We start from the raw sequence: 63240 nt of genomic DNA on the forward strand, positions 1-63240 counted from the left end.
CTTGGGCACCCCCACCCCCTGGATATCTCAAGGTGAACTTTGATGGGAGTAGGTCGGTAGATGGCTTGTGCGGTGGGGTCGGTTTTGTGATCAGGGACCATTGTGGCAGGATGATAGCAACAGGAGGACAGAGTACGCCTGGATCTACTGTGGTTGGTGCAGAGCTACAGGCAGCCTGGGAGGGCTTATCCTTTGCGAGGCAGTTAGCCGGGGCTGCGCGGGTGTACCTCGAGGGTGATTCATCGGTGGTCATTGATCTGATTCGGGGTGTGGATCGGTTTGGGGATGGCCATCCCCTCATTCGTGAGACCCGTAGGATGGCTCAGATGATGGCTGTTTTTCAGGCAGCACACGTGTTTAGGGAGGCGAACCGGGCAGCAGATTGGGTCGCCTCTTTTGTCGCTCGGCACTCAGGTGTTTTTTTGTGGACGTCTGATGTAGACGTCCCTTCACAGTTGTATCTTTTACTCTCCCGTGACTTGGAGGGCTGTACTCACGTTCGTACCATATGATATGAGTAGCCGTTTTTACCAAAAAAAAAAAAAAAAAAAATGGGCCAAGGGCCAAATACAAGGGAGCCCGACCTTGAGGTCGGGTTGAATACAAAAGGCCTAGGTGGTCGACTTTACAGAAATAAAAACAACAGCTTGTCGACCTGGATGACCTCTACGTCGACGTCAGGGGCGGCCTCCGTTCCGTTAATAGCCTCAGGTGCGGCCTCTATGCGAACCTCGAGGGCGACTTCATCTTCGACGCCAGCCTCGGGAATGGCTTCTGATTCCATCCTAGTGGCAACTTCGGGGATGAACTCTGGCCTGACTCCGATAATGGCCTTGGCAGCAACCCCGACCACTTCAGCAGCTTCGTCCAGATTCGACTCAAGACCACTAAGGTCGACTCCAGGGTAGAATCGCTGCACTTGGCTACGACAATTGTCGAAACCTTGGATCATGGCGGCGGTAGCCCCCTCCACCAATTCGTCAAGGTACTCCTCCGACTGGCGAAATCTCCTGACAGCTTCACGAGCAGACTCCTCCACGAAGCTCTCGAGTCGCCCAAGCTTTACCCCCAGAGTCTCAGCCTTGCCCTGCCATTTAATCAGAGCGGCTTCGAGCTCAAAAATGCGGCCTGCGGCAGACGAGCGAGCCCGAAAATGCTCGGCCTCCATATCTTGAATCTGGGCGAGCCTGTCTTTCATCCGGACTTCAGCAGCCCATACCTTCTTTCTGGTCCTTCGAAGCCACTGCGCGGCAACTGTGGCCTTCTCCTCGGCCTTGCGCCGCTATTATTCGATGACCGCGGCCCGTTCCTCAGCCTCGTGCCGCTGCTGCTCGACAACCGCCGCCCGTTCCTCGGCCTCTTGCTGCCACTGTACAGCGGTTACCGCCCAAGCCTTGGCCTCATGTTCCTGGAGCTCGGCCTGCTCCATCCTCGGCCTGAGTGCCCTCAACTCCTCCTGGTAGGCGAGCATGCTAGACATTAACATGTCAAGCTCATGGAGAGACTGCCATAAAAGACAAAATATCAATAGAGGTCGGGCTCTCATAAAGAAAATAGATAAAGAATGGGAGGGCTGCATCACTCACCCACACACAGGCCGAATAGGCGTGATGGACAAAGTCATCGAAGTTCTCCTCCATTAGAGTTCGGTCGCGCAGGAGCATGATACTGCGTACGAGCTCGCGGGCGTTGTCATCGGACTCAAGGGTCGTGTTATCCTCACACACGCGATGCTGATGCTGCAATCTCTTCCCTTCGGACTCGGAAGGGATGGGCTTGACCCCAGCTGAGGTCGGAGCCTCAGGGGGAGCTGAAGTCCGGGCTAAGGCCGGAGCCTCAGGAAGAGTCGTAGCCTCAGCAGGAGTCGGAGCCACAGAGGGAATCGGAAGCTCGGGCCCGCTCCCCACTTCGGGACCCAATTCAGGTAACTGGGCGACCTCTCCGACCTCCTTAACTTGGCCGACGGGCATGACCGCCACTTGGTCAGAAGGGTCCCTTCCTACCGCCAATAGGGGCGTCTCGGCCTCCACTGCAAGGACCTGATCGGATCCGGCCCGAGCAGGAGTGGCGACCTCAATTGGGGCAAGCTCTCCCGGCTCAATTTCGGGGCAGGAGGCGACTCTGGCCTCCTTTCAGACTGAACCCCTTCCGGGGCGGCCCTCCTCTTTCTGTACTTGGCCATAAGTGTCTCAATGCTGAAGATCATCCCTACGATGTATGATGATAGAAGATCTTATTAGAATCCAGCATGGGAAGGAAAAAAGAGCAATTAAGCTACTCTTATCTTTGAGGTGAGCTGGACTCAGGCCAAGATTTACTAAAGCCTCCTCGCTGAGCAGGTCAGAGAGCCGTGGAGTTCTGTCCAGTCCGAGGAAACTGTCTAAAATCTCCTGCTCGGACTGTGACAACTGTGGAAGCCTGTTATTCGCCGAGGCTAGCGAAAAGCTTCAGGTCGGATTAAACCCCCATGATCGCTCGGAGGAAACAAAGAAAAACTTATTCTTCCACCCATGGCTGGAAGTAGGAATGCCCCCGAAAAGCTTACGACCTACTCAGGGGAGAAGTACCACCATCCTTTGTGTGCGGGGTTGCCTTTTAATATAAAACAACTCTAAAGACGTTCACTAAGGGGGACAGACCGTGTGCAAGGCAGATGGCGAGAAAGCCAATTATCATTCTCCACGAGTTCGGAGCGAGCTGTACAGAAACAAGATGGTAAGCCGTCAGAAGCTCTCCCACAAACCCGTGCAGAGGAAAACTCAGCCCTGCTCGGAGCGTCTCTATGTACACTCCGACCGAACATTTAGGCGGGTTGGTGACTTGCCCTCCGAGGTTCGGGAGCTTGAGGACAAACTCCAGAGGAAGGAAGAATCAGACTCAAACCGAGCCCGGATTCTCTTCACTCATGAGGGAGCCGGTCCCATACGGACCCGGGCCTGCCTCGAGCTCAATCTCCTCCACATCGAAAGTGGCCTGGGCTCGAGACGAACCTGCACCAAACATCAGGGCCCTCGTAGGCGAACTCATTACCTTGGTCACGAAATTACAATGAGGGGAGAAGACAAGAGACTCTCCGAGCGACCGAGAGAGGGATAAAACGTTTACCCAAAAGCTCGCCGAAGAAGATGATCGAGGAGAAGAAGAATGATCGCCGGGGATTGAAAATAGTGCTCAACACAAAGGCCGACGAGAAGCTCCTAAAATGCCCAAGAAAAGGCTTAAACACCATAGCAATGGCAGCCGAGAAGAAAGGAGGTAGAGGCGGAAAGGATCAAAAGACAATTCTAGGGCCCTCTCCAGGCCTTATATAGCCCACTACAATAGCTCTGATCGGATAGCCCAAGCGATCGGACGAGTTGAGTTCCGCCACATGGCAGGCCCCAAAACGGCCTCAGCAAATCTTTCCGGATCACGGCACTAAATGCCGATCATTATGGAGGGTGTTCCAGAGATCGGAACATTAATAGCTGGCCTCTCGCATTCCATCAGGTGAGATGCTTCGGAGAATGGAGCATTAGTAGCCGGCCTCTCGCGTTCCATTAGGCGGGGCGCTTCATGGGACGAGGCATTAATAGTCGCCCCCTTTCCATTTCATCCAGTAACCCCTTGGAAAAGAATGCGCACGTGGAACACTAAGAAGCTCCCAGAACGGATTCTGCTTAGGGTGACGTGGCAGCTTAAGCCACCTAAGCCCGACTCCGAAAGCCTGACTCAAAGTCAGTTATAAAATGCACCAAGTGTCCCCTGCTCGGCGTGCGCATCTTTACAAGCGCTGGGCCACACCGCAGGATGACCAACAATCCAACTACTTCCTTCGCCCGAGCCAAAGAGTGACTCAACCTCGAAAGTCAGGAGGCAAATGATGGGGGGCGAAATATATCGTCATACCCACAACAAAAGGGCCACCCAATTTCGGCCCAATAGATGCCAATGCCGGTCAGACTGAACTTCGGTCTAGCCCAGAACCAGCCCGACCTCGGAAGCTCCTTCGACCTTGGATATTCGTCGACTCGTCCGACCAAGTGTGGGGCATCTCCTGTATTCGCCGACTCGTTCGACCAAGTTCGGGGCATCTCCTATATTCGCCGACTCGTCCGACCAAGTTCGGGGCACTTACTGTATTCGCCGATTCGCCCTGACCGAGCTTGGGGCGCCCTCTCCAATGATACACCCCAACCCCTGAGCTCGGGGCGCTCCGCCGAGCATACCTCGGAACTCGGCCATATCAGCCAAGGACAGCACCATGCTACTTCAGCCTATGACAGCACCATGCTACTTTGGCCATATCCTGTTACGACTGTCAACACCTTACCGTTCTCAAGAACGGACGGCTCTACACACCACCAGCAAGTTCTAGCTGCACGCCATCCGACTTAGAGCCATCCACTCTAATGATGAGGACGGGCAATACCTCCGCCACCTGGGCCTCTCCACAGGGACTATAAATAGCCCCGTCAGGTAACACCTAAGGGACTTTTGGCTAGACCAACTGAGTTCCACATTAACTTCAGCATCGGAGGGCCCTCACCGAAAACACCGTTGAGGCTTTGTGCAAGTACATCGCCGATTGTGGGAGGCGGCTTTTACCCTCTTTCTTCATGCTCCGGCGGCTCCCACGACTCCTCCGGCGTGGTCACCCTCAGGCCAAATTTGAACCACAACATAGCCCATACACTGTAAAGTACTGTACATCTCTGGATGGCTGCCATCGAGAGATGGACAATCGAAAGATTAAGAATAAGAATAAGAAGGATTGGAAGGTGGCAGCCAACACTCCCCCCCCCCCCCCCCCCCCCCCCCCCCCCCCCCCCTCTTCAAAAAAAAAAAAGTGAAAAAAATAAAAATGCATGCACGAAGAAGAAGAAATGATGATTAAATATTTCAGTCTGAAGTGTGTTGGCGTAACAAATTATCCTTCAAGATGTTAAAAGTAAGGGTGCGAATGGGTCTAGTCGGGTTGGATCTTGGGTGACCTCATTCCAATCCGATTTTTTATTCAGATTCTAATTTTGGATCTAGATCCGACCTATATGAAGATCAGGTTACGTCCACGACTACTGACCTAACAGGTCATTGGGGTCTGATTGGGTCCACGACTATTGACCTAACAGGTTATTCGGATTAGATCGGGTCGGTATATAATTTAGACCCAACTAAAAAAATTTGGGTTTGGATTGGGCCGGGTCAACGATACGGGGCCGACCGCGCCGGCGCGGGAGCGGAAGAGAATGAAGTCGTAGCCTTTGGTGCAGCCCGTGACATTGTCAGCGACAACGGTTCAGTCCTCGATGGGTCCGTAGGGATCGAAGGCCTGGAGGAGGGTCTCACGTGTGGCGTCCCAGCCGAGGCCGTGGATGAAGATCTTGCGGTGGGAGACATCGTGGTCAGCGACGACGTGGATGCGGGCGAGGAGGTCAGGGTCGGCAGGCGGCGTCGAGGAGAAAGTCGATGAACTAGTCCTTGGTGTAGGGCTCGAGGAGGCGGTGGAGGCGATCGGGGGTGGGCAGGCCGGAGGAGTCGTCATCGGAGCCCCCACCGCCGCCCCGGCCGCCGGAGGCGCTGCCGCTTTCGGCGCCGAAGAGGACGAGGTCGTGGTCGTGGGAGGCGACAGGGTGGTTCTACTTCGTCTTGGGCTTGAGGCCGAGCTTCGCTTTCGACTTTCCCATGGCTGGATGGACTCGAGAGAGAGAGAGTTTTGGAGATAGAGGCGGGGGCGGGGAGAAGAGGAGGGGAAAGGGGGATGATCAGTCCCCCGTACTCGTACTCGTCAGCCCTTGAAGACAGAGGCGGGGGAAAAAGGCTTGCGGGAAGAGCCGGAGAGACTTGAGCCTGTGGGCTGCGGCTGCGGCCTGTGAGCCTGCGGGCCCAAATGACTAATCTGGATTTGGGTCGGATTGGATTGGATTGTTGGCTAAACGATTCAAAATTTATCCACAAAATAATGGGTCGGATCAGATTCAAGTCGAGATATAGTAAATCTAAATCCAATCCAAAAAATAGAACAAGTCAAATTTTAGAATCCGACCCAGCCCCATAAATTCTTTAAAATAGGTCAGGTTGCGTCGGATTACAGATCAATCTGACCCATTTGCAGCCTTAGTTAATAAAAGTTGGACATATGATTGAGTTGCAAGATCTATGCTTGAACTTAAAGGGATGTCACTTTGAACCACAAGAATGTAAGATCGCATGCTTCTCGGTCAACTAAACCCGATAGAGTTGGATTTTATCAGAATTTTTGTGAGCTAGCTCAGAAGAAGGGTAGAGACAATGCATGCAATCTCAAGTGGGCACTCTGTGGCAGCCCTAATCTGCTCTGAAAAGAGTGCTCTCTCTCTCTCTCCCTCTCTCTCTCTCTAGCATGCCATTTTTTTACCTCAGCAGTCAATCCCTGCATTTGCAAATACCAACAATTAATGCATGGCATGTGGACCATGAGCTGCTACAGGCACAGAACCATCCGACAGAAGCCTCAAACTACCCTTGTGGATTTTCCAAGTATGGGCTCCTTCAGTCACTCTCCATCGATCTGTTCAATGTTCATGGTACTGTACTGAATAATTTCCCAACTAATCTGCGCTCTGCCCATTTAAACCATTTCCATGTACACTGTATCGAACAAACAAACTATCCACCTTCATCAAAATGGTCGACGTCCGCACCCGAGGCCCACACGAATCCAGGTCCCCATCCCACTCTCGATACCTATATCTGATTCAATAAGTATCCTCACCAACTCAAATGCATCCGCATTTAGCACCCTTTTAACATCGCCTAACCAACAGCTAAACTCTCTTCAATACGACTCCATTCCTATCCATTTATTGACGGTCGCCTTCAAAGACTAGGAGCCTCGTCTCCTCTTCTCTGTTCTCAAGCTCCATGGCTGGCCCCTCCCTTTCGCTTCGCAGCTCTCAGCTACCATACTTGCTCCTATTGGTAATACTGGGACTGTTTAGCTTTGCAAGCTCGGACTTTGCGAGCGACCGGGCGGAGTGCGCGAACCAGCTCACAGGGCTGGCAACATGTCTCACCTACGTCGAGAACAGAGCCTTGACTCCAACACCAGACTGCTGTTCTGGCCTCAAGCAGGTCCTGGCCACGAATCGCAAATGCCTGTGCGTTCTCATCAAAGATCGCGATGAGCCCGGTCTCGGGATCAAGTTAAACGTCACAACTGCCATGGCTCTACCTTCCGTGTGTCGTGCATCTTCTAATATATCTGAATGCCCAAGTATGTGATGGTTCTTCTTCCTCTTCTTCTTCTTCTTCTCCTGCTTCTTATTTTTTGGAGTGTGGCTGTGGTGCAGAGCTTTTGAACCTGCCTCCAGGCTCAGCAGAAGCCCAGATTTTCGAGCAGTACGGAAGATCTCCTCCAGCAGCCGATACGAAGGGTAACGGTGATTACTTTTGTTCCCAATGGTTTCTTTTGTAGAGAGAACGTTTACCGTTTAGTTGGCATAATTCAAAACTATAGCTAGCTGCCTGACTGATAACTGAGCCATCGGGCCACGGCAGGGGCATGCTTTGTTTGGGGTAAGCTGTTAGGGAACGGCTCAAGTCCTTTCTGCAGCAGCAAAAAGCTTTTTGTCGAGATAGGGTGTGATGCGTGACAAATTTTGGGATCCCAATTAGGAAAATAATCACTTTTCATGAACCCAACTAATATATGATTTTATCTGAATCATCTTTTCGATATAGAGTTTAAAGTTGATAGTATATGACATTTCAATCTAGCAAATATCTAGGAATGGCAATAGATCGGATAGACCATTATCTATACCAACCTCGTACTTGACTCAGGGTGGAGTATAGTTAAGTAGAGCGGGTTGGATAGGTTGGATCGTATAGTTTTTTCTAATATACAAATTTATTTATTTTTTATCTCAAATTAAGAAAGAATTTGTGAACATATATATATCATAAATTCAGAACGATTTTTACCGGTACTCATACCCATCCCAAATCCATTGTGGGTCAGGTAAAACCTGTTTGTTCCATTAGATTCGGATACCAATATGATGGAACAAATTGCCATCCTTACATATACCTATATGAAGTAGCATTCATAAATGCAGCAAACACTATATGAAAGGCACCAAATAGGCACTAATAGGTTGGTCCTATTAAACCGCACTCCATTCCGAGCTTAGGTGGTGGCAAATAACCATCATATTGCTCAAAACATTTTCTTTTCTTGTGCTAAAAGGGAGGCAAGTCACCCAGTTTATTGAATAGCAAGCAAGATAGAAAAATAAAAAGATGCGAAGGTAGTTTAAAGCCTATAGATATAGACTGCGTAAGGTTAATCTTACTCCCCCTCTCAATACGTTTTACAATATTCCATGGCTTGCTGAACCCTTTTAAAAGCGGTCCTGGTAGCACTAAATGACTTCCGATTAGCTCTCCATCATTTGAAAATTATCTGAACCAAGACCAGAAGACATTTCCAGAGTAATCCTATTTGTATTTGAGATTGATATCATGCTGTTCACTTGTCAAAGCCCATTGATGTGTACAAGCCTTTTGAGCCATAACCTATAGCATTCATTCAGCAATAGTTTGGACTGGACAAGACTTCATGGATCAATTCTAGAGGTAAAAAAAAAAAAATTCGAAATTTTATGGCTTTATATTTCTTCTCCTCCAGTGTAACGAGAAATTATATATATTCTGCACCATATCCACCACACCAATCACCTCGTCTCGTTTCTACAGGCTAATCATCGAGATGAGCACATAATAATGAATGAAGCCATAGAAATGAGCCGAGATGATTGATAAATATGGTACACGGCCATATGGTGCATGCAGTGTAGGCTATCCATTGCAACTCCATAGCTTGCTTTAATATGGACATGGCCTAGAAAACCTACTAGGCATGCCAATTAGATTCCGCCATGCCAATCAAACATGTTATTATTTTTAAATCCATGCAAAACCACCCCCTCGAGTTATATGCTTCATCATTGCATCGTTGAGCGACAATTTCCACAAATGGATAGGTTGGTCTAATTTTATAAGGTCATACAATTGGCACACCAAGCTTTGGTATATAAAGTTGGGTGCTGCTACATGGTCTCCATCGATTCATCAATGGCATACCAACCAGTTCAGTCATCATGCATTAATTACTACTTTCTTTCTTCTTTTATGACGAGCAAAACACTTGTTGTGGTTGTTACAGCAAACGCCGGTGCGTCGACGAGCAACGAGGCCGGGAGTGCGAGTGCACAAGGGAATTGCCATGGAGGAAAGAAATGGTTGGGAGTGGGGAAGGTTGGTGGCATGTCCTCATCTTTTCTACTTCTCGTTGCCTACCTGCTCCTGGGTGGCTAAGCTGGCCACAGAATAAAATAAAAAGAGACAGTTTAGGTTTGGTCACAAAGACGTTCTTGTCTCTCTGTACTTCCAAACCACTGAACCCAATACTTTGCCTCTCCAATCATCCATCTTGTTCCTGTTGTTGGCTATTGCCTGGAATCTCTCCTTTTCTCTCTGTACTAAATCCTTTGCTTTTGTATTTAGTTTATATATATATATATATATATATATATATATATATATATATATATATATATATATATATATATATATATATGGCTTGCAGTGTGGTCTATTGGACAGATAAAAGTCATCTATATATGGGCCCTTACTAGAATGAGTTGGTGCCATTTGGTTACTGTTGGGGGGAATAAAGTTTCCCCCCAAATGACATAAATGCCCCAGAGAAGCCGTACAACCTCCGACCCCGGACAGCAGAAGTTGGCGTCCGACCTCGGAACGCTCGGCCACGAGACGACCGACCCCGAGACCTCCGACCTAAGAGAAACCCCGATGTCCGAGGACCGTACTCTAACATCCCTCCGGCATTTATTGCGCATGGCCGCTGTAATCTTCCGGCACACTCAACAATAAATGCGGATCTCCGGCTTACTCCACCATTAATGCGGATCTCCGGCTTACTCCATAATAAATGCGCGTGGCTCCTGACATCTACGGATCCCCAGCTCTCCACGGCAAATCGACCCAGCAGGGTCTAGTCGACTATGATAAGTCTCTGATCTCGGCCATACCGCCAACATCAGTGTAATGATTCGCCTGACCGAGCACCGACCTGAACAACATGCCGAGCCATACTACGGCCTCTCCCTGTTACATCACAGGTAAACCGACCCCCGCATATAAAAGGGAGCCTTGGCCTCTCAAGAGAGGAGGAACGTTGGTACCCCCAAAAATTCACTGTTTATCTTCCTTCTCCATACTATTTGCCCCCCTCACTGACTTGACCGTCGGAGGGCCGGCGCCGGAAAACCCGGCCACCGGTTCGTGTGCAGGCACCCAGACAGAGGACGCCGCCCGCCGACGGACCACTGCCCCGCCGTGAGGACTCACATCCGCTCCCTCTCTTCGACCGAAGATTGCCCCCGGGTCCAATTTCCAGCAACAGTTGGCGCTAGAGGAAGGGCCCGAGTAGCAGTCATGAAGTTGAGAAGTAAGGGAGCCTCTAACATCTCCCGGCGTCCCCCGCAAAGTCCTGGACACTCTGTCCAGAATTCTCCAACTCCAGCTGATCCAGTTCCTCAGGTCCAGCCGGAACAGTTTAACGCCCTGGTGCAGCAAGTCCAGGCCCTGGCCGCCGTCGTTCAAGGTCTACGGCGCGAGGAGGCTTTACCCTCACTTCCCCCGCAGGCCCAGGCCCCGCCGGAGTGTCTCCCCAACGGCCCGGTTCTCCCCAGCCAAAATTTGCATGGCTCCTCCAGAGCCAACAATGGAGAACGAGCTTCTCCCCAGAGAGAGTCACCGGGAGAAGGTTTCGACCGGAGACCCCAACTCTCTGAGGCGGAGTCAGCCCCGGACCGCCGTGGGCTGGCGCAAACCACAGCGACAATCCCACGGGTGGGGGAGCTTGACCGAAAAGTTGAGCATCTGGAGCGCCAGATCGCGGCACTCCACAGCAAGAAGGCAAGACAGGAAGGGGACTTTGAGTTCACTACCAAGTCCCCCTTCTCCCGCCAGATCGAGGACGAGCCGGTTCCCGCGAGGTTCAAAATGCCTCAGGTGGAGCCCTACAGCGGAATCACCGACCCCCTTGACCACCTGGAGAGTTATCGGGCCCTCATGGCCCTACAAGGGTCCTCGGAGGCCATACTCTGCAAGGCCTTCCCAGCAACCCTCCGAGGGACCGCCCGGCTTTGGTTTTCTGGACTGAAGCCGAACACGGTGTCCTCTTTTGAGCAGCTCGGCAGGCAGTTCGCCACCAACTTTGCTGCCAGCCGGCGCCAGCGACGGACATCAGACTCCCTCCTGGACATCAAGCAGAAGGAGGGGGAGTCCCTCAAAGAGTACTTGGACCGCTTTACCGCCGCCACATGGGAGGTTCGCGAGCTAGACCAGTCGATAGCCATGTCGGCTTTGAAGACTGGGGTTCGTTCTTACCGATTCCTCTTCTCCATCGAGAAGAGCTTCCCGGCCGACTTCACCGAAATGCTGGCCCGAGCCCGGAAGTACGCCAAGGCCGAGGAGGCAGTCGCCTCCAGGCGGGGAGCAATTGAGCCCGCCTCGAAGAAACAGAAGAAACGCCGCGAGGAACGCGGCCGACAAAGGAGCCGGTCGCCCCGCAGAGAGAAAAATCTCCCCAGACTGAGGAGTCCGCCCCGTCAGCAGGGGCGACCTCAGCAGAGGACACCTCCTCGTCCGAGGTCTCCACCACGGCCCCGGATGTACCAGGCGAGGTACGAGAACTATACACCCGTTAATGCTCCCCGGGCCGAGATCCTGATGAAAATTGAGGGTCGGGACTTCTTCCGACCCCCGCCTCCTATGCGAGACACGGGATTTTCCCGAAATACCAGGAAGTATTGCCGCTTCCACCGAGACCGGGGGCACGACACGGAGGACTGCTTCCAACTCCGGGACGAGATAGAAGCGCTCATCCGACGGGGAGTACTCAACCGGTTCGTGAGGAATCGACCTGAGGAAAGAAGGCCGGCGGAGAATGTCGCACCAACCGAAAATCCAGGCGACAACAGACCCATCGCCGGCACCATCAACATGATCGGGCGGACCTCGGCAGGAACGGCCGCCCAGGGAACACCCCCGAAGCGCCCACGTACCGATGAAGTCATCTCGTTCTCGGACGAGGACTTAGAAGGGGTCGAGACCCCTCACGATGACGCTGTGGTCATCTCAATGATTGTAAATAGGTTTGATGTAAAGCGTGTCCTAGTTGACAATGGAAGTTTAGCCAACATTTTGTACTACCACGCCTACCAAAAAATGGGGTTGACAGAATGACATCTCCGGAGAATCAGTGCCCCGCTAGTCGGGTTTACCGGAGATGCGGTCTCGGTTGAAGGTGAGGCTAGCTTCCTTGTCACAGTTGGCCTCGCCCCCCGGGAGAGCACTGTGAGGATGGACTTCCTGGTGGTCCGTCTGCCCTCGGTCTACAACGCCATCCTTGGGCGCCCAGGGTTAAACACCCTTCGAGCCGTGGTTTCAACTCGCCATTTACTCATGCGGTTCCCCACCGACCAAGGAGTAGGCGAGGTCCGCGGAGACCAACTGGTCGCCAAGCAATGCTACGTGGCGGCCCACACAGTGAAACAACCAGCTGAGGCGCCAGACCGCCCGACGCGCCCTTCACTCCCCATAGAAACCCTCGATGCGAGGGACACCCCCTGGAAGAAGCAAGTAGAGCCCGGTGAGCTCCTTATTCAAATCCCACTACGAGAAAATTTTTCCGAGCTAACCGTGCAGGTCGGCTCCGGCCTCGGCGCCCATGAGAGGGATCGCCTCGTCAGCTTCCTGCGGGATAATGCCGACGTCTTCGCCTGGTCGCCCGCGGACGTGCCAGGAATTGACCCTGAGGTCATGGTCCACCGACTTCAGGTGAAACCAACCAGCAAGCCTGTAAAGCAGAAGAAGAGAGGCTCCGCCCCCGAGCGACAACGAGCTGCGGCCGAGGAGGTGGACAAACTCCTCGGAGCCGGCTTCATCCGGGAGGTCTCCTACCCGGACTGGCTCGCCAACATAGTCCTCGTAAAGAAGGCCAACGGAAAATGGCGTATGTGTGTGGACTACACCAACCTGAACAAGGCCTGCCCAAAAGACAGTTTCCCCCTCCCGAGCATCGACCAGCTCGTCGACTCCACCTCGGGACATCAACTGCTAACTTTTATGGACGCCTTTTCAGGATACAATCAAATCCGAATGGCGCCAGAAGACGAGGAGAAGACGGCCTTCATCACCGACAAGGGCACCTACTGCTATAAGGTGATGCCCTTTGGCCTGAAAAACGCTGGGGCCACCTATCAGAGGCTGGTCAGCCAGATTTTTAAAGATCAGATCGGCCGGAACATGGAAGTCTACGTGGACGACATGTTGGTGAAGAGCCGAGCGGCGGAACACCACGTAGCCGATCTCGACGAGACGTTCGCCAAGCTCAGAAAATATCAAATGAAACTCAATCCGGCGAAGTGCGCGTTTGGGGTCACCTCGGGCAAGTTCCTGGGTTTCATAGTGACCCAGCGTGGAATTGAGGCCAACCCGGAGAAAATCCGGGCACTGCAAGAGATGTCGCCTCCAAAGACAGTTAAGGAGGTGCAGCGGCTCGCGGGGCGGGTAGCCGCCCTGGGAAGGTTCGTCTCTCGGTCGGCCGAGCGTTGCCTCCCCTTCTTCAAGAGCCTCAAACGGCCGAAAGATTTTCGGTGGACAGAAGAATGCCAGCAGGCCTTTGAAGAGCTTCGGAGCCTTCTGGCTTCTCCCCCGCTGCTCACCAAGCCCCGGAAAGGCGAGGTCCTTTACTTATATCTGGCCGTCTCCCCAGCCGCAGTGAGCTCAGTTCTCATCCGGGAAGAGGACAAGCTCCAAAAGCCGGTCTATTACACCAGCCGGGTTCTCAGGGATGCCGAGACCCGATATTCTAAACTTGAGAAGACCATCTTCGCTCTCATCATCTCGGCTCGGAGACTCAGGCCTTACTTCCAAGCCCACACGATAGCTATATTGACCGACCAGCCCATGAAGCAAATATTGCAGAGGTCGGATCGTGCGGGGAGGGTCGCCAAATGGGCGGTCGAGCTCGGAGAATTCGACCTCGAATATCGGCCCAGGCCGGCTATCAAAGCTCAGATACTCGCCGACTTCATCGTGGAGTGCACCCTTCCGGACGACCCCGAGCTGCCGTCTGAGTCCGTGGAGGAGACCCCGAAGCAGCCATGGGTCCTGCACTCGGATGGGTCTTCGACCCCGGGGGGCAGCGGGGCCGGACTTATCCTCACCAGTCCAGATGGAGTGGTGGCTGAGCAAGCTCTGCGCCTCGAGTTCCCGGCCTCGAACAATGAGGCCGAGTATGAGGCTCTCATCGCCGGGCTCAAGCTGGCGAGAGAACTAAAAGTGGGAGATCTGACGGCCTTCAGCGACTCCCAGCTGGTGGTGAACCAGGTCCAAGGAGATTTTGAAGCTAAAGGGCCATCCATGCAAAAGTATCTCCAAAAGGTGCGGGAACTCACATCTGCCCTGAATTCTTTTAATATTCGGTACATTCCCAGAGCGGAAAACCTCAGGGCAGACCAGCTATCCAAACTGGCCACCTCCCGCATGAGCGAGCTTCCCAAGGGAACAGCGCTCGAGTATCTTCAGACCCCCAGCACGGAGGAACCCGAGCCTACCATGTACGTCGACTCCGAGCCAAGTTGGATCGATGGGCTCATCTGCTACCTTCAGGACGGAACCCTACCTCATGACGAGACGGAGGCTCGTCGAATCAAGCGCCAGGCTCCCCGGTATGTCTTGTACGAGAATAAACTCTATCGACAATCATTTACTTCTCCCCTTCTCAGATGCCTCCGCCCCTCCGAGGCGGACTACGCCCTCCGAGAGGTCCATGAAGGGATCTGCGGAAATCACCTAGGGGGTCGAGCCTTGGCCCATAAGATCCTGCGGCAGGGATACTACTGGCCCACACTCCAGAAGGACGCAACAGATTTCGTCCGCAAGTGCGATCGGTGCCAACGAAACGCCAATATCCAGCGCCGACCTTCAGCTCTGCTGACCTCCATCATCGCCCCCTGGCCGTTCGCCCAATGGGGGATCGACATCCTGGGGCCCTTTCCCCTGGCCACCGGACAGAGAAAGTTCCTGGTCGTCTCCATCGACTACTTCACCAAATGGGTCGAGGCCGAACCCGTTGCCCGGATCACCGAGCAAAAGATGCGGGACTTCGTGTGGAAGTCCATAATCTGCAGATTCGGACTACCCCGTATCCTTATATCTGACAATGGTCGACAATTTGACAATGTTCATTTCAGGGAATTTTGCTCTGAACTCGGCATTGATCACCGTTTCACCTCGGTCGCTCACCCCCAGACAAACGGGGAAACTGAGGTAACTAACCGAACTATTTTGCAGGGACTTAAAGCTAGGCTTGATCGGTCCAAAGGACAGTGGGTCGAGGACTTGTACAATGTCCTTTGGGCGTACCGGACCACGTTCCGACTACCCACGGGAGAGACCCCCTTCAACCTAGCATACGGCACTGAGGCCGTCATCCCGTTGGAGATCGGCCTGCCTTCTCCCAGAGTGGAGCATTACGACCCCGACACCAACTCTTCCCAGCTAAGGAGCAACTTGGACCTTGTCGAAGAAACGAGAGAGATCGCCCGGGTTCGCATGGCGAGATACCAACAGCGAACGGCCCAATACTACAACTCCAGAGTCAAGTCCAAGCTCTTCAAAGTAGGGGACCTCGTCCTCAGGAGAGACGAGGCTTCTCAACCGACCGAGCAAGGAAAGCTCGCCCCAAATTGGGAAGGGCCGTATCAAATCGCCCGGGTACAACGACCAGGGGCGTACAAATTGAAGTCCCTGGAGGGGACTCTGATCCCACGAAGCTGGAACTCCGAGAATCTACGGATGTATTACCAATGAAACCCTAAGGGGTTCAGAACAATCAGGACAATGGACTCAGCTCCTTTTTCTGCAAATATTTCTCTCACCTTGATAACTGTAATCCTCTTTTAATATTGGGTCGTCTGTGATCCTCAGATTCCCCGGCCAAAATCGGGATGCCTCGAGGCTCGACCGTAGAGTCCCAAACTCCCTCGACCTCGGGAAGAATCGCAAGACGATGAGACGTGGAATGGAGCAGGATTCCTCGACTTAGGCCGAGATGCCCCGAGTGTCGACAGTGCGTACCCAGACCCCTCGACACTTCGGGAAGACGGGGTAGTACCTTCGCGGCCCCCCGTGGCGCTCATCACCAACAACGGGGTAGTACCTTCGCGGCCCCCCGTAGCGCCCCCTCGACTAAGGTCGGGATGCCCCGAGGGTCGACCGTAGAGAACCAGACTCCCTCGACCTCGGGAAGGCGCCGTGAGGGGTGGAAAGGGTGGCTCCACCTGGGGCGCCACGAAGTGGACCCCCAGGAGCGGTCGACGATCCCCGATCCCCGAAGCGAGCGATCCCTCGACTAAGGTCGAGATGCCCCGAGTGTCGACAGTGCGTACCCAGACCCCTCGACACTTCGGGAAGACGGGGTAGTACCTTCACGGCCCCCCGTGGCGCTCATCACCAACAACGGGGTAGTACCTTCGCGGCCCCCCGTAGCGCCCCCTCGACTAAGGTCGGGATGCCCCGAGGGTCGACCGTAGAGAACCAGACTCCCTCGACCTCGGGAAGGCGCCGTGAGGGGTGGAAAGGGTGGCTCCACCTGGGGCGCCACGAAGTGGACCCCCAGGAGCGGTCGACGATCCCCGATCCCCGAAGCGAGCGATCCCTCGACTAAGGTCGAGATGCCCCGAGTGTCGACAGTGCGTACCCAGACCCCTCGACACTTCGGGAAGACGGGGTAGTACCTTCGCGGCCCCCCGTGGCGCTCATCACCAACAACGGGGTAGTACCTTCGCGGCCCCCCGTAGCGCCCCCTCGACTAAGGTCGGGATGCCCCGAGGGTCGACCGTAGAGAATCAGACTCCCTCGACTTCGGGAGGTACCGCAGGTCAGCAAAACGTCCGCAGACCCGCCGACCTGACACAAGACCCCTCGACCAAAGTTGAGGTGCCCCGAGGTCCGACCACAGGGTCTCAAACTCCCTCGACCTCGCAAAGAGCTACAAATCAATAAAGTCTCCCCAAGCCCTCTCAACCTCGGCGGGTGCTGTCGGGTCCGTGAGAAGCCCGAGCCCCCTTAAAGTCAAAAATGACTCCGCAGGTCGACGAGGAAGGGAAGCAGCCTACTCCACCATGCGAAGCATAACTCTGAGAATGAAAGAGGTACATTCAACTGGACGCCCTCCTTGTCAAATTTTATTTACATATTGCTGAGCGGAATCTTAATGTTGGAGCCTTATCTCGCCCCAAAGTCGGGCCTCTCTAACGGGTCGGCTTAGGATCGACCTCCTAATTACATTATGCATGCACCGTTCGTCAAGCCTCCGAAACTGGTACAGAGGATTTCATAAATTAGTGCCCAACTCGGCTCTTCGACGTAAACTCCTACGTCCGGCTGAAAAAGTGGTCCCGGCCACGAATGTGCCAGCCAAACGCGGGTACCAAGGCAATCTCTGGAAACCCAGCCTTGCTCACCGAAGCCTCGGCAGAGTCCGAGAACAATAACTACGAAAACCATCGGTAATAACCTGCCTATTGGCCCGCGCTCCCTCTGAGGGGTTTGGAGTTAAGTTCGGAGACCCAACTAAACTCCCCGATTAGCGGCACGCACAGACCTAGTCCGGTCTTAGTTAAAGGGCTAAGGCCCGACCTCGACGCCTTGGGACTTTCCTAAAGGCTAAACGCAATGACCTCCACGACTCCCAAATCCGAGCTATAGGACTTAGAGAAATTTTCTAAAAAACTCAAGACTCGGAGCTCCTCTTCGTCGGGATGACTGGAACCCGAGAAGGCTAAGACGTAGCTCGGGAAGAAGGACAACTTCGTTAAGCAGCCCGGAAATTAAAATGCAAAGCTAGGCCATCGAGGCGGTTCGCTAAGGCCCTGGCCTCGGTCACGACAACAGAGGGAAAGATGAACACGGAATGGCAAAAATACTTTTTCATTAACAAAGGGCCGGAAGGCCAATTACAAAATTGGAAGTCGGCCGCTCAAGGGCCGACCCCGGATACAATGAAAAAGAAAAAAAAGAAAAATATGCTAAGTCCTAAGCGGCGGGAGCCACATCCGGGGGGTCGTCCGGCACATTGATGACCTCGAGACCTTCCTCCGGAACAGGCTCGGTGTCGGGAGCAGGAGCTTCGGGCACCACCTCCGGGACAGCGTCCGTCTCGGCCGCCAGAGCCACCTCCATGACACCGTCCGCCTCGGCTACCCCCGTCAAAGGCTCGGCGGGGTCCTGCTCATATATTCCCGCCTCGGATGTCAGGATGGTGGGAAGGGCTCGCACGTCGGACCCCCAGCCCCGGTCCTCCCTCGGACGGACCGTCGAGAAGTCGTACTGAGGGCAGTACAGGCGCACCTGCTCTCGGAAATTCTCGAAGCCTCGAAGGAAACCGTCGACCGTCTCCTCCTCCAACATGTCGCGGAACTCTTGCGACTCTTTGAAGAGCTCCACGGCGTGCTCGGCTCGTTCGAGAGCCCTCCTCTCCCGGGCCTCAAGTTGCTCGAGTCGGAGGCGAAGGGCCCTCTCCTCATACTCGAGGGCCGCGACCCTGGCCTGGACCTCCCCAAGCGCGCCTCCGTGCCGCGCATGGTTGCCTTGGTCATGGCGTGAGCCGCCTTCTCCTCCTCAAGCGCCCCCACCACGGCAAGACGCTCGGCCTCGGTGGCCGCCCACCGAGCCTCGGCAGCGGCCGACACCGCTTCTAGCTCGGCGATTCTTTTCTTGGCCGGCTCCAGCTGCTGGCCGAGCTGCCGAACTTCTTCCCGATACCCGTGGGCGAGGAACGCCATGGTGTCGAGCTCGAGAATATGCTGAAAAAAAAAAAAGGGGGCGAGGGTATTGTGAGTTGAAAGGCACGTATGCACGCTAATAACTCCGGAAAATTAAAAAGGGAACTTACCCGGGCGGTGCTGCAGTAAGCACTGCCGGCGACCTCCTCCAGCGAAATCCCCCGGAACACGGCCCGGTCCGCTGGAAGCACTGCACGCCGCAACATGGAGCGTGCGACCTCGGCGTCCTGAAAGGCCGAGCTCCCCTCAGGGATGGAAGAGTCCGGCTCAACCGACTCTTCTCGGAAAGCTCGGGAAGAGCTCGGCACGATCGAACCCGAGGTCCCGGAGCCGCTCGCCTCGGGGCCTCGGGCAGGCCCAGGTCCTGGCTGCTGCGGCTGGGCCGCGGACGACTCCCCCCGCCGGGCAAGGGGGGCAGGGCAAGGAGGGGCCGATGGGCCCGCACCACTGACCACCCGCTCCCGCCTCGGGTCGGCCGCAGGGGCCCCCGCCTCGGGGCCACTCGTCCCGGCCGACGAGGAAGCGCCGTCTGTCCTCGCCCTCCTCCGAGGCTGGGGATTAGCCCCCCCGGCCTCGGCCTCCCGCCTCCTCAGGCGGAAAAAAGCGACGTGTTACTGGTCGGCATACGGGGAATATCTGAAATCAAAAATTTTGTTAAGTGTCAGGCCAGTGGCAGTAAAAGCGAAAGACAAAGAATGAAAATAATGTAGCTGCCCTTACCCTCGGGGCGCGCCGAGCTCAGACCCACGCTCGCCAGGGTGTCCTCCCGCAGGAGCTCGGTCAGGTCGTTGTCCCTCCCGAGGGCTCGCACAGAGTCTAGGATCCTCAGCTCCCTCCCCGTGGGCTCGGAGAGTCTGTTGAGGGCCTTCAGCCGTGGGTGTCCCCACCTCGGCTCAAACCCCCAAGGCGCCACAGACGCCAGAAAGAAAAACTTCCTCTTGCACTCGTGGATCGAGGAAGGGGCGCCCCGGAAGAGTGACATACCGCCCCAAAAGGCGAAGTACAACCACCCTACGTCCGCCGGGTTTTTCTTTAACAGAAAACACCGACGAAAAAGGCCTACCGAAATCGGGATCCCGTGCCCGAGGCACAGGGATAAAAACCCGATTATGGTCCTCCATGAGTTCGGAGCTAACTGCGCCGGGACGAGCTGGTACTCGGCCAGTAAGTCGCTCACGAACTCATGGGCAGGAAAACGCAGGCCCGCCCAAAGTGTCTCGCGGTAGACCGCGATCCGACCTGGGGGCGGCTGCGTCACCCTGTCTTCCGGCCCTGCGGTTTCAAGGCGAAACCCGGGCTGGAAGAAAAAACGGGAGCGGATTAACTCCAGCTCCTCTCCCGACAGACTCGACCCAACCTCTTCGGGACTGGAACCCATTCTCACGGAAGAGTGGAGCCAAAAATTAAGAGTAGAAAATGGAAGTTGACGAGGAGGAAAAAAGAGGAAACCCTAGTGAAAACAGGAAGAAAACCTACTGGACATTGCCGGAAATCGCTCCGGGCACCACCAGCAAGATTCAGCTGAGGGAGGAAGCAGGGGGGAAAGACGACGAAAATAAGCGGCAGCCAAGCAAGACCTTTAGGGCAGACTCGTGGGATTTATATGGACCCCCCTGACGGCCCAGATCGACGGGGTCGGTTCTCATCCCCCCGACCGAGTTGCGCCACGTGTCGACCTCGGAAGCCGAGGCACCGTATTCACTCCGGTTTAATAAATCGGATACGAAATCGAAGCGTTGTCCCATCGGATCTCGGGGCCTCATCATGGGTCCACAGAATCAAATCGTCCTGAGGAACGAGCGGACGTAACCCCCGCTCCCCTCGCTTAATAAGATCTGGGACACGTGGAGCCCCGATGAGGCCTCCACTTCTTCGGAATTATGATCCAGTAACATGAAATCAAAAGCGTCCGACCTCGGGCCGCGCCGCGTGTCCGTTTCAAACCCCGTAACGGCACACTCATTAATGAGCCAGAAGCGTCGATTACGGAATCGAGACATCGCCTCGATGAGCTCGAGGTCCCCCCTCATTAATCCGCCGTAAAATGATCCTGGCGATTCAAGAAGCATGGTGATACGAGCCCCATCATTAGCTCACCGAATAAAGCAGCCTCGAGACGAGGGCGCATATCTCACCATGAAGACTCCGGAAAGCACAAGGGGGCGGGCGAGACCTTCCCCCCAACCTTAGTGACAGATTTTACTTCCCACGTCCGAGCCCCACAAGCCGCTCGAACTCGGAAGTCGGGGGTAGTGTTGGGGGGAATAAAGTTTCCCCCCAAATGACATAAATGCCCCAGAGAAGCCGTACAACCTCCGACCTCGGACAGCAGAAGTTGGCGTCCGACCTCGGAACGCTCGGCCACGAGACGACCGACCCCGAGACCTCCGACCTAAGAGAAACCCCGATGTCCGAGGACCGTACTCTAACATCCCTCCGGCATTTATTGCGCATGGCCGCTGTAATCTTCCGGCACACTCAACAATAAATGCGGATCTCCGGCTTACTCCACCATTAATGCGGATCTCCGGCTTACTCCATAATAAATGCGCGTGGCTCCTGACATCTACGGATCCCCAGCTCTCCACGGCAAATCGACCCAGCAGGGTCTAGTCGACTATGATAAGTCTCTGATCTCGGCCATACCGCCAACATCAGTGTAATGATTCGCCTGACCGAGCACCGACCTGAACAACATGCCGAGCCATACTACGGCCTCTCCCTGTTACATCACAGGTAAACCGACCCCCGCATATAAAAGGGAGCCTTGGCCTCTCAAGAGAGGAGGAACGTTGGTACCCCCAAAAATTCACTGTTTATCTTCCTTCTCCATACTATTTGCCCCCCTCACTGACTTGACCGTCGGAGGGCCGGCGCCGGAAAACCCGGCCACCGGTTCGTGTGCAGGCACCCAGACAGAGGACGCCGCCCGCCGACGGACCACTGCCCCGCCGTGAGGACTCACATCCGCTCCCTCTCTTCGACCGAAGATTGCCCCCGGGTCCAATTTCCAGCAACAGTTACCTTGAGTTGGTGGCATATCTTGCAGAACTTGCCATTAGATGCCAACCGAAACAGAAGGGCTAACAAGACTACCATTAGATTTGGCATCTCTTTTCGCTTCAGTTCAACAATCATTTTGTTGTTCATGTTTAAGAGAATGTTATATTTAAGTATAATGATATAATATGATAGATATAATTATAAAATTTATTTGTAGGTATTTTTAGTCACCATCAAAATTTTTTAAAGCCAAAATATTTTTCCTACATTTGTTAAAAAACACTCTTGAGAAAAAGCTCCAACAATAGATTTTTTCAACTTTCCAAAACACTTTTTCAAATTTTTTACTAAATGCTACTATACTATTCAAATGCTTCGCCAAATAGAACCCTACATCACTATGCAAGGACTAACCAGCTTGGTTAGCTACTTTATAGTTATAATTAATATTTAAAGCTTTCTAAGTAGAGCTGTTGGCTCTAGGTTGAAGTAGATTATCGTTTTTACTCATCCATCTAATAATATTTTTTACTTCGAAATTGTTTAAATATGTAAAAAAGCATATAATGGCATCTCTCTCTCTCTCTCTCTCTCTCTCTCTCTCTCTCTCTCTCTCTCTTAAAAAAATAAGTTATATTAATTATTTAAAACTATTAGGACTACTATGATATTTTGTACTAAATAATTTTTTAATAAATATTTTAAAAATCATCCAAAAATTATCGCTCAAATATATCCACAATGACATTATTTTGCTTCTTTATATTTTGCTTCTTTATGTCTAAATATGTTACTTTCGTTGTGAAGGGGAAACTAAGTTTCCATTTGGATCTGCTTAATGCCATCTGTGATAATTTTAGGTGGTGCTGCGAGATACTGGATGCTCAATCTGGACTAGGTTTCCTTTTTGTGGAAATTTTAAAAGTACAAAGCAATGATAAGATAACCTTTGAAAACTAATATAACATTTGAAAGGAAATTATTAATGGGCGCTGATACGGTGCGCCCGCGTACCGTATCAATTGGCCCAGGGGCCACCGGCTATACCCGGACTCTCGTGACCACAAGAATATTTTTTTTCTTTTTTTTCTTAGCCGGCGCCTTACAGAGTGCACGGATACAAATACATCCAATAAAATCTAAAAATAAAATATCGCAAAAATATAGGTAACTCTTCTTTCTGCGTCTATAGAGTACCACCTAAGTGACTAAGGCCTTGTTTGGGGGAGCTGTTGGCAGTAGAGCTGTTGGAAGTAGAGCTGTTGGAAGTAGAGCTGTCTGAAGTAGAGCTGTTATAAAAAGTTGTTTGCTGTTTGGTAACTACATTCGTAAAGTGCTGTGGTACTTTGTTCTGTGTTTGGTAAACAAACTAGGAAAGTACTTTTGTATGACAAAATTACCATAAAGGACATTGCATAGTATTATACAACAGAATATAATAAAACATAACATATATTAATACATAAATATACGATATAGTATAATATTTTTGTAATATAAAATAATATTATTATAATATAGCACAATAGTAATATAATTATTAGAGTAAATTAATATTTGGTAATATAACATAATATTAATTTATTTAACATAACATATTAATGTATTATGATATAATGTAATATATATTATATTTATAGTATAATACAATAATAAATGTATAAAATATTATAATTATTAGTATAAATTAATTTCTCATAATATAACATAATATTAAATTAGTTAAAATAACATATTAATGTATTATAATGTAATGTAATATAATATTTATAGTATAATACAATAATAAAGGTATAAAATATATAATTATTAGTGTAAATAATTAATAATGTTGAAATATATATATATATTATCTTATTTATTCATTCATTTATATAAATATTTATTTATTTATTTATTTTTTAATTTTTTAAATTTTCTTTTCTTCTCTTTTTTTTCTTTTCTTTTCTTTTTTTTTTCTTTTCTTTTTCTTTTCTTTTTTTTTTTCTTCTCCTTCCTTCCTCTCCCCCGTTCTCCTTTCTTCTCCTCCCGCGCGGCCGGCGGCGCCGGGAGGGGGCCAGGCCGCGGGAGGGGGCCGGCGGCGGCTGCGGGAGGGGGCCGGGTCGTGGCCGCCGGCGGCCACGGCTGGCCCCCTGGGAAGTGCTCTCCCGCGAGGCCGACAGCGCCGGGCCGGGCCGTGGCGGACGCGGGAGGGGGGCGGGTCATGACCGCCGGCGGCCGTAGGAAGGGGGAGAGGGAGGGGGTGCGACGGCGGGGCCTCGCAGACGCAGGAGGGGGGCCGTGGGACCTCCTTCTTCTTCGGCACCGTCCCTTTTCGTGACGGGGACATCGTCGCCGGCGGCGGCCGCGGGAAGGGGAAGACCACCTGTCTTCCTCTTCGTCGGCACCCCCCCACCACGGGTGTGGGGGAGAGGGAGGGGGTGCGACGGCGGGGGAGAGGGAGGGGGTGCGGCGGCGGGGGAGAGGGAATGGGGTTGCGTGGGAGAGGAAGACCGTGAGAGAGAGATTTTTGGGAGGAAATTGTTTTTTTAAATGGGGGTATTTTGATAAAAAATACAGCTTTCCGAAAAAGCTGAAAGCAGCATTTTCGGAAAGCTCCAAATTGGAGTTTCCCCCCAAAAGCTGTTTTCAGCTTCCCGCAAAAGCTGAAATAGCTTTTCAGAAAATTTACCAAACACTATTTTTTAACTAAAAGTACTTTTGGAGAGCCAGAAAGTGCTTTCTGGCCCTCCAAAAGTATTTTTAGATGAAAAACTGTGTTTGGTAAATTTTTCAAAAAGCTGTTTCAGCTTTTGCGGGAAGCTGAAAACAGCTTTTGGGAGGAAGCTCCAATTTGGAGCTTTTGGGAGGAAGCTGTTTCAGCTTTTTCGGAAAGCTGTATTTTTGACAAAAATGCGCATATTAAAATAACATAATTACATAGTTTGTCCCTTTATAAACCTAAAAATCTGCTGGAGCCAAGAATCCTAGCCGTCAGACTCCCTTCCATAAGAAAAGATATTTTTCTTTTCAATTTTTGTATGCATCTCTTGAACCACATTTTAGAAGAAAAAATTTTTAATCCTTTTCCATACCTTCCAAAATCAATCTATTATTTTTTTTTTTATCATCAACCTCGCGGCCCACGCTGAGGTCCTCCTCGAGCGTGGACCACGAAGAAGAGCCCCTGGACCGCGGAAAATTATTTTATGAAAAATTATGGGAAATTATTATGGGAAATTATTTTATACTAATAATTATAATAATTTATACCTTTATTTTTGTGTTATACTATAAATATAATATCATATTATATTATATCATAATACATTAATATGTTATGTTAAATAATTTAATATTATGTTATATTATGAAAAATTAAGTTATACTAATAATTATAATATTTTATACCTTTATTTTTGTATTATGCTATAAATATAATATCATATTATATTATATCATAATATATTAATATGTTATGTTAAATAATTTAATATTATGTTATATTATGGAAAATTAATTTATACTAATAATTATAATATTTTATAACTTTATTATTGTATTATACTATAAATATTATATTATATTACATTACATTATAATACATTAATATGTTATTTTAAATAATTTAATATTATGTTATATTATAGAAAATTAATTTATAATAATAATTATAATATTTTATACCTTTATTATTCTATTATACTATAAATATTGTATTATATTACATTACATTATAATACATTAATATGTTATTTTAAATAATTTAATATTATGTTATATTATAAGAAATTAATTTATACTAATAATTATAATATTTTATACTTTTATTATTGTATTATACTATAAATATAATATATATTACATTATATCATAATACATTAATATGTTATGTTAAATAATTTAATATTATGTTATATTACCAAATATTAATTTACTCTGATAATTATATTACTATTATGCTATATCAACATAATATTATTTTATATTACAATAATATTATACTATATCATATATTTATGTATTAATTTATGTTATGTTTTATTATGTTCTGTTGTATAATACTATGCAATGTCCTTTATGGTAATTTTGTCATACAAAAGTACTTTCTCAGTTTGTTTACCAAACACAGAACAAAAGTACCACAGCACTTTACGAATGTAGTTACCAAACAGCAAATAGCTTTTTATAACAGCTCTACTTCAGATAGCTCTACTTCCAACAGCTCTACTTCTAACAGCTCTACTGCCAACAGCTCCCCCAAACAGGGCCTAACTACGTAAAAAGCCATTCAATCCGGGGCTGCGTTGACCTTCCTATGAATATATTTGGCCAGGAAGATTTCTCCATTTCTGCCCATGGCCTAAATGTCTCGGAGTGTAAAAAAATATAAAATATATAAATAAATCTATCTCATCCTATAATATGGCATCAGAGTAGAGGTCCTGAGTTCGAATCCTGTCTCCACACTCTTTAACCTTATTATTAAAAATTTCATATGTTGGGCTCACCTATTAAAGGAAAGTCTGGCCCACATATGAGGAGTGTAAGAAAATATAAAATATATAATAAATCTATCTCATTCTATCAGCTTGAGTTTTTAGGATAAGTGGTGATTTCAATACGGAGTAGGAAATAGTCCTACCCCAACATCCTCAGACCTTTCCCGATCTACCATATAATAGTAGCTGAGTCGCTTTCAATAATAATGCCTAGCCTCCACAAAAAGACCTTTCCGTGGCATTATGATGTACTAGGAAAGAATTCCTGTCAAAAAAGTGCCGTTTTCTCATTGAATTTCACACCGTTTCTTTCCATTATAGATATAACAAGCATTTATTCATTTCAAAAGTTTTTTTTTTCAAAATGTCCAATGCTTTTATAAAAAAAATTATAAACAGGTTTAAATAACGTGTATAGCATACCTCACTTGATTTTTATGATGGTTATAACGGTGTTATTTGCTTCAAAAAGGTTCTAACGGTTCAAAATAATCATTATTTTATCAGCTATTATAATGAAAAATTTCAGTTATCTTTCTATTCGCTTGGCACTAAATTAAAAAAAAAAATACTTTTAGACCGTATAATCACTTTTGGAGGGAAATTCAATGCAAGAAATTTGAATTGTAAAAATTATATGATACGAAAGGTATAGTAGAAGTCATATATATTTTAATGGTTATCATATTTTACTCTATTACTATATACAATAACATGAGATGCCACCAAAACCATAATAATGGCCATTACAACGATTATAACAACATTGTCTAAAACCTTGATCAATAATGTGATAATAAAGGTATTTTATTTGATTATGTAAATGCAAGTAGAATTTGTTTTGAAAATAGAATGGCAAATTGATCTTTTATTATCCAAATAGATGAGCAATCAAAATGCCAAATAATGCTAATATCAATTATTTGTAGGCTTTGCACAAGCATGTCTCGAGCTTGTATATTACCTATAAGTTGAGTATGAGCCTAAAAAGTTAGAACATAAACTACCTAGCATGTATGGGGAACAAGCACTCTGGTACTATCATAGAATATCGTTTTAGTATATACATAGATTTTATACGAGTATGTCCTAAGCTTGTACATTGCCAGGAAATTGTCGTATGAGCCGTAGAAAAGTAGAACATATGACATAGACAATATAAATGTCACTACCGACCATAAACAACCAACCATGAATATAATCATTGAATATAATTGATAGGGGACAAAATGGATTGTCCTGCTTAGGACATGGGACTACCTCGTTCTGGCCAACCAGACATCAATGCTGACTAAGAGTCGAAGAGACCTCGTCGACCGCAGGCAATGATGCCCCGACTCGAGCTCGGGGCACCCTACTAAGCAGACTTCAAAGTCAAGGAGGCTAGGCCGATCTCAGAACTCGCCAAGCCGACCTCACCGAACATATATCGTGGCCCCCAAGCCGGCCTGACCTCAGCACCCTGCCAAGTGGGCAAGGCCGAGTTGACCTCGATCCCTGCTAATGGCCGAGTTAACCTCGCCTAGTACGCGCTGCGGTCATGCCCTGCGACAACCTCACCGCACCACGCTTCGCTTGATGGCCACGCCAAGACACGTCGACAAAGGACTACGCCTTGCTGCTCCAGCATGCATGCTGACAAGGGCCATACCCTGCGACATATGCCAGCGCCATATTGCGCGCAGGGACAGCTCAAACCATGTGCCTCAAGCAAGCTGTGGCCGCGCGCCACCTGGCCAGCGTCATCTCCTCTCAGATGAGACATACTATATCTTCGCCACTTGGATACCTCTGCGGGGACTATAAATAGCCACATCAAGTAACGCCTAAGGACTTTTTGGCCAACATAAACTCCACGCTAACTTAAGCATCGAAGAGCCCTCACCGGAAACACCGGTGAGGCTTTGTGCAGGTACACCGACGTACGGGAGGTGACATCATTTCTCCATCTCGACCGGCAGCTCCTCCAACTCCTCCGGTGTGGTCACCCTTGGGCCAAATTTGAACTACAACAATAATCATACAAGGTAGAAAAACTTATGGCAGATGTGTAGGCTTTATACAAGCATGTCTAAAGCTTATATATTGCCTATAAAATGTTGCATGACCCTAAAAAAACTAGAAAACAAACTGCTAACCATGAATTATCAGAGAGCTCCCTAGTATGATCAAGAATCTCATGGTATAAGACAAAAGAACTTATAATATGTATACATAGATTTGTACAAGCATGTCTCAAGCTCGTACTTTCCTATAAAAATTAAAGTGCGAGCATCAAACGCTAGTGCATATACTACTAACCATGTACTTTAGAAAGTATCCTAAATAAAATCATATAATATTACAAAAAAAGTAGAAACACTTGTAGTACCTATATATGGATTTTGTGAAAGAATATCTCAAGCTTGTATATTGCATGTGAATTATCATACGAACATGAAAAGCTAGTATATGTACTACTAACCATGTACAACAAGAAAGTACCTTTGTGCGAGCATGAAAATTAACTTTGTAAATTGCTTCCAAATTACAATTAATAAGAGCATGAAAGCTGGCACATACAAAACCAATTACAGTTTTAAATACCGAGTTGGATCAACTAGTAATAGACCTATTATACTAATTTCATATGATACAGGATTTGTATATCCTATACTGGTATATGGTATAAGTACTATATCAACACAATACTTGGATTATTGTTACTAAATTTGCTTATCATTGACATCACTAAACCACCGAACGCTTGATTCGATAATGTCATCCTTTGCCACTTGGGCAAGGAAGAAAGGGTATCAGCCCCTGTTTCTTCTTTTTCTTTTTCTTCTTCTTTTTGCTAAGGCGAGTGGATTATACCCAACGAGTACGGATATATCTAATAAAATCAAAAAATAAAATATCCCAGAGTGCCAAGGGCAGTTCCTCATCTTCAGCTCACAGGGTACTATCAGGATGATTGGCTACATAATCAGCCATCCAGTTAGTAGCCCCATTAGTCTCACGGAAAACATGCTTGGCTTGAAAGGCCCCTCCGTTCCTCACCACTGCTAAGATATTTCGAAGCAAAGGGTGGATACAACTATTACCCCTTGGATCCCTCCGAATCCAGTTGATAACTATAGCCGAGTCCCTCTGTAGAACAATAGAATTGGCCCGTAAAATACATCGGGCGTGACGAAGGCCCTTTTAGCACCTCTTAGCCTTAAAAAAAATCATTGATGCTATTAAATTTCATAAATTTTTTTATTTAGCTATTATATCAATCTTCTACATGTATAACATAAAGCCCTGAAGTCCAGCATACAAGGCTTGCAGACTGCAAAGCTTTCTGTACTTTCTTGAGAGAAAATGCATCTCAAAATTTTAAAAAAATATTTATTTTTAGGCACGTCTCTCAAATTAAAATCCTCATGTTTCTCTCATCCATTTATATTAATGTGCATTACCTGTATTCCATTTTAGTAATATCTCAAGTATTATTTAAATATAAAACATGGATAAAACATATATATGCATATGTATGTTTATAAATTTACATATTTTTTTGTACAAATAAGTATATTTTTTTTATATTATATCTAAATATGTCTTCTCTCGATTCATCTAAAGAAAAAAATCTACTCTTTGCCTATTTCGTATTTCTTTATTATTTTTTTTCTTGGTACAGAGCATAGAGGACTCGTTTCATTCGTGGAAAAAAATGGAGGGAAGTGTGGTCAACGAAAAAACAAAGAAAAAGATCTTATTTGGTTGAAGTTTTCAAAAAAAAGATATGGAAAAGTAGCATTCTTATGGAAATAATATTTCTATGTTTCATGAAAAAGAAAAATCCATAAGGAACATGAAAAAGCTATTTTTTTATATATTAAAAATTGAGATTTTATTTTCAAAACTACCCTACAAGTTCTTTCCTTTATTAAGGATATAATGGTATTTCACATAATTTTTTCAGAAAAATAAATGCTCAACCAAACATAAACCATTTTATAATGTATCACTTTTCTATGATTAACCAAAATGCCAAAACTATTTTTTTTTAGGTATCATATTTTTAGAAATCATATTTTGTAGAAAAAAATATTCTGATGAGAGAAAATTTTTCTGCGAACCAAAAAAGTTCAGAATAAAAGAAACCTTTTTGGTCACTCACAAAGTTACCCTTTCGTTTTAGAAAATAGAAGTGTTTATTTCAGAAACTTTTTTACATCTATATTCTTACAAATATAACTTATTGTATATTTACCCGTCCAAAATTATTATTTGTACATATACTTCTCATTTTGTTTTTACATGGACCCCCTCCTGTTACATTTTTATTTGACAGTGTTAAAAGAAACTGTTTTAAATATAAAATAAATTTATTATCTTTTTACATTAATAATTTTAAAATATTTATATAAAAATATAGCTCTTTTCAGTATAATTTGAATATAAAATTTTCAGAGGTATTAAGTAAAAGAATCATAGTGTCAAATGATACCCTGCTTATTCGTTAACGTCTTCAACCAAAAATCTAACAAAAAAAGTATCTATGCAAAAAATATGATGATTTCAGGGCTTTATATTTGTAAAGGTCGCCGATATATGCAAAAAAAAAAAAAAAAAAAACCTTCATTTAATTATTAAAATTTGAAAAGGTTAACCATTTAAGGATTATCCATATCGTTGCCCACAATTAACTTCCTTTCAATCTTATCATATCTTTCCGTTACATCGGATCATCCGAGTCCCCGTTTCCCATGTCGTTTCACCATCGGCAGCCGTTTCCGCCTGACTCGGCTTTGCCAAGAAAACGAAAAAAAAAAAAATTAATAAAAAGTTCCCCGTTCCGAATTGGATTCTATTCTCCGTTTTCTTTAGAAAAAAGAGGGTGATAATATACTGATAGACAGGGAGCCTGAGGGAGGTGACGACACCGTCTCATCTGGCACGCAGCCTTCGCGTAGGCGGGCGAACGCCACCGAGATCCGATCGTCGGCGATCCCATCACCGCCTCCCCTTCTTTTCTCTCGGCTATGCCCCCGCCCCCGGATCGATTCCCTCTCACCGGAGCTACGCGTAGCTGAGGGATCGATCCCATCGCCCTCACTTCTCTTCTCCTCTTATCTTCGAGATCCAATCCAGGAGGCGGAGATCGGAGAGCAAGAAATCTCCTCGGGTTTCTTGATTAGGTTGTGCTGGTTGTTTGGATCGAGAGTTGGATGGCTTCGGCGAAGTCTTCGCGATCTAGGGCGTCGGGGCCCTTGGGGCTGGTCACCACCACGGGGCTCTACCAGACGGCAAATGGGGCGGCCGCCCAGGAGAGCGGGGTGCAGCTCGTGGATAAGTTGAAGATCTTCAAGACCAATAATTTCGATCCGGATGCGTACGTGCAGTCTAAATGCCAGACTATGAACGAGAAGGTCCTTGCTTTTTTCTGTTATTGTTCGCTTTTATGGGTTTCTGGATTGAATTTGGGTCGAAGATGTGATTTTTTCGGTTTTTCAGCTCCAAAAATTTGGTTTTGATTGCGAAAATTGCTTTTTTAATGGGATGGCAGAGTGAAGCTCAATGATGAATTATTTGTGTGGGAATAATTTCTTTTGCCACCTTTCTACGATTTATATATTTCTATGTTAATAGAACTATTGATCCATCGATGAACTTTCTCTGGTGAAAGAAACAAAGTTCTTCTTCTTCTTTCTTTTTTTTATAAAGGAGATGGCTTGGAGTGGTCTGGCAGGAACTATTGGATTAACTTGTAGGGACAGTGAGGGGGAGAGGGTGGTGCTGAATGTATGTTCGATGATCTTAAAGCTGAACTTTCACCCATAATGAACAAAGAAATAACAGCAAGTGATTAGAATTATTAACCTCAAGGGGTCAAAGAATGAGACCATGCTTGCTATGATAAGTAGTCCGAGGAAAAGTTGACCAAATGTCTTACAAACCAAGTCAGAAGTCTAGAGTAGTGATCCTTATCACAATGATCATGTGATGCGCAGGCAGAATGGTCACTAAAAGATGCTAAAAAATTGGGATATTTTTGGACATGCCCATTTTTGTTGCTTTTCTGATGGCATTTGCTTAGCAAGACACCTTTGGAACACGTCCTACAAGCAACTTGATAAGATTTCTTTTGTTCTTTCTCTTAAAAGAAGATTGTCTAGCTCAGATGTCTAAAATCTTTAGTCCAGTAAAATTATCTTGCAGTTAAATAAGTTTAAAAACCATATATACTTCAGGAAGAGAAATGATGTCATCACTCGTAAACCATATTGTCTCTTCCCACTGAGAGCAATTAATCATACCATGGATATGAAAAAAAAAGGAGTATTTATTGCATATTGCAGTTTGCATTTCTGATGAATCTTTTGATCCTTAAATATTATAGGTCGTGTATTGTAGTACCATGAATACTTAATTTGCACAGCCAAATAGGGCCACACAACTACCTCTATTTAAGGCATGGTCATGTTTTATCGTTACTTGTATTGCATATATTGTCTAACATGTCAAAATTCTTGCCTTTGTATATTAAAACACGCATGCATAAATACATATTATCTATATATGTTTGTGTCTATGTGTGTATATGTACATGTTCTGCTTTTCCTGAATGGTGGTGTTTATACATATGAAATGCTGTTAGTTCTTTATCACAAAAGACTTTGTGCCTGATAAGCTCTGTATAGTTTGTTTCAGCTAAACTTTTGTTTCCATTCAAGTATATGCTTTAGCATTTATGTTAGAATATTTATGGGTATGATATGTAGTTGATACTTGTTTTCATATGAACTGCTAGAGCTGTAAACAACCTTACGTTTTCATTCATTACATACAGGAAATAAGGCACCTGTGCTCTTATCTGCAAGATTTAAAGAAGGCTTCTGCAGAAGAAATGCGTAGAAGTGTTTATGCTAACTATGCAGCATTTATTAGGTATGTAAACATGTTGTTTAGCCTCGAAAACATTTTGATATTGGAAAGTATTTATTTGAGCATCTCTTATGTTATGCATAGAATTTTTTCTTTGAGATTATCTTTACCATTCCATCCTTGCTAAAAATTTAAATTAGAAGCTTCTTACTCCTTTAACCAGATGGCTAAATTATTAACACTATCATAGCAAATGTCTGACTGTGTTTTCTGGATGTTAAAATGGTACTTGGTCATCATCATCTTATTGTTGGCATACAACTTGTTGCCTATTTATGTTATTTCAAAAGGTTAGGGTGATAAAGCAAAGGAATAATAGGGCAGGTGTTGATGAGCACTCATGAAACACAAAATGACGGTGAAATATATCAAAATCCTACATGAATGAAACAGTAATAGATAAAAGGGCATAGCAATGGTAAACTCTGAGAGTTTTTATGCTGTATGCCACATCAAAATTTCAGGCAGAGTGAGGTTCGAGGTGGGATGGGTTTATGGAGAAGCCAAATCTAGTAGCACTACATGATCATTGACACTCAATTCTAAGTAGTTTTTGAGAAGATCATGGTGAATTTTCTAAAGAGACATGCAATTTTTATCTATCGTTACAACCTTTCTTTATGCCAAGGATCGAAGTGCCCATCCACACCATAATTTATCTACTATACACCATGTCAAGGTTTTTTTTGGCATCACTATATTGCAAGTGCCAGCTCAACTACTTAAATTGTTATAGAAAGTGTTTTATTTTAATTATTGTCATTTGAAAAAAAACATGAGATGCCTTATATAAGCATATTTCATTTCATTCCTTCTAACAGTGTAACTTATCTGCTAGGTTTCTCCTCCTGCCAATCAGTCTTGTAGGTATTGCAGCAATCCCTTCTCTAGACCGAAATACCTTTAGGAATTCAACACAATTCGGAGGATTAGAATTAGGTTACAGGCCAAATATTGAAGCTCTCAAAACATGTAGGATCTATTTTGGTCAATAAATCCAACCTCATATAGATGGGACATGGCTTCCTCTTTAAGGTTAAAGTTCAAGTTTCATTTTTCAGGTTATTTTCTGAATCATGTCATGAGTATAATTCCTTTGGCTGGTTATTGCAATTTTTATCTCTTAACATTTAACTTTGCTTTTTTACAGAACATCCAAGGAAATATCAGATCTAGAAGGCGAGCTTTTGTCCATCAGAAATCTGCTATCTACTCAGGCAGCTTTAATTCATGGTTTAGCTGAAGGTGTTCACATTGATTCCTTGTCTGCTGGCTCTGAAGGTTCTGCAGAGCATGATGTATCAAATATTGAAGACCGAGAGGCTACAGATATAGAGAAATGGTCGGCAGAGTTTCCTGATATGCTTGATGTTTTGCTAGCTGAGAGGAGAGTGGATGAAGCTTTGGATGCCCTGGATGAAGCAGAACGTATAGCTGCAGAAGCAAAACAAAACCAAACTCTAACTGCTGTTCAACTCTTGTCACTGCGGACTGCTATTCAAGATCATTGCCAAAAATTAGCTGATCAGCTTGCTGAAGCCGCCTGCCAATCATCTACTCGTGGTGTCGAACTTCGTGCAGCTGCTTCGGCTCTCAAAAGGCTTGGTGATGGTCCCCGTGCTCATAGTTTGCTGCTTAATGCTCATAATCAACGGCTTCAATATAACTTGCAAACTATTCATCCAACTAGCAGTTCATATGGAGGAGCATATACTGCTGCTCTATCGCAGCAAGTTTTTTCTGCCATTGCTCAAGCTGTGAGTGACTCTTTAGAGGTCTTTGGTGATGAGCCAGCATATGCATCTGAACTGGTAAGATGGTCTACAAAGCAAGCAGAGGCTTTTGCACATCTTGTTAAAAGACATGCATTGGCCTCATCTGCAGCTGCTGGAGGCTTAAGAGCTGCTGCAGAATGTGTTCAGATAGCTATTGGTCATTGTTCCTTGTTGGAGGCCCGTGGGCTATCACTTTCTTCTGTTCTTCTAAAGCTTTTCAGGCCCAGTGTTGAGCAAGCACTAGATGCTAATTTAAAGCGAATTGAAGAAAGTACTGCTGCGTTAGCAGCTGCCGATGATTGGGTACTTATGTATCCACCAGCTAGTACACGTACATCTGGTAGAACCTCTGCTACAACTATGGGCATCCAGCCTAAACTCTCGAGCAGTGCACATCGTTTCAATTCAATGGTTCAGGTGACTAAAATATTTCTGTTTTTGGATACAAACACCCATATGTGCTTTTATTTCGCATTTTTTTAAATTTTTTCTAGAAATATGCATTTGCACTATGATATGTGGATGCATCAGATTTTTTTTTCCATGTCTAGTTTATTGAAATATTGTCTCCCGAGCAGCTAAGCATTCAGGTCATGGTAAAAATATTCCTGGACAAAAACACTCTTATTCTAATATTTTTTGAATCTATAGTTTAACTAATGAAAGCTTGCTTTTGTGGACAAATTACCTGTTAAATATTCTTCAATTACACAGATTTGGTCTCATGGTAAATATACGATAATCAACTGCTAATACTTAATTTTTTGCAATTTTAAGTTAATTGTTCATATTTACAGCTTAATTAATTATGGTCTTTTCAGTCAGTACCCTGTTTATTGCTGATTTTTGATATAAAGGAAAGCTAGTTAAAGAAATTTTGTGGGGCTATAGTGCTTGTATTCTCTTCTTGCTTTTTATTCTTTTTCCTCTTGTTCTGTTGATGAGAAATAGTGTATATTTGTATTTTCTCATGGTATTGAAGCATTGTAGTTCAGGTTTGTTGTATCGGTCAGTACAGGCGCATACCATATCGTACTAGTATACGGTATGGGGGCGTATCGACACTTGGTATGCCAAACCGGCCTCCGTATCGAGCGTACTGATACTATAATAGAATGGTATTGGTGCGAGGTCCAGTATCGAGACAGCGAACCTTGATTGTAATACTCATCTTTTTCATATATGGCATAAATCAGGAGGATTATCTCCATGTCAAGCTATATTTTGTGTAGGGTTGGAAGTGGGCCTGGCCGGGCTATGCCCCTACCCGAACCTGGCTCGAATATTTTTTTCCGGCTTCAGGCCGGGCTTAGACCTGAGCCTAATTGGGACAATCCGAATTACTCATTTGGGCTAAAAATAGGTCCGACTAAATCCGATTGAAGTTTAATATTTCATAATATTGCTTCACAAGAAAATGAGCTTGTTAAAAATTAGGCTCTCTCCTGTAATACAAGTAAATCATATATGATATACTATTCTTAGCTAAACCCATTTTAATTTGTCCTTTACTTCCTCATTATTCTCTCTAAATAACAACATATAAAATCAAATTGATTCGGGCCTAAATTCAGGCTTTGTTTTGGGCCTTGATCGGGCTCAGGCTCAGGCTCGGGCAGAGCTAGTGACATACCCGAGCCTAACCCAAGAAACGAATGGGCTCTATATTTAAGCCCAAACTTGGTTTGAACTTTTTCGGGCCTAGCGCGAAGCCCGACCCGAAGTCGGCCTGATGGGGTTTCGGGCTGGCCCAAGCCCATTTCTAGCCCTAATTTTGTGTTGTATTTACAATTTGTACTTTACTGCAATCCTGATAAAGTGGTGGTGATACTGTTGCTGTGAAACCTAGGGTGCCATATCTGAAGCTACATTGGACTAATATGAAATTGTATCAGCTGATGTACTTCAGCATCTAGCAATAGTTTATTCAATTTGATGCTATGTATATCACTATGTTTGGACTAACCTAACTGACCTCTCTTTATGTCTGGTTGTTCTGAGATAACCTTGTGTCCTCCAGATAAAACTCCAAACACTTTTACCACCAAACATGGCTTTATTTCTCTGAAATTGAAGCTGAAGAAACATTGAATTAAGGATCAAACAACAAATAGAAAGGACAGGGTGAGGTTCTTCCTTTTTAGCACTCAAGAAATGTTTAATCAAATGGTTTTTCATGCTTTATGTCACTTGAAATTGCTAATCATAGATCAAGTGATTTTTCAGTAAATTCATATGTGGACCAATCTTTTCTTTTTTAATGATATGATAGTAAATATTACCCAATTTATAATAATAAATACTACACCATTACCCTTTTTTTTTCTTCATTGAAAAATATGACGATTCATAGATGTTATGTCTCATGACAAATCTTTATAGGAACCCATGGTGGAACTATGCCTTTGTCTTTATTTGTCCAGAGTGTTGTTAGAAAAGTTTAAGTTCCACTTGCAGAGAATTGTGGAGGTGTGACACATCTCCGTAACCATTTCTACAGATGCTGGGCATTAGATGGTGTGTTGTTTTTCCTCTTGAGAATGTGTCTTGGGGATTTTGGGTGGTGGGGGATGGTGGTAGGGCTTTGGGAGAATGTATTTCCAACCGTCTGTGGCAGATAACTTTATTCTATTCAGTGTATGAGTGCAAAGCTTGTTTTGTGCTGAACTTACAGCTGACTAGGTTCCTTTAAATACTTTGGTGAGCATGACATCAGTGGCAAATGGTGTTATAGAAAAGTGGGGAGAGGGAGGAGAGTATAGACTTTTCGTGTGGAGAGGCGTTGTCTTTTAGAGTGCGTAAAGTCTCTTATTGGATGTGACAAGAGGGGTCAGATACTTTGTGATCATGGTATGCTGTACTGGCCCGAACCAGGCAGTATAAGGCATACCGTACCATACCGGTTCAGTACAGGTACCTGATACAAGTGGTGTTCCGACACTCGGTATGCCAAAAAATTTTGTACTATACCTTACTGATACTGTGCTAGTGTGGCACCGGTATGAGGTCCGGTATTGAGACGGTGAACATTGTTTGTGATTGACAATTATTTTGGGACTACCATCTTTAGGTCAACTTGGAGTTGTTTACTTCTGTATATCTTTTGAAACTTTGAGATCCTAACATGATTACTGAAGCATGCTATTGTGAAATATCAGATTGATGCAAGGATTCTTGCAAGAAGATTGGTTTTTAAACCATGGGGCTAGTGAGGAATTGAATTTATGCCAGACCCTTACAAGTGGCATTGAGGTTCAACAAGGACACATACAAGCATCAATTTTGCAAATTCCAGTAGGATGCTCATTTATACTGATTACTTGGCCATTGTTGATATCAGCAAGTTTATGTATTTTGCTAATTTGTGGTCAAGTATTTTGTAGGGTTGAAAGTGGAGCGAATACGAATTAGGTATCGGTATATCCATATCCATATTTGTTTTGTTTGATGAATATAGATACGAAGATGGATATTAGTTGCGTGCAAAAATTTATATCCATATTTGTTCTAAACGGACATGGGTGCAAATCGGATAATAAAAATATGGATATAAATACAAATATAAGTCAGATAATAAAACTTTATGACCACGAAGATATTACTAAGTAGAAGGGAGATCAAGTTAATAGCATGTTAGTGTGGTCATTTATTTTCTTTGAAAGTTTATGAATACTATATAAAATTAAATAGGTTTACAAATAGAATCAGATATTCGGATATGGATCGGATAGTTGTCTATCCATATCCATATCTATTTTTTTTTTTGACAGATATGGATACGGATATTAGTCGGATATTTAAATTTTTATCTATATCTGGACATACTCAAATCCGAGAACGGATCTGGATGGATATTATCCAGTTCACTTTCACCCTTCAACCGTTTCAGGAATAAGAAAATGCAAAAAATATATTAATGGAATAGAGAATGATAACATAAATAATATCCGTTCAGAAGAAGAAACAGGTTAAACAGTTGGTACAGTTGTTTTTTTGTCGAATATGCTGTATCTTATTGATGTTGGATGTTACCTAATTATGACTACACTTTAGCATTATTTTCCAATTTACTAATATTCTTATGTATATATTGTATCTTAAAGTTTATAGTATTCAGGAATTTTAAATGCATTTGTTTATAATGCCTGAAAAACTAACAAGATTGTTTTGTATCAATTTGTAATTTTGTATGCTTAGTTTATGTTTGAGCATCTATATGCTATTGTAGTTTGTATTTTTTCATGAACAAATGCACTATTGCTTATAATGATTAAGCATGATTATTTAATGCTAATCCGTATGTCAAATTATTTTAACCGCAGATGTTAAAATGATGACAGATACATATTTGATGATTTACGGTGCTAATTTGCATGGCACATGTCAATATATATGTAAAAAAGAAGTTATGAATTTCCTAGGTAAAAGTTAAAATATAGTGTTTTGTGCATGCTATATGCATGCCCTTGGACGTGACTGGATATCAGAGTGTGCCCTTCCTGCCAAAGTATTTGTACAGTTAGGTTTGGCTTGTGTACTGTAATGGCATGAGAACAACTTACGATACCTTAAGTCCTTGATATGCATACAAATACATTATGATGCTTTAGTTTTTCTTCTTTAGCACTTTATAGTCTTCTTAGACACATAATTCATATATATTCTGAAGGGAAGGAGGCTAGTAATGCTTGGACAGTTGGACGCAAAGTAGTTACTAACCAAGTGTCATTTTGTGTTTTAAGCATCATTTTTACAGAGGAAATTTCTTAAATATCACAATTTTACCTTTGCATGCATTAAGACCTTATATCGCATCTTGCTAGTTCCTTGGATGCCTTAATCTACAGTACTCAATCCTTTTTTTATCGTCATAAGAATTTCAATTTTCTCATAGAACAACTAATACTTTAGTCTTGTAAATATTTTTGTTTCTAAGGGTATGTTTCATTTAGCTTTCTGATAGGTATTGGATTTAAACTAGTGTAACTAAACGGCCTCCAATTAACAGGGTAGTTAATATTTTTGCAGCTTAAGTCATTATGATATAATTCTTAATGTTTAAAACTTTAAATTATGATGAGTGATTAATTATTCGTTTTATGTGCTCTCTTGTTCTTGAGCTTTCCATTTCACCCATTTCCACTTACATTCTCCCTTCCCTTTTGCAGGACTTTTTTGAGGATGTAGGCCCACTCCTAACTATGCAGTTGGGTGGTTCCACAATGGATGGCCTTTTAAAAGTCTTCAATTCCTATATCAATTTGCTCATAAATGCGTTACCAGGTTCTATGGAAGATGAGGCAAATCTGGAAGGTTCTGGGAATAAAATTGTTAGAATTGCAGAAACTGAAGCACAACAATTAGCTTTATTAGCAAATGCATCTTTACTAGCTGAAGAGTTGCTACCTCGAGCAGCTATGAAGCTTTCCTCCATTTACCAGGCTGGTGGTGTTGATGATTCTTGTAGAAGAACTTCAGACAGACATAATCGTATTCCAGAACAAAGAGAATGGAAAAGAAAGCTTCAGCGCTCTGTTGATAGATTGAGAGATAGTTTCTGTAGGCAGCACGCACTCGATCTTATCTTCACAGAAGATGGTGATACACATCTGAGTGCAGAAATGTACATTAGTATGGATGGAAATGTTGAGGAGCCAGAGTGGGCTCCCTCTCAAATATTTCAGGTATTTTGATGGCTTTTTCACTACCCATGAAACCTGGAGAGGTTACCCTTCATGGACTAAACCACCTTTAAACACCAACTTGGCGATTAAAACTTTTCTATCTTTAGTTATTTCTGCTTTTGAACAAACCTTTTTTTTACTGATTGATCTAAATTACATTCAGCATCAATGATTAAAGTTGGCATTCTCATTTATAATATTATTTTACTAGTATGCTCTAGGTCTGTGGCCTATGCATTGCATGAGCCAGATATTGTATACTGTTACATCCTGTAGAAGAAAAAGAAGAGCAAGAGACATGCTTTATTGGCTGAAATTTCGTGAATTTCCAGCAGTAGGCTATATATATATATATATATATATTATTTATGGGTGGATGTAGTTTCAAGTTTTCCTTGTGTCTTTTTCTCTTCATGTGGGTGGTTAGCTAAGAAAATAATTTGTCTTTGACATGTAAGCATAGTCATCATAAAATACTGTCTCCGTCGTTAAAGAGCCATTATGATTGCCTCCTCTATGTTGAGCTAATCAACCTTTCGCAATTCAAGTTGTCTTTTATTTCTAAGTTGAGTACCCAAAGCATATTCTGATAATTTGATTCATTTGTGTAGTTTAGTCACATTTGGTTTGCCAAGAGATAATGAAACAGATATTTACTAATTGGAAAAGTGGAGGAAAGGATAACTAGATACTATTGCCATGTAAGGTGCATTTGATTGATGGTGTTGTAACATTGAATGATAGGGAGGTCCTGAAAATGATTATGCATATTGGGGGCAATATTTATAATAGGGCAGGAGGCACAGCAGTGAATTAGAGGAAGAAGGCTTTATAAAAGCAACTAAGCTTATTCAGGCCTTTTGAAGGTTTAAGATAGTTTTGTTAAGATTTTACATTTTGCAATTTTTCTTTTGCTAGATATTTTTAAGGTTATTTCCTAAGGTCTTTTCTTTTGGGGACCATTCTCAATTTTTTTTGGAATCTAGGAGATCTGCTTATGTATGTATATGCCTGTAACTGTTTGACTAACAAAGTAAAACCTCCTGTTGAAGGCCTCTCTTACTCACAATTGGCTTAATAATTTGACACCAACTCATTGAGGGTGGTTGTTAGGTTAAGCGACAAAATTCTTGAAACTTTCATTATGCCATATATCATATAGCCATGTATTCTCCAAAAAGTTGTAAAGATAGTAACATTTTAAAGTTCAGTCAATATGATAAGTTGAGATTGTGTGGAAATTTGAAGTTGAAAACCATCAAACAAAGTTGTAAGTCCATAGATAACATGGTCAAAGTTTCCAACTTTCTTGGCTACCCTTTCTAGAATATAAGAGAGAGAGAGTGTGTGTGTGTTGTGCATGCACACGCACATATGTTTGTGTTGTTTCTGAAGTACTGGATCCTACTATTTCTTACATGCATATTATGGAGCCTGGAACTGCCAAGCTCTCATGACATTTGCGATGATTGTTTTCAGGAACTATATGCAAAACTTAATCAGATGGCAAGCATAGCTGCAGATATGTTTGTCGGCAGGGAAAGATTTGCTACCTTGCTAATGATGAGACTCACTGAGACGGTCATATTGTGGCTCTCAGAAGATCAGAGCTTCTGGGAGGATATTGAAGAGGGACCGAGACCTTTGGGTCCCCTTGGTCTTCAGCAGGTAGAGGACTTGAATCTTTTATTATTCTTTATATATTTTTTGAAAGATAATCATCATTTACTTATTTGGTTTTCTCTGTAGTTTTATTTGGATATGCAGTTTGTAATCCTTTTTGGACAAGGCCGGTTCTTATCCCGGCATGTGCATCAAGTTATTATTGACATAATCGATAGAGCTATGGCTGCATTTTCTGCAACTGGAATGAATCCTGACAGGTAAGCTATGTAGTAAATGAGCAGAACTGCAAGTCCCATAGTCTATTTCTTGCTTTGTTATTTCTATAATTTATGCATATATTTTTATAGTTGTAGGTTGTTTCATTTGTATGTAATAATGAACAGAACTTCTATACCAATGTGTTTCTTGCTTTGCTATTTCAGTAATTTGTTCACTTATTCTTATATTTGAAACTTCTTTGGTTTATAATCTTTTACATAGTTGAATTGTTATGGATATACATTTTGAACTTACAATTACTTGGCAACTACTTAAGGTCCTTCCCCAACCCTCCATCTTTGAACCTGAACTCCAAGAGAAGTTCTACTATTTTCATAGTGTGTAGGTTTTCTCTATTCAATAACTGGGCCTTTTTAATGATTTTAGTTAACTAGAGACAGTCTGCATTCTTATTAGTTGATCATTACATCTCTGATCCTCTTTTACCTTTTTGATCTCATAGATGAACTTATTGCACATGATTTGGCAGTTGGCAGTAAAAGCTTTTAATGTTACATAATATGCATTATTTTTTTTTTTTTTGGATACTAAATCCTTCAAAAAGAAGGGATATTGGGAAAGTAATTTTCGTAGTTGGAAAGAGTGCTTAAACTTGTCTATGCCATTCGCAAAAGACCAGCATGCATAGCATTAAGGATGGCAATCAGGTTGGGTCGGGTTGGATGTAGCTAAGTTCAAAAGCCTGTCAACCCTAACCCAAGCTATTTATTAAACGGGTTAAAATTCTAGACCCCAAGATAACCTTTTTATTAAACACATAACCTCAACCCAGCCAGATAACCCATTTAATAAGCTGTTGAAACAAGTTAAATGGATTAAACGGGTTAGTTATGGTTTTAATGGGTCTTAAATGGGTTAAGCAGGTCTTGAATGGGTTAAATATGTTGGATTGCATGTTGGTTTTAATGGGTCTTAAATGGGTTACACAGGTCAGGTCATGATCCGACCCAATTATTAAATAGTCAAAATAGGTTAAACAGGTCAGAGGTCTAAACATGAACCTGACTCATTTAAAGATGGGCCTGGGAAGGTCAACCTATTTATGACTTGGAACCATTTTTACTAAACTTGAACATGCTTCTATGGGGTCGGTTGTGGGTTGGGTTGGCGGGTTGGGCTATAAATTGCCACCCTTACAAAGTATGACACCAAGTTAGATAAACTAATATTTCGAGTATGACCATTATGTTGGGCGACATAAAGTATCACTTAACTTAGAATACTTGTTTAATGCATTTGCTTGATTTTCTGTTCACATTTTCATATGCCTTATGCTACATATATTAGTGTTTGACATTTTCATATGCCTTTTGCTGCATATATTAATGCTAACAGTTTCATATGGCTTCTGCTACATCCATACCTATATAAATATTTGAGCGGAACCACATGCTTCTCGTTAATTCTTTGGTGGTGGAGTCTACATCTTCTTAACCACAGATGTGTGTCAATGGTGGTGCCTACAAAATGGTAACCCTTTAACGGATGGTCGTGTTATGGAATCATAAACACCAATTTAAAAGCTAACGTGGTAATCATTATAGCCAAAAATGTATGCTTAACTGCTGAAGGTCTAATGAAATGCATAATCCAAAACACACACACTCTCTCTCTCTCACACACACACGTGCATGTGCTTGCACCCCCCTCTTCTGATAGACTTTTGAAACAATCCGGGACTCATCCAAAATAGCTAGTCGGAAGGTATTTTTTTAGGCTCCTTAGTCCTGTATAAGTACTTAAGATCTTCTCGACGAATAACCGATGTGGGACTCAACACCCCCCCGTACGGGTCCTCACATACTAAGACACATGTAATGATGCGTGGATGCACATAATGATGTGTGTGCATTGGTGTAATGAGTCACTTGTAAACAAGAGCTTACACACTCTTGCGACCTCTTGATGTAATCAAATGTTGCTTGGGCAGACCTTATATGATATAATCATCTAGATTATTTTATCTAAACTGTTGGATATCAGGACTAAAATGATTCAATTTTTCTGTTGAAAATCTAATAGATTGATCAATCTGTAATACTTACTAAATTAGAATTTGAACTCTTTTGGGGGGCTAGATATCCATCACATGGTGATTGGTGTGGATACCCTTTTTCTTAATTTTTTCTTAATTTTTTTTCCTGAAAATGTATTTGCAATTACCCTTTTAATTCACAATGGACTAAATTTTCTTGACTTTCTCTTAGTGGTTTTTGTACAAACAAATCATACAATTTCATATGGATTAGGCCCAGAATGATCAAATCAGTAACTAAGGCTAAACTACGGGTGCTTATGTATCACTTCAAAAAATAAAGAGCCAAACTTATGTTTTCGTAATCTTGCCTCATAAGTCATAGCTCGCAACGTGATTATACTAGTCTTTTTTGTGTAAGAGACAAATATACTCGTACCAAATTTTACCACATTTTGCCTGTACTAATAATTTTTTAACTCTTTCTCTAAGTTTGTACTGGTCACCAATCCATATTCACTAAAAAAAGGTGTTTGGTAGAATACTCTGTTAGTTTGATTGTGCTGTTATATAACATCCTATAATAGCTTTTTTTTTGTTCAATTACATTAATTTGTTTAAGCAATTCTGTTTTTGCCTGATTCTTTTTCTGTTATTAATCAACTTGCAAGCTCCATCTTCTGCAAACTAAAATCTGAATTTTGTGCAGCGTGCTACCTAGTGATGATTGGTTCGTCGACATTGCTCAAGAAACTATAAGTAGGATAAGTGGCAAAGCTAGAATGGCCAATGGAGATCGGGAACTCAACAGCCCAACTGCCTCTGTGTCAGCACAGTCTATGTCATCAGTTAGATCTCATGGGAGTACTTAAGTGTGCAGTTATTTTTGTAAACAGGTCCTTGTATAATAAGCAATGATTTATTTGTTTGTTTTTTCTTGTGTTACATTTTGCGCTAGAGTAGATCATGATCGGTCTTGTTTAGGGAAATCTTCGTATCATTATTCTTGGAGTTTTGAGTCTGTGAAACATTGTGCCAGCATACAGCCCAGACTCCACACTGTACCATTCTTTCACCACTTTGGCCATGGGAATCAATTTTTAATTTGTCATATGCCTCACTAATAGAGGACTAGGGGTTTTCTCTCCTCTTTCTATTTTTTTCCCCCATAGCGAATTGTATTACTTTGCATATGCTGATCTAACAGTGCGCGAACATGTATCGTCTATGTGCAGTTCAATTTTGAGTGTGAAGTTTTAATTTGGAGGAATGATTGCAATATTTTTCATAATTTGATTATTATGGTTTTCTGAGAAAAGATTATTATGGTTAAATGCACTAGTGATATCTTGCTCCATCTTACTAGCTATATCAATTTTGGTTCATCTATGGCCAGGGTCAGATTGACCAATCAATCGTGCCAACAGTCTTGGAGCTAGTGGTGCAAATGCACAAGTTGGATTTCCAAAAGAAATGGTTATTTTGCATGTAAAACTTTAAAGATATTTTTGGCTTTTTGTTCTTCAGTAGGTTGCTGGGAGCATGGATTCAACAAAATTGCCAAGAAAGTAAATTAGTTTGATTCCAGAGCTGATCTGGAGTTGAAGCTAAATTCCTCAAACTTGCAAGAGATTTAACTTGTCTGAGCTAGAACCAGATATTGGTTAACAGATTCTGACTAAATTGCTACAACAAACACCAAGATTCGGGCAGCTGACTTAATCCATCGGTTCTGTTAAATAATTGTCTTTTATAATTAAATCTCCATACATGTTGAGATCATAATATTTGATTCTGTGAACGGTGATAACCAAATAAAGCTGTTCTCTTACTATCACATCTATTGACTTTTGTTATATTCTTTTTATATTTTTGTTAAAATTTATATTGTCTTTTCAAAAAGGTCAAAATATATATATATATATATATATATATATATATATATATATATATATATATATATATATATATATATATATATATATATATATATATATATATATAATTGAAAGAAATTGGAAGGTTGCAATCGTATTTTATACTATTTCTCATGTTCATCAAAAGTCACTCTATGCTCAAATCTTACCTTTGGAAGTCGATGAATGCTCACCAATTTTATTTTAAGTTACCAACTTGGATGGCGGTGTTCTTTAGACAAGCACAAGCAATACATATACAAGTTTTTTCTTTTTTTTAAAAAAAAATTACTTGATGGCTCTCTTAACTTTGGTCTTGTGCTACGTGGATTTATTTTGGACAAAAAAAGAAATTGAGAAGTGGAGATGCCGGGTATCAATCCCTGTACCGCTTCTTCAAAAAAAATGAATTATATAACTAAGTTACATTTTATTCTCATGTGATTCCTCCATCCATCTTGTCTAACGAAAAGTGTTAATAGATTGTGATGTATAAGATTGTGGAGCTGCTTAACCTATTTATTAAGTAGATTGAGATGCATTTCATTCATTTCTCTTAATTGGTCGTTTAAAATCCACTTAATCTATTTAATCCATGTGATTTGATTCAACTTGTTTAGTAAACAAGTTCCATGGATCAAGTCAAGTTTCTTATTTAATAGAATAAGTTCCATGGGTCAAGTCAACCAGATTGCTACCCTATTTTTTCCTAATTTTGTAGTGTTTTCTCTGGATAGGTTGTTAACCCCAAGCAATAATAAATTATGTTTAGACCAAAAAGAAAACCATTGGCTGCAAATCCTAATTTCGACAGTGTATACTGTTAAGATCCAACCTAGGCTTCAAAATGTGGCCCAAATGGCTTAAATCTCCACAACTGGAATAAAAAATTTGGTAAAAAATCCGAAATGGAGATGCGGGGTATCGAACCCCGTACCTCTCGCATGCTAAGCGAGCGCTCTACCATCTGAGCTACATCCCCATTGCTATCAATCTTATTTAGAAGAACTATGTAACGATACATTATCGGTCTCGTCCGGTTTTGAACTACTGTGTATCCGAGGATGACAAGGAGCGAAATCTTATCAGGGCATGTAACAATAATAACCAAAAAAAAATCAATAGGCTTCAATCGAACAACCCAGTCCGAATGGTATAAAACTATGGTCTATTTACGTGTCGCATTTGCACCTTGAAGAAAGATTCTTGAAATTAGCAGAGCTATGGCGGAGGCGGCGACGGCGACGGCGACGGCGTGGAGCAGGGAGACGGTCCCTCGCGTGCTTGAGATCGTGAGCACGAGGCTCCCCCAGCGAGACGTCTACGCGCTCTTGCTCGTCAGCCCCTGGTGCTACCGTTCCCTCATTTCCCACCCTGCCCTCTGGCAGGTCGTTTCTTTCATCTTTAGCCCCTTTCTCTCTCTTTCTATCATCGCCTCAGGATTTCTTGAAGATTTTCGACGGAAAGATTTCTTCTTTATACCGTTTGCTTGGATCACAGCTGAAACTGAATCTTGTTTTGGGTTTTGATTTGAGGAGTTCCTGTGAATGGATTATTGGATATTTGGATTCGTTGGGAGCAAGTTCTGTCTCTTCTGATGATTTACTCGAAAGGTTTTTTGGTGTTATTTTAGGATCGAGTGAGGGCCGATTGACGTCTCTGGACTAGGGTAAGTAGGCGATCGGGTTTTTTGGCCCTTCTATAGTGGAAAGCATGCCGCCTTTTTCCTTCTTTTTTCCCTTCTTTTTATACATATTTAGGTCCTGTCAGGAAACTTCACATTAGTCCGATATGATTTCATGTGCTTCATCTTAGCATGAAAAGCTGCGTGCTTTATTGGAAATTTGCCCTCTCTTGCGTCTTTGATGCCTCTTTATTGTGAAAAAAAAGAAAACTAGGGTTTTCTTTGTTGAACATGGTTTGCTAGCACTAGAACAACATCATAGAACTATGGTCCGAAACCTATTGTCCGTCAAAGAATCATGCGCAAGATGCAGATGCCTGATAATTACATATTTAAATATTCATGATCATTTACCATTCCTACTGAGCTGGATATCCCTGTCATCATCTGCAAGTCAGGTGTCCTTAACAAGTTTTGTTGGCGGTTGGCACCTTATTATAAGTACTCCAAACATTGCTAATTATTTTTACATAGATTCCCACCACAAGTCATCTTTCTTGGAAAATTTGTCGCTTCAAGTCTTTCCGTGATAAAAGTTATAAAAAAGGGGAAATATCTAAAAGAATTGAAGATTTGGTATCCCTAGTTATAAAATTACAAGGTCTAGTTCAGGATTCTATGTATGATAAAGGGGCTTATTGAGTTCACATTGCCTGCTTCTTAGTTTTCTTAAAACATTTCTGACAATATTAGGGGTTCAGTTGGGTGATTTTTTTATTCGGTCTATGGGATTTAGGGTAGGATTTGTAATTATTAGATTTTCTTCCAGTTGTAGGTTTTGAGGATCATGATATAGTGGGAAATACTTTAAAAGAGATTTGGCTGGAAATCATATGATCTTATCTGAGTAACATGAACTAACAGCAACATAACTAGGAGTAATTGGGAGAAGGAAGAAGCATATGCAAAAGCCCTAGTCAGTGCAACTTTGTAATTTGTATATATTCTTATAAAACATCTCTTTCAATCATTTAGCACATTCCTTTTCTTAATATGTATAAGAAAAGCTATCGACCAAAGTGACTAGAGTCATGATATTTTATACTTGTATTGAAGTTCATTTGGTTGTACTACCTTAGTCTTATGCATATGAACAGGTGGTGGTGCACATGCATTCTGTCTAATGTGGTTATTCCAAATTGATTGCAATAAGAGTTCATTTATAACGACCCAGGATCTCATCCAAAAAGGCTATTTAGAAGATGTTATTTGGATTTTTTGGCTCTGTTTAAGTACCCAAGATCTATCTAGGCATAGCTGATGTGGGACTAAACACATGTCGGCACGGATCCTCACACAAACTTTGCCTTACTAGTGTTTTGGTCAGTGAGATGGTTCTATTCCAGAGCTTCTCGTGACTTTTTTGCATTTCCACCTCTCATACACAACATGCACGGATAATATGCAAGCTTTTAATGTCTATGAATTGACTATGGATCTGTCCATGCACAATATTTTTTAAGAATACCTATTCCTGCCCGTCGATTGTGGAACATGTGACCTACAATTTGCTGAACTCTATCAAAATTCGTAATTTATTCTATTAGGTAAATTGAGAATGGTTATTTGTTCAAGTGATACCAACAGAACACTAATTTGAAGGTGCTTATCAACCAGCACCAGATTGAGGACCTTGTAAATAATAATATTCATTCTATTGACTATGGGTTCTTGAACTCATATTTCTGTCCTTAACTGTTGATGCTACACTTCCAAAAGTTCAATTATATATATATTTTTAATTAAGGGTAAGGATTATCATTTTTGTTTGGCGTTCCCTTATCTCTCATGGTCTAAATTTAGTACTGTCTGATCATTATCCATGCTGGTGTGTGTTAGCTAGCTGCTGATGGCTACCAGATTTTGTTTATTATGCAGTTGCTTCTTTACTTCGAATTATTTCTAATTTGTTACTTCATGTCTTAGGTCCTTGATCTGCATGAGATGAGTCAAGCAGGAGAGCGACTGATTTCTGCACTTTCACTGGTTAGTTTCATATCAAACTGCGTACAACATTCAGAGTATTTCATTACATTATGTGCATCATCTTGACATACATTGACTACAATCATGTTGGTTAGCTTTTGATACAGTCAATAACTTCACTTTTTTTCTAAATTCTTAAATTCACATGGAGTGTGTTGGTAACTCTGGTATTTGCAGGCCAGATATCGACAAATTAAAAAGATAAACCTTGAATTTGCACGGGATATCGAAGATGAACATCTTATTCTCCTTAGAAGCAAGGTACTTATTAGAACTATCCATTGTATAACAGTTGCCTAGTTGAAACTGTTGGTGAATATCATTTTCTTTATCTTTTGGATATCCTGCTTAAGAGAAACAAGTGTTTTTTTGCATCCAATATCTTTATCACATGTATTTTGTTTATCATTCTTACATTCTGGATATGTTTATTTTAGTACACTATATGAGCGAAACTTATCTGGTTGTTTTTTTGTTTACTGCATGCAAAGATGACACAGTATGCTACAGTTTTAACAGCTCACTACTAGATGGATGACAGGGAATAGAGTCACTTCAAGGCTTGGAGAATCTAAATCTGAATGGCTGTCAGAAGATTTCAGATAGAGGAATTGAAGCTATAACGAGTGTTTGTCCAAAGCTGAGGGCTTTCTCTGTCTATTGGAATGTTAGGTATATTTCTTGCTTTGTATTTCTCTTAAAGAACGCTTTTCCTAAAACCTTTTAGGAATTATTGGACTTTCACATACTAATGACATCGGGTATTTTTGATGCAGGATAACCGACTTGAGCATAAAGCACATTGCCGAGAACTGCAGACATATAATTGATTTGAACTTGAGTGGTTGTAAGGTAACGTGATTTTTATTAAAGAGTCACCTTTATGTATGTTTAAGCTTTGCTGAAATTTTCAGCTGAGAAGAGAGAGAGAGAGATTTATTTATTTTTGTAGTCCATGTGTCTTTCATTTGTCACCATGAATAGGTACACATGTATATCTTTGCTAGACTTCTTTTGCCCTTTGTGCCATGTGAGCATGCATGCTAGAACAGAGTGAGTTATTGGGTTGATATTAGATTCGAATATTTTTGTGCCTGCTCATGTCAATTTAGAACCTATTTGGTCAAATGAAATGGTTTGGAAAAATCTGTGTATAATAATGGAACATATTACATGCAGGTGTGGCCAAAGTATTGTTTCACAAGATCAAGACCTTGTAGAGGTCCCGTAGCATTTTCATGTTATGATATTTCAGTAGTGGCCAATATTCTTTAATGTAATCTAGTACCCAATAGATATCAGATGAATCATGTACACAACTGTGCGGCACAATTTCTATAACACATGTTTTGACATAGAGTTGAACTTGAAACCTTTGCACTGGAAGGCATAAATTTATGTTCTTAATTAGCTTGTAAGATTATTGTATTTTTATCCTATTATCTAATATATAATGCCTCATGTCATTTTATTGCTTAACTATTTTGTTGGAAATCCAACAAAATTAGTTGCAATAGACTCTTGGACATCTTTGGGTCACATCTTAGCCAACTCAAACTATGCATCACTCCAAATATCTTGGTTTTCATTTTCCAGAGGCCGGTGTGCTCAGAAGTTAGGCTATTGCATAACTAAAGTGCAGATTTTTTGCCCCGAATCAAATCATTTAGCACTAATGTGATGCAAATCAAATACTAGGATGTGAAAAATCCACCAATATTTATAGTGTTAGCTGCTATGAAGAGCATGAAAGTGTCCTCAGTAGCAAGAGATGCAACACAATGAATCCTTCCTATCATTTTATGGAGGCATAAGGCATTCTTTTTCAACCTGAAAATATTATTTGACATAACGAATATTGCAACTTTACATTTTTTTCTCTCTCTGGAATCTATACTAATATTCATATGATTTCCTTTGAGTTAATCTTCATTTGTCATGTGATTGTTATTATTGACGAAGAACACCATAAGATTGGGTCTCTCTCTGACGAGTCATTGCCATGAAATCATCCAACTCTTAATTTGTATAAAAGCATGCACAACATATGCTTGAAAGGAGGGAGCCGGATAAGCAATACGGCATTCTCTTCTTCCAACCTGATATTTGCACTAGGCAATTGATTCTTCATTACTTTGGCGCTCGATCTACAATACTAGCATTTTAGATCATGCTATCCATGAAAACTGACAAGGTGGCAGTATTATAGATTCCATATCTCTCAACAAGCTAGTTCCTATTAGTCTCTCTCTCTCTTCTTGCTCTCTCTCTCTCTCTCTCTCTCTCTCTCTCTCTCTCTCTTTTCTTGCTCTCTCTCGTATTGCTTTGTGCAAGTCTGTGCAATAATCTGGCATGTTTTACCTTTATTAGCCATGGCCCTCCTCACCTACGAGCCTGTCCACCTTGAACTAAGTAGTTGTTATTAATGTTTTTTCTTCCATGATTTTTTTTGAGTCTAATGTCAATCTTGCCTTGCAATATTGGTCCTATGCTTATTTTACAGCCCTTGCCACTCAATGTCAACTTTATAAAACATTCAAAGTTTCTTACCTAGGGCCATTCTGTTAATGCAGACACTTCATGCATTATTGTGCTCAAGGCACTTGTCTTTGATATGAATGTCATTATGGTGCAATCTAGCCCTTAAGTTCTTAATATAATTAACCTTAATCATAAGTTAAAGCAATCGCTTACACTGGAAAAAGGACCAGAGTCCCTTAACAAATGATTAGACCATAAATGCCATGATCTGATGTCATAATTTATGGCCAATTGCATTGAACCAAATTGAAAATTGTATATTGTATATCCATGGTTTTGTATTGCAAGTTAGACCCAAGTAGTGAAGTAATACAATGGATCCTTACAAAAAAAGCAATATCCATGGAGACAGATCATTGACAAAGATTGTTAACAGTAATAGTTTCGAGAACTATGAAAGCCAAGTAATCTATGCTTATGGGTCAATTATTCAACTTTGTCCTAAAGGATGCAGACACAAAGCAAATGCAGTGAAAAACATGTGCTAAGTGTATAAGGTTTCTTTTACTAAGATGAACATATTATAATGACAGTGACCCCATCAACAGTGAAATGCCATTCGAATCATAAATTAATTAGTATAATATAGCCTGAGACTAATGAATACTTGTCTATCTGCTAAAAAAGGCCCTAATTGTTGAGATGACGTTGTTTCTCTTGACACCTATTTTGTTCTTGAAATTTTCAACAATTTTTAAAATGGTATCGTGCTCAATAAAGAAAATTTGCTATTCATGAGAGAGTTCTGTTTCATCTTAAGAATTTGTCATATAGACAAGCAATCATTATCAAGAAATTTTGCAGAAGCATAACCCGTGCTTCTTAGTGGATTAATTAGGAAGGTGCTCAAATCATTACGCATAAGTATTGAGTTCGTTATTGAGTATTCTGATGCTTTCTAGACATTGCAATTAAGTTTTTGAATTAGCAGAAGGACATTCCAAAGCATGACTACAGTCCAGCTGGAGTTTCTGTACCAAGGAATTCCCTAGATTCTGAGAAAATGTCATCCTATGATATGAGACTATTTGTATTTATTTCAAATATAGTGCTAGCTATATTATTGCTTTTTAAACGCTTAGAATTGTCTTTGAACTCTACAATGATAAAATAATGTAATTTGGTCATTAATCTCACTAATAAATTGCAGAACATTTCAGACAAAAGTATGCATCTTATAGCTGAAAGTTACCAAGAATTGGAGGAATTGAACATTACTAGGTATGTCAATGCTACATCGTTAATGGATTTTATATTAGTTATATTAATTTTTGACTGTGTTTGATAATGTTTTGCTTTCATTCCATTTATGGTCCAATGCAAGATACGTCGTACTAGCCCGAACCGGATGATATGGAGCATATCGTACCGTACCGGTTCAGTACCGGTATTCGATACTGGTGGTGTACCGACATTTAGTAGGAAAAAAACTCCGTACCATACCATACCAACACCATGCTAGTGTGGCACCGGTACGGGGTCTGGTACCGAGACGGCAAACCTTGGTCCAATGCATGTTTTTGACGTCAGAGTTTTCTTGGTTTATGTTGGATCTTATAGCGTGACTTGAAACCACTTTGGGTCCACTGTGCCATTGGTGGTCATCTCCAGAACTCATTACACACTAGCTTTTACTACGCATATATGGGTGTCCCTGGAATGGCAGTTGTGGTAGATCTGTTTTGGAAAGAATATCTGGTTCTACCATGCATGATGAACTCAAGGTTTGAAGGACGGCAGTTCAGATACTGCAGTACACCCCTGTTTCTACTTATGGTTAAAGTTTTGAAATACCATGGTTTGGTATGATACAACCTTGACATGCCATGATATGGTGATATACTGTGGTATGGTCATTTTTCAAACCTTTGGTAAACTTCAGTCTTTAAAATTTTAATAAAATCTGACAACTTTACCCCAACATTTTGATGTGAACTCAGCTTTTGATGATGACCTGAGTTTAGAAAAGATATAGATACAAATTGCTATTAAGAAGAGCATTTGTAGACTACCTTCTGCAATATGCGTATGAACATAAAAAGAGAAGATAACCTTTGAGATTAATCGTTCAGAAAAGATGATATGACAAATGTCATGCAAATGCAGTTAAATTGAAATAATCTAATTGAGCTGCCAGCAACCAATATGCTCAAGTTAATAATTCCTGATGGATTGAATAGGCTGTGGTTGACTGGGTAAATGTGGCAGTGGTATTACTGCAGTTTGATGTTCCATGTTTTCGTTCACTATAAGGACTTAAAGCCTAAGAATTCCCTTAAATCTGGACAGAAATAATCTTTACATTAGATTTGGTTCTACATAAGTTTGAAAGTAGAGATGGTTAAATTTATTTTTGTAATATTAGTTGCCCTCTTAACTAGTAATTTGTTAGTTAGAATTATGTTGTTCTTGTGATTCATGCTCTTGAATCTTGCTTGTCCCTTTCATTTTAGTATTCCATCTTATTTTTCTGTGCTATATAACATAACATAGTACTCCTTCCGACCTTTTTCATGTCCTGGAGCTTTATTCAAAACTATGTTCAGTTATAAATTATATATCCTGTTTTCATGATTATAATAGTTTTGCTGCTTATGGTCTAGGCAAGAATTACAAATTTATGATTTGACAGTGCCGGTTTGCATGATCTCTTCTTAGGTGCATCAAATTAACAGATGGTGGATTACAACAGATACTTCTAAAATGTTCTTCACTCCAAAGTTTGAATCTATACGCCCTTTCAAGGTAGGCATGGAAAAGAACCATGGATCTGATTACTTTTGACTTTAGTTGGTGTATATATTTTCTTTAGGCTGTGAAGGGACTTCTTAAACATCTAATCAGAAAGTTGATTCTTCCCTTGCAGTTTTACTGATAAAGCTTATGAAAGGATAGCATTGTTAGCACATCTTAGATTCTTAGACCTTTGTGGTGCCCAGGTAACTAATCCACTGTCTTTATCCTTTACTATCGAATTGTTGTCTGCACTAACCATAGTTATCTGATTGTCAGAATCTGTCTGATCAAGGCCTTTCATGTATAGCAAGGTGCAAGGATCTGGTTTCTTTGAACTTGACATGGTAAGACAAGGCTAACTTCTCCATTTTAATGTCTTTTTGAGAGAATTTGCTAATGAAATTTGTTGCACGAACTATGCGACAGGTGTGTACGTGTTACCGACACAGGAGTAATGGCAATTGCTCAAGGTTGCAGGTCTCTTGAATTTCTCAGGTGACTTAAAGATAACGCATTTAAATTGGAACAGATGTTTAGATTAATTTATCTGACATGAATTCACTGTACTGATGTGCAGCTTGTTTGGAATAGTTGGGGTAACTGATACAAGTCTGCAGGTTCTGTCAGAGTTCTGCTCAAATACCCTTACAACCCTTGATGTAAATGGATGCATTGGCATTAAGGTCAGTCTAGTTTGGTGTAACTTCTTCAAGTGCTTTTACCTTATTAACTTATTGGCATGGACCTTGGCTTTCTAATATGATTTATTGTTATCTGATTGTCTAGAGAAGGAGCCGCAGTGGCTTGCTTCAATTATTTCCACACTTGAAGTGTTTCAAAGTGCACAGTTAACAACGAGCTAGGAACTCAGCGCTCGATATTGTCCTGTTCATGTTGGAGTTTCCATCGGCGCAGGTTGATGCAATACTGGAGAGCAATCAGTAGCAGTATCATAAAGGTACAACTATCATTTAGATCCCTGTAATTATTTTTTGGAAGAAAATAGGCATAAAATCGTATGACAATGTTCTTACTCCAGCTAGTGATCATCTATTATAAAATAAATAAACACATAAATTTGAAATACTTCTGAAGTAGATTATTTTCTTCATGTTAGGTGTAAATTGATGTTCTCCAGCTGGTTTAGATTCAGGTTAAGTTAAAACCTGTCACCCTACCATAACTTGCTTTTAACCTGACTACTCCATATTCTTTGCCATGCTACCGAGATGTAAGTTTTCTTAGATAGTTATGCACTTCATATTATTTTTATTGACATTTCTTGTGATAGACAAGTATAAAAAGAACACTAACTAAAATAATACCATTATAGAACATATTTTTGCCCAAAATTTTTCCAACATTTCGAAATCCTGTGCTTAGATGATGAGGTCATATGTCACATAATTTTATCCGAGAATGATGATATATCTGTCCATACTTTTGAGTCCAAGTACTCTTGTTAGAAAGTTTTCATGTGAGAAATTCTTGAGAGTTCTTGTTCATTTAGTAAATTTGGAAATTGAATTTTTTTGATCAGATTATTTATGTATTGGAAATCGAAGTGTCGCACCGAAGATGTTGGAGGATCAAGAAGAAGAGATCATTCCTCAGAATTCACTACCTCTGAAAGAGTTGGAAGACTCTTAAACATTGCATTTTGTGTGTTGTCTGTAATCTGATTAAGGGTAAATATAGGACACTTCAAATCAATCGGTAAGCTAGTAAACTCGGATTTTGTAAAAGCATCATTCTTTTATGCTGTTTGTTTTTACCACATAAGGTTCATGATTGTTTTGATCATACCTTTTCTTCTGTTCTGCAATCCGTGAAGAGAAGCATCAGCTTTCTACCCTTTCTGTTTCCTATACAGCAATATAGAAAGATATGATCATTTCCCTTCTCTTTCTTACGGTCATATCAAGATGGTCTTGCGTTATACGGACGTTGGGAAACTCGGGATGAAACAGACTTTCATCCCAGGTCAGATCTCAGCTCCATTCTTCTCATACCTGCAAAGAAGAGTTAAAAAAGACCCGAGGAACAAAGGAGATTTATGAGAGCTACTTAGAAAAATAAAATGGAAATGGAGAAGTCGTGTCGAGTATGTCTGGAGAGAATGGCAACTCGTTTCGGACGCTTTATCCGAAACGACCCCTTGGTTCGAGCCTTTGTTTCCCCTCTGTGCATGCATAGTTGCCAACTCGTCATAAGGGTACTATCCCTTTGTTTGAAGCTAATGGATTCTGGCACTAAAATTGTCACCAATCACGACCCTCTATTGCTTGTACTATGGATCGTGTTTAATTTTAGCATTCCAGGGTGTTGTTGGGGAGCAAAAATCCATGTGGTTGCCATTCGTTACTAAGGTGAAGGTAATTTAATGTAGGGAGGAGATTAGTTGTATTTGGATTCTTTGTTGTTAAATCCAACAGGGTTACGTCCGGGTCGCATCTCAGCTTGATTGACGGAGTTCCGGATAACGCACCAAGGTTTTGAAGTCTCTCACTAGTCGAAAACGTCAAGGTCGGAGTGAAAATGACCTCCAATGATGGTCTCAAGGAGCGAGATCTAAATTCTTCCATGTGGTGCATAATGAGTCAGAGTATGAATAACTACCCAAAGAAAAAAAAAGAAAAGAGCGAACTTTCTTGGTGGAGAAATAGAGAAAAAAAAGTGTCTGTCCTTGCTTCAAAACTATAGAGCGCCCGCCCTCCGTTTGCTGGTCGCTAAAGACGAGAGCTTCGCCTTTGGAAGCGTCAGGCTAAATCATAAGTAAAATATCATGATCGAGTCGACCAGGTTAGGCCTGATCATGAGTGAATAGAATTTTGGTTATAGTTTTTCTTGCGACGGTCCAGGACGTGGCGGTACTTGTGATATTTCTGCTTGGGACGCATTTTATATAGCAGTTTTCCGGATATTAAATACTATTGGTGGAAGGGCTACTGGAAGCCTAGAAGGAAAAGAAGTCTGGGCTGGGGAAGCAAAGAATGGGATGTCTGTTCTGTAACAAGCTTGATTTGATTATTCTTTTTCAAGAGCAAGCCATAAGGACTCTGTAGATCGCGAGAATGCATTACTATACTCGAGACTTTCGTGTGGAAATTCTTCTATGAAGGTTGTGTGCAACGTAGTTAGTGCAACGAATCCTCAGAGGATCAAATGTTTGGTCGATATTGCCCCAGTTTGAGTACCAAATATTTAATCAAATCAAATCAGATGAAACCACAGGAAAGGGAGGGAGTCATTCGATCAATCAAATCTATAATAGCCCACCAAGTCGTGCGACTTATATGGACAAGCATAAGTAATAGCTCACCTGTATTGGTTGGACGCAGCCCTGCTCATAACTTCTCTGACTAGAAAGAGCTCTGCAAAGGCGAGGCAAAAGAATTAAAGAATCCACCAGTGGAAAACTCGCAGGCATGGAACCGAGTTTTTTTTTTCTTTTTTGGTAGTGTCAAGGCTCTAGTGGACTACAAAAAGAGATAGGAGGTTCCTCTGTCTCAGAAAGATGACACTTGCTTTGTCTATGTCTAGCCACAGCAGGTGTCATCTTTCCTGCGACAAAGGAAACCCCAACTCTTCATTAACTCCATGGCTGTTTGGGAAGTTGAAGTCATCCTTTGCCCAAGTTGACGCCTCTTCCACATTTATAATGGGAAGACGAGACACCCAACCAATCTCTCTCTCTCTCTCTCCCTCCCCTTCCCCTTTAAATGGGGCTTCCCTGGTTTTGGGCCTTAGTTTCGTTTGGTTTTCTTAGTTAACCCCATACTTATAGATGGGTGGAGGGAGTTCACGTTCACATTGGCCAGCTCATTTTTGTGTTAAGATATTGGCCAACTTATCATAGGTGCACCATCTCCAGAAGCATGGAAGTCTAGGCTATGGATGGATGTACACTAGAAGTGGGTCAAACATTTGTGCTGTCTTAACTCCAAAGGGGTCAATTCTAGGTTTTTGGACTTTTTAATTCAAGAATCAGGATAGTGCGTCCAACATATTATATTCCACTAGTTCCACTTGTTCGTAATTTGCAAGCTGGTTTGTGTTTGGTTACAAGAAGACCATTCCAGGGTGTGCAGTTGGGAGTTTTAATAGTTCAGAATTAAAACCAGTATACCGGTATCAAGTACTACAACCGGTTGTTTGCTGAGTGGTTCCCAAGCTTAGTTGCGAACTTCATTACCATACATTTCCATGGAACTAGTTTTGAATATATTAATATTAATATTAATAATATTATTAATCTAGGTTAGGTTCGAGATTCGCCTGAGCTTGATCGATAGCATCTAGCTTAGCGCATGGAGAAGAATATTAATGAAAATGATGTCTTTATTATTGATCAAATGCTTCAAAACTCAGTCGCGTAAGGTTAAGTCATAGGAGTTAATTGGCAACAGGGATAAGCCAGCTTTATTAGTGCACAACATCTGTGACTGGACTTTTTCCAACAATGCATCATGCAGCGCATGGGATCTTAAACATGATGCCATTCCTCTAAAAAGAATTCAAGTTTTCTTATAAAAAAAAAAAAGCAACCAAAAGATAATTGAACTTTCCACTTTGATGGAGGATTTTTTTTTTTCTAACCATCCACTTACTCGGCAAAGCATAACTTAAAGCTCAGCCAATTAGGTTGGATATCACCTGCTCATTACTTATTTTTTTTGACTTGACAAAAGGTGGATAAAGGCAAGTGAAAAAATAAAATATTAGAGAGATTCTTTTTGATGGAAAAAAAGGAGTCAAGTGATTGATTCGGGGAATCCACATGAGTCGAAGTTGGAAACATCAAAACATGGAGAATTTGTTCTACAAGTTAAAATTCTGTGCTTACATATTGAGATTATATGAATCCATCTCAGCACTTCAAACATTGAAGGGTTTTAAAAAAGAAAGCATCAAGACTCAAGTGGACTAGAAAAAGAGGCAGACTAGGTTATTTTGTCTTAGAATGGTGACACATTGTTGCGTCAATGGTTGGCGACAGCAGGCGTCACCTTTCCTGTGACAAACTAACCCAAACTGTTAATGATTCCTTCACTCGCATGAAAAGCCTTTGTGCCTTATGTCCACTTGTAGACTCATTCAGTCTCCCTCCGCCTTTGTTTTCCGATTGGTTGATTCAAATATTCCTTCATCATCTCCAGTCTGGGACCCAAGTGTAGCTTTGAATCGGCTTTGCTCATGCTACTACGTGGAATTATTCTCTAGAAGAAGATAGTCAACGAGAGATGAGCTTTCTTGAAAAAACTCTCCTGCAATATACAAAATATGTCTTTTTCTCTTTTTTCTAACCATTCTTAAGATGCTTATAATAATATAGCACATTATAATAATTAGAACGGTTCAATAGCCAAACTTCTATGGTACATTAAGTAATGGACTTTAATAATATCTGAGCAGAATTCCATCAAATATCTAAACTGATATTGCTAGATAATACTTATATTTTATAAGTATATTAGCTAGATAAAATTCTCAAGTATAAATTATATCAATTTTATAAGTATCATTGGTATTCAATATTGATAATTGTAAAATACTTCATTATCATCCGCTTATATTCACTTATCGCTAAAAGAACATATGATTAATATAAAACTCATTTATAACAAATATCTAATAAGTGATTATTAAAGGCCTATATTCCTCTTGTATTGGTTACAAGAGCTTTACTTATTACCCAAAATAAAAAACTGTATGATAATATTTTAAACGGGCGTCCACGTGATGAGTAGAGAGCTTATCTCAGTAAATTTTCATTTCACATTACTAAATGCTAGTAAATATAGTTCACTTTTTTTATTTTCTTTTTGGGTAGACTTCCCTCGTATGGACATGACTGACAATTTATTTACCAACTTATAAATCTCTAAATGCACACAGCATTTCAGTAGATGATTAAAAGTTGCTGATCTACATATGGATATGGATTGTTTCAAGTTAAATGATTGTTGTTTTGTTATAGAGGTTGTCCCTAGACATCCTTATAATTCAACTGAATACAATTACATTTGTAACTATAAATCCTTGTGCTAGTTATTTGTTGCTGTCCATCTATAGTCCGATATTCCCATCATGATAACCACTATTTTAACACTTTAAAGGCTTTTATGATAGTCATCAATTGAGGCTAGATATGAGAATGTGTTGGAGAAATAGCGAAGGATGATTGATATGAGATGATGAGTATTCAAGAGAGAATGAGCCGGATTACGTCTGTAAATCTGGCTCAAGAGTTGAAATGGTTTATCAGAAAGAGTTCAAAACCATGAGAAATCAGGCCAAATCACATGCATAAATTATGCCATATAGACCACCTAAATTGCTCATTTTGTTTACTCAAGAAAATTGCGCAAACGTCTTCAACTCATGACCTCTTCAGAAAAGGAGCAAGCCACCAACTATTATAACAAACCTTTGTTAGTACCATGTACAAGAGTTAATTAACAAACACCAACCAAAAAGGAAATATCCATTTCTAAGTAAAACAAAGGAGCTAGATGAAAGTATATAACTTCTTAAGAGGCATACTAAGATGAACTGTGACCACATGAAACTATTGTAGGAGAATGATTATACTCTTTCTGATTAATATCAGAAAAATCTTTGTTGATGACAAAAATAAAAGATGAAATCCTAAAGAATTTTTTGGCATTCTTCTGCACGAGTATGCTTGGTGTCATTCCTTAGCATTACCATCTGTCTCTCCGATGCATCTATTGTTAGAGTTTTCTTATTTTCAAAATAACACCTCTTAATTTTTATCCGTCAGAAATAGTTTTGTTCTGAAATTTTGACCGATTGTTTTCTTTTACAAAGAGATTCTTCATTTCCTCTTCTTATTCATGAGGAGAAAGCTTGAAATTTTGATCAGCTGCATTTTTTGATGAAAAGTCACGTTTTTCTACTTTTATATAATATGGTGTACTTCGGCATATACAGATATATTTCCTCTTCATTATCACAACCTCTCTTCTTTCTTACAATCATTCTCTCTCTCTTACAAATTAGTAAGTGTGTGGGTATTGGTGTGCTATACTTGGGCTGCAACCTAAAGTGTAGGAAGTTTGGGCTTTGTATGCAGAGGACAATATTTCCACAAAATCACCTGCATAGTGGAGAAATAATTATCTTTAAGAAAGTACTTTAAATGGTACATCTAGCCCAAATTTGTTTCTAATTTTGCATATCTTCCTTTGTGAAGTTCCCAAACATATGTGAGGCCTTATAGATCCTTACTAGTGTATCCGGGGAAAAAGAATGGAAAAGAATCAGACCCATGGCCTACGGTGCCTTAGAGCAAGAATTGTGGCATGTAAATGGCTAGCGAGTGCACATATGAGTACTTGATGTGTGCAGACCTTCAAGGAAGTTGACAGAGGTTAGTTTATAGAAATGAAGATAAAGGATGTAGGAGAACCTGATGTTGTAGCTTACGGAAATGGAGTGGAACTTGCATGGTAATGGAGAGTTAACGTAAGAGAACCGAGAGGGTTCCTCTGTCGAGGAGAGATGAGACTTGCTCCTGGTGATACAAACCATAGCAAGCATCATCTCTCCTGCGACAGAGGATCCCAAACTCCTCTAGGAAACGATCGTCTTGGCTTGCCGAGGCCTAATTCATATGCTTAAGTAGATAGGGTGGCAGAGATTTTCCGTGTCTGCTCTTTGTTTTGACCGGGTCAGAACTTCTTCTCCACTGCTGTGGGACCCATT

At 42.2% G+C, this 63240-nt stretch overlaps 3 protein-coding genes and 1 non-coding gene across 7 annotated transcripts; 3 read left to right on the top strand and 1 right to left on the bottom strand.

The window, feature by feature from the left end:
• Positions 1 to 6778: 6778 nt before the first annotated feature.
• Positions 6779 to 9508, top strand: LOC103695851 (non-specific lipid transfer protein GPI-anchored 14-like). Of its 2 annotated transcripts, none has more exons than XM_017847039.5 (3): positions 6779 to 7234; positions 7311 to 7400; positions 9188 to 9508. In XM_017847039.5, the coding sequence occupies exons 1-3, from the start codon at positions 6883 to 6885 to the stop codon at positions 9337 to 9339; spliced, it is 594 nt and encodes a 197-aa protein (XP_017702528.3). In that variant the 5' UTR covers positions 6779 to 6882; the 3' UTR covers positions 9340 to 9508. The 2 variants fall into 2 exon arrangements, with proteins under 2 accessions (XP_017702528.3, XP_008775497.3); XM_008777275.6 differs by having other exon boundaries at positions 6784 to 7234; positions 7311 to 7394.
• A 21701-nt stretch (positions 9509 to 31209) lies between these two features.
• LOC103695852 (exocyst complex component EXO84B-like) lies at positions 31210 to 45757 on the top strand. Its single transcript, XM_008777276.6, has 7 exons — positions 31210 to 31791; positions 33213 to 33310; positions 34458 to 35499; positions 40251 to 40766; positions 42246 to 42434; positions 42516 to 42649; positions 45356 to 45757. The coding sequence occupies exons 1-7, from the start codon at positions 31591 to 31593 to the stop codon at positions 45516 to 45518; spliced, it is 2343 nt and encodes a 780-aa protein (XP_008775498.3). The 5' UTR covers positions 31210 to 31590; the 3' UTR covers positions 45519 to 45757.
• A 1714-nt stretch (positions 45758 to 47471) lies between these two features.
• Positions 47472 to 47544, bottom strand: TRNAA-AGC (transfer RNA alanine (anticodon AGC)). Its single transcript has one exon. It is a non-coding gene; the product is annotated as a tRNA-Ala (tRNA).
• A 132-nt stretch (positions 47545 to 47676) lies between these two features.
• On the top strand, positions 47677 to 57307 carry LOC103695853 (RNI-like superfamily protein). Of its 3 annotated transcripts, XM_088720958.2 has the most exons (14): positions 47677 to 47950; positions 50173 to 50232; positions 50410 to 50493; positions 50774 to 50904; positions 51009 to 51084; positions 53924 to 53994; positions 55432 to 55518; positions 55640 to 55712; positions 55786 to 55853; positions 55936 to 56004; positions 56087 to 56192; positions 56296 to 56467; positions 56627 to 56740; positions 57050 to 57307. In XM_088720958.2, exons 1-12 carry the CDS (start codon positions 47786 to 47788, stop codon positions 56359 to 56361), a joined length of 1056 nt encoding a protein of 351 aa, XP_088577084.2. In that variant the 5' UTR covers positions 47677 to 47785; the 3' UTR covers positions 56362 to 56467; positions 56627 to 56740; positions 57050 to 57307. The 3 variants fall into 3 exon arrangements, with proteins under 3 accessions (XP_088577084.2, XP_008775499.3, XP_008775501.1); XM_008777277.6 differs by lacking the exon at positions 56627 to 56740 and having other exon boundaries at positions 47678 to 47950; XM_008777279.6 differs by lacking the exons at positions 47677 to 47950; positions 56627 to 56740 and adding an exon at positions 48093 to 48231.
• Positions 57308 to 63240: the final 5933 nt, after the last annotated feature.

This window comes from Phoenix dactylifera, chromosome 1 (genome assembly GCF_051530095.1).
Source record: "Phoenix dactylifera cultivar Ajwa chromosome 1, Ajwa_hap1_PhDact_Kaust_v1.1, whole genome shotgun sequence".
Classification (NCBI taxonomy): Eukaryota; Viridiplantae; Streptophyta; class Magnoliopsida; order Arecales; family Arecaceae; genus Phoenix; species Phoenix dactylifera.

Excerpts from the sequence above, each read along its gene's own strand:
- LOC103695851 (XM_017847039.5), top strand. The coding sequence starts at position 6,883 with ATGGCTGGCCCCTCCCTTTCGCTTCGCAGCTCTCAGCTACCATACTTG. Across the intron at positions 7,235-7,310 it reads TAATATATCTGAATGCCCAA|AGCTTTTGAACCTGCCTCCA; the intron begins GTATGTGATGGT and ends GCTGTGGTGCAG. Across the intron at positions 7,401-9,187 it reads AGCCGATACGAAGGGTAACG|CAAACGCCGGTGCGTCGACG; the intron begins GTGATTACTTTT and ends TGGTTGTTACAG.
- LOC103695852 (XM_008777276.6), top strand. The coding sequence starts at position 31,591 with ATGGCTTCGGCGAAGTCTTCGCGATCTAGGGCGTCGGGGCCCTTGGGG. Across the intron at positions 35,500-40,250 it reads GTTTCAATTCAATGGTTCAG|GACTTTTTTGAGGATGTAGG; the intron begins GTGACTAAAATA and ends TCCCTTTTGCAG. Across the intron at positions 42,435-42,515 it reads GTCCCCTTGGTCTTCAGCAG|TTTTATTTGGATATGCAGTT; the intron begins GTAGAGGACTTG and ends TTTTCTCTGTAG.
- LOC103695853 (XM_088720958.2), top strand. The coding sequence starts at position 47,786 with ATGGCGGAGGCGGCGACGGCGACGGCGACGGCGTGGAGCAGGGAGACG. Across the intron at positions 55,519-55,639 it reads AATCTATACGCCCTTTCAAG|TTTTACTGATAAAGCTTATG; the intron begins GTAGGCATGGAA and ends CTTCCCTTGCAG. Across the intron at positions 56,193-56,295 it reads ATGGATGCATTGGCATTAAG|AGAAGGAGCCGCAGTGGCTT; the intron begins GTCAGTCTAGTT and ends CTGATTGTCTAG.